The sequence below is a fragment of the Ziziphus jujuba genome, chromosome 2 (genome assembly GCF_031755915.1).
Source record: "Ziziphus jujuba cultivar Dongzao chromosome 2, ASM3175591v1".
Taxonomy (NCBI): Eukaryota; Viridiplantae; Streptophyta; class Magnoliopsida; order Rosales; family Rhamnaceae; genus Ziziphus; species Ziziphus jujuba.
The window spans coordinates 2,318,082-2,390,170 of NC_083380.1; the positions used below are offsets into that span (position 1 = coordinate 2,318,082).

Sequence of the window (72,089 nt, forward strand, 5' to 3'; positions counted from 1 at the left end):
TAGAATTGGTACCAAAATACAACAAACTAGTACCCCCAATCATGATTTTGCTACCCACCTTTTGTGCAAAACTAAGAAGGTCATGAAGCTTCATTAGCGCCCAAGAAATACAAAAATGGGAATGTGCGACAAGATGAGCCAAGGCCACATGAGCGGGCCATAATAATCCCATATAATTTTATATTGTCGCTTTCATAAAAAATTATTAGTATTTTTTAGACATAAAATTTAAGTTGTATCACCCAATTGAAACATGGCATCAACCCATCAATTTTATAATCAAATAATTCGATAAATATTATTTTACTCTATTAAAAAAAATATACATATCCTTTAATAAAATATAAAGGGATCTCTAAATCCCCACACCGACAATGCACATGGGATATACAATGTATTGTTCAAACTTGCTAAAAGTGACCACGCCATTAAGGAAGAAGAAGATATCACTGATAATATGTCATCCAAATGTCGGATATTAAGAATAATATCCAAAATAGGTGGTTTTACCATGGAATCTCACCTTTTTGGACATTAGATACAAATAAATAGATCATATGAAACAATATCCAATCTTTAATCATCATATACAAAATTGATTTGACGCGGGGTTAATAAAATACAGAATGAGATTGAATATACAAAAAAAATTCATGATCTAATTGTGTCCATGTGCCTAGAAATTTGAATCAGGTAGCTCATTGTACTGCTCAACATGCTGTTGAGTTAACCTCTTCTGAGTCCTGGCTTGAAGAGCAAGCAACTGGTTATCCTGTCTTTTTAAGGCTGATTCTTGTAACTTTGATTCTATTTAACGGAAACGGTTGATTTTTTATTTCGGAAAAAAAATTCGTAATATAATTTTTTTGGTAATAAAAATAAAATCATATACAGTTACCAAAATTAAAACCATATACGAAGTAAGACCCACTGAAAAGAAAAACAAGAAAATCAGAGATCAGGAAGTTCATATGCTGATATGCAATGGGGCTTAAAATACAAAAATGAAAACCAACCTATATTATATTTTAAAATATAGACATTCAAATTCGTAACTGGAACAGCTTTTTTCGCTAGGATGTACTAATGAATTTTTTGGATTAAAGTTAAACATCAAATAAGAATATATTTTTTTTCTCAATATTATTGATTTCAAATGAAAAATCAACTGTCAAACAAAGGTTTAAATGAGCAACACTAAAACCTGCTGTCAGAAATTAAAGATTTCATCTGTCTCCCAACATTCAATCTTCGGAATTTTGTATTTATTTTTCTGTTATTATTATTATTATTATTATTAAATGGTACTAATGAGAGATAGAAAAGTTAGGCCTCAAATTAAAGATTATGCACTCTACAGCACAGTCTCTCTTCATGAAAGCAAGTAAAATCTATTAAGTTCATTGGTTGGCCGAAAGACCTAAAAGTAGAAAAGAAATATTTAATAATGTGGTCCACCAATAAACCTTTTTTCTATGACAACGTTCCATGAAAGGCTGAAAAGTGAAAGAACCCTAAAAAGAAACTGAAGTGCAAGATTCACAAAATCCAGTCCTGGGTTAGATGGGAACCCACACGGATACTCAAGCAAGGGGCTAAGAGCCAAATTAGTTGGTTTTAGCATGAAAAATCATTAATTAATTTTCACAACGGAATCGGACATATCTTTCTTAGATTAAACCAATTTGGTCTGAATTTTTAGAAAAAACTGATTTATAAGCGTATACCAGGCAATGATCCTCCTTAGGAAAGACAATGAAAAAAAAAAAATTGGAATTCAATAGAAAAAGGATGAAATTTGCACTGTTTTTTAGTGTTTTTATTGTCAATATTAGCTAGTTATATATATATTTTTTAATGAATTGTTTGGATGTCAAAGATTAAGACATATTAAAAAAAATCAGTCATCAAAAACTCAGGACTTATCAAGGGGAAAACTTTGAACTTGGCAAGACAGCATTGCCCTTTTTAGCCTTTGTATTATTATTATTATTATTGTTTTTTTTTTTTTTTTTGGGGTGAATATTATTATTAATATTGTTTGGAAAAGAAGTTTCCCTATGAGTTACAGACACAATTTACCCACAATTTTAAATTAAATGGGGCTTTAAATATTTGAACCGAACTTCGAAGTAAAAGAAAGAAAGTTTTCTTCTTGTTGGTGGTATCTAGCTAACTTGGAAAAACAAAAAAACCAAAAAAAAAAAAAAAAATTTCAAAGTTACGAGAATGCCACTGTCATGAATTGTGCAGAAAAAGACGGTATTGATTATGATAGAGTGGGACAAGACAAGCAGACAAAAACCAACACCATGGAGTGCTTCACAGCCTTCAGTAGCTTGTGTCCAGGTGGCTCAGTGACTCACTCACTCAACGTGATTTCTGCTAAAGCTTGGGACTTTCTTCCCCACCTTCCCGTAGCTGTTTCTCACAGCTATAAATTTAGCCATTAAGCCACTCTGCTTTCTCTCAGCCAACCCATTTCAGCTCCATCTCTCCCTCTCTCCCTTCCTTCTAATTTATGCCCATTTTCTCTGTGAAAATGGCAATGCTGGTCTCACTTTTGCTTGCATTTTCCTTGCTTTTTGCTAGTCGTGCCTTTGCCGTCGTGAATCCTTCACCTTTGGAAGGTAATGTTCGCATCTTGTCTAGGTATCTAAAACCCCTTTTGGCTTAACATGGAATTTTTCTACCCAGATCTGCTTTTCTGAGCTTTTTGGCTTTTTTCTGGTTTTATGTTTTTGTTTTGGAAGTTTCTTATTCTGGTTTTTCCTTTTTATCTTTCTTGCTTTAGATTTTGATCTGCTTTCTGAGCTTTTTTCGGTTTTGTTTCTTTCTTCAGGACTCTTGAAAAATGGAAACTTTGAGGAAAAACCAAAGGCAACCAACCTCAAGAAAACGGTGCTCGTTGGAAAATACGCACTGCCCCAGTGGGAAATCAATGGCTTGGTGGAGTACATCTCAGGTGGACCACAACCTGGTGGAATGTACTTTGCTGTGGCTCATGGCGTTCACGCTGTGAGGCTTGGAAACGAAGCCTCAATCTCACAGAACGTGAATGTGAAAATTGGCTCTCTTTATGCTCTAACTTTTGGTGCATCAAGAACCTGTGCCCAAGATGAGGTTTTGAGGGTCTCAGTGCCCTCTCAGTCAGGAGACCTTCCCTTGCAGACACTTTATAGCAGTAATGGAGGTGACACTTACGCTTGGGGTTTCAGAGCCGTGTCTAATGTTGTTAAAGTGACATTCCTCAATCCTGGGGTTCAAGAAGATCCCGCTTGTGGACCTCTTTTGGATGCTGTTGCCATTAAGGAACTTCAACCTGTATATCCCACAAGAGGTAACAATAGTTGAACTTTATGATTATTTGCTAATATCTATTAAGAAAAGAAAGTGGTGTCATTCGGATCTAAATTTAATTTTTCTCTTTGGTTTGGATCTCAAAATTTGTCTGTGTATCTATGCGATTCCATCGAGTTAGGTCCTTGATTTGATATCTCTGGGTCATTTATAGGAGTAGAGGGTTCCTCCTACTCTGTGATTTCCATTTGCCATATACCCAACTATGAATTGATTTGTGTTCAGTTCCTTGTTTTGTCAAATTTTCGGTTTTAAATTGGGTTGTTGATAATATGCTGACTTACTAGTTTTCTAGTACTTTTTTGTCATAATTTCTTTAACATGTCTATCCCTGCATATATAAAAGCTCTGTACTGAACTTTGATGGTTGTAACATATGCAAACTGTTGCGAGGTTTATCTTAATTGTATATCTTAGTGGAGAATGAGAACCATGTTTATGATCTATAAAACAAACTGCTTGGTCTGGAAATTATTCTGTTTCATTTGGTTTCTCTTGCTTATCTGTGTTTACATGATAAAATAAGCGTTTGATCATAAACCATATTCGTTTATTGCAGTTAATTTGGTCAGAAATGGGGGCTTTGAAGTGGGTCCTCATAGGTTATTCAACTCTTCCCATGGTGTACTCCTCCCTCCAAAACAGGAAGATAGCACATCTCCACTTCCCGGCTGGATCATCGAGTCCCTCAAAGCTGTAAAGTTCATCGATTCCAAACACTTCAATGTCCCGTTTGGATACGCCGCTGTCGAGCTTGTTGCAGGTAGAGAAAGTGCCATTGCTCAGGTCCTCAGAACAGTTCCCAACAAATCCTACAATCTCACATTCACCATAGGTGATGCAAAGAATGGCTGCCATGGATCAATGGTGGTTGAAGCATTTGCAGGCAAAGACACCTTAAAAGTTCCTTTTGAATCCAAAGGTCTAGGAAAATCCAAGACAGCCAGTTTTATATTCAAAGCACTTACCCCAAGAACCAGAATTACCTTCTACAGCTCAAACTACCATACTAAGATTGATGACTTTGGAGCTCTATGTGGCCCTATCCTTGACCAAGTTGTGGTCTTCCCTTTTAGAAAGATATAAAAGCTGCATAGTGTTAGTTATAGAGCATTTGCAAGACTTTTGTAATTTGATGATTGGTGATGCAGATATTCCACCTGTTTTGCTTGCCTGAACCATCTGCACTGCTCTACTTTTCTGTAGTATTTATGCCCTTAAACTTTTGTCATATGGAAGAGCTTTATTTTCGAGGAAAATGTAGCAAGGAACATATTGCGTATGTAGACCATGCATTATCCAAACAGGGGAAATGAATAATTATTTACCATTATCAGATTATCTTTACATTACAGTGGATATAATGTCCTTGGTAAGTAACAAATTCTTCAAGGGACTCTTTAGACTTTGATATATCAACGAGCAAATAAATTTTACTATATATTCATAACGAAGTAGGTAATTCATAAAAGTTTGAAATTTTAAAATAATCAATTAATGAAATATAAAATCGTTGATAAAGTTTTTCTTATAATCCATAATCCAGCGGATATCCGCTGGAGAACTTTTTAAATTTTAAACTCAGACGACAATAAAATAGTTCTGATTTTGTTAGCCAGGAACTTGATTCAGTGCTAGACCATTGAAAATTACCATTTAACATTCAACAAATAAAATAAAATAAATAAAATCTGGACACCTAAAATGGTATCTCAGCTAAGCATTCATTCTCTTTTTTTTTGGCGAATCATTCATTCTCTATCGTTCCAGATGTACAGTTGAACATTTGTAGAATTATTACATGAATATTTATCATAGCAAATACACTTTTCCATCAAAAAACAAATCCTGCATGTGTATATTCAAAGATACGCCAAATTGTATCTATAACACTAAATGAGAAAAAAGAGTTGACTTTCTAATCTGCTTCTTATGATGAATGGCCTTAAATCACTTCTTATCCTTGGAATGTTGCTGCCCTTCACTCTCATCCAGAGTACCAATAAGGCACTTCTCTAGTAAGAATTCTGCATTCACCCATGCATGGTATTTATCTAAAATATTAAGGATTCCAAAAGGTTATAGCAATTCTTTTAATAAGACTCAAGAGGAAGAATAGAAAAAGCGAAAACCATGACTTAATGGTCAGTCCCAATGGGAAAGGAAAAAGAACAGAAAACCAAGATCAGAATAGAAGTTGAGCTCTGAGATAATATCGCAGCTAACTTTTCAAAAAAGTGTTCTGAGAGTAAAAATTGTGAAAGTACTAAAACCAGAGAACGGTGCCAAAGAAACAACAGATTATAAAAAAGGATACTGAATAAAGATGTACAATCCTTTCCCACAGCCTTCTTTAGTATGTCGAAACCTGAAAGTGAAAAATAAATAAATAAATAAAACCCAACGAAATGAACAGAACAAATAATGGAAGTGGATTTGTTAACACATCAGCAATATGTACAGAATTGTGCAGAATAAACTATCCTAACTAATAAAAATTGGAACAGAAGAAAATATTCTCATACCTCCAGGATGAAATCTCATGTATGGATACAAATTGTACACACGTCCTTTTAGAACAGTCCACATTGAACCTTCATATTGATGTTGTTTGACTTCGTTCAAAGATATAAGCCTCTTATTTGATTGTCCATTTAGTCCTGAACCGCAATTTATAAATTAAGAAAGCTAATAAGAATTAACAACGAATTACACATAAACAATACGAAAAAAATCAAAACTTTCTTCACAAACTTATACAACCACATCATAACCAATTAACTCAACTTTAATTAGTAATATGCATTAATTATAGATTTCATTAATGCATTTACATAGCTACAGAGACTGGATCTATAAAAAGCTAAAAAAAATAAAGGTATGTTAGACCATTGAGTAATTCTTAATTAGACTGTTTTATGGATAGAGAAATCCTCCTATTAGGGTGCATGCATGATTCTTGGTTGCCTACCACACTGTACCCTTGACTAGAATAGTCTCAATAAACACTTATAAACACTTATGCGGAAACATATGGCCATTTAATTTGTTTATTCCCTTTGGGCTTAACTATGAGGCCCTTCTATTATAACACATTGAAGCAACATGCAAGTGCTTTGCAATGAGGAATATGAAATTAGTATAACATCTAGAGGATAATCTTAATCTTGCTAGCAGGGACCAAAAAAATTCTAAGCAAAGCATTCTGTCAAGCTGACATAAGAAGCGACAATAAAAGAACAAATATTCCAATAAAAAGCCAAAGAAACAAATTCAATACTAGAACTGCAATGCAATGCAGGAACCATTGTTCACTAAATACCTGCAAGATCGGGATGTGTTCGAGTAAGCTTTAGCCAGTCCATTTGGCTGTAACCCTTCTCAAAAGGAACCTTAGCACGAGGTGCAGGCTTTACAGCTTTTCTAACGTTTTCTGATGGCAGACGATTAACAGATTCCTTTGATTGTTTTGAAGATGACGTATCAATAACATTGAAAGACAAAGAACCAACTGATTCCTGCCTTTTGGAGGTGGCACCATTTGGCAAAGTACCTTTCCACTTATCACCACTGTTCTTATCACTATCGGTTCCATTTTGTAGCTCATCTTTTATGCTAATACTGTCTATATCTGTTGCAAGCTTCTGTGTGTCAAGACCATCTTGGTTAACAGGCGAACTAACCTAAACATATGAAAATAGACATTGAATTCAAATGAAATCAAGACATTTGCTAATGGATAAAATCTTATTCATGGTTCAAGAAATTGATACATTAAAACAATAAGCAGATCACAAATGTACAAGTTTTCTGAATAGATTATACATATCAAACTTGCCTGACAAAAGGTGAAATCATTATCATTGTCCATCTCTAGCTGAATGAGGTTTCCAGAATATTTCAATCAATCTGTCCTGTCAAAAGATGGTATTAAAACCCATTTCAAGTTACATAATCCATTAGCTTTAAGGTCATAAGCTGATCTTCTTATACCTTATGCCATTACTCTAAACAAAATTAGGTATTATAAAGAATATTATGTTTTTGGGTTCCAGAGTACACAATTACACATTGCTATTAGAAATGCAAAACTTTGTTACTGACTCAATATAAAAACAAGGCATATATCATATATGAAATCAGCAAATAGAATACCATCTTTTTATCTCCATACTAAATGTTCACTTCCCTGTAAAATGAAATTTTCCATGATTTTTCTTTTATTACAAATAACATGTTAACCATATAAACTATAAAGTACCATATATCCTCACATACTTCTGGGAATAGAGAATATGAGATAACTCCCAAACTTGTTATTCTCCAAAAAATTCAATTTGGATACTGTCTGCACATTTCAAATGTCCATTTCCCTTTAAATTACTCATTACCTTAACTTAAGACTTCAAATGTTAAAAAATCTAATTCAGTTTCAAAGCAAACAACTACAGCACATAACTTTCACTTCAAGCTCACATATCTTCCAGTCAATTTCAAGCAAATCCCACATACATAATATAACCTTTACTCTAAATTTTTATAGCCAACCATCTCAAAATCATTTACCTTGCAAAAACCTAAGCTATCAATTTAGGGAAAGAAAACAAAATCTAAAAGAAAATACCCAAATTTTCCATTGCTTAGAACTCGAGAGAACAAAAACCTCCACCCAACCTAACCTAAGCTACCATAGAGCTCAGTCAAGGAGAACCAAGAACTAAACCAGAGCGAAATATAACACCAAACTTTAGCTTTCTTCTCGCTCTTTCTCATAATCCAATTAAAAGACTCACCTTTATAATTTCATAAGGCCAACCTTCGAATACTCAAAATTATAATATCCACCAAATACAACTTGATAATAAACCAATCAAATAAATTACAGAAACCCATTTCCGATCATAAATTATAACCCAAGAGAGAACACATAATCCGAAATTTAGAAGAAAATTTTTTTTGCTAATTCTACCAAAAATTTTCCAAATTGAAACCAAAAAAAAAAAAAAAAACACCCTAGTTGGCAAACCAATTACAAATAGGCAAAACCCAAACCCCAAGTTATTTCCAACTTGTTCCCTAATTTTTTTGTTCGATTTTTTTTTTTTTTTCCTTTCTTAACTTTCTGGGTAACCAAACAGGAACGTAATGAATAAAATGAACATCAAATGTGGAAAATATAAACGTACCAAAAAAAATTAGAGTGAGATTTACGGCCTTCGATTCAATCTTGTGGAGCTGATCAGATAAAAGTCCCTCCCTTTCTTAAAAGAATTGCTCCGCCAAACGGCGATCAAAGTTCACGAGTTGCGACCAAACGCACAGCATTTAATTTCAGCACCTACCTTTCGTAATTTTTAATTTTTTATTATTATTTATTTTATCATTTTGAAAAAACTTAAAATAAAATTCAATGGATCAATTTTATTTGAATACGTAGTGGACCAAATATAGTGGGACCTTCATTATATTATTTATTAAAAAGTACGATTTAAAGTTGACCATAATTTCAAATTCATCAAAAATCTTCTTTTTTTTTAATCGAGTAATATTATTTATATATATATATATGGAGAATATTTAAAGATTGTCCCATTAAATTGAACCCAATTGTTTTTTTTTTTTTTAACTAAAAAGAAAGGAACAGAATTTCGATTCTACTTTTTAAATAAAAAAAAGAAGAAGCAAATTTTCATTTTTTGAACAGTAAGACCTTAGAAATTAAAATAATAAAACTTTTTATGTAGATGTTGTTTTTACTATTTCATTCATAACCAAAAAAAAAAAAAAAAAATTCAAATAAATGCAAACTATTAACACATGACATCCACAAGCTGGATACCCTCAACTAGTGCCCCACGTGTTTAGTGACGTGGCGGATCAGGAGAATCGCCCACCACTTGTCATCAATGCAAAAGACAGCCTTCTTGTTGCTGTCTCTGCCTAATTGTTTTGCTCTTTTTCACTTGTAAAGACTTGTTGGGTTTATTCCGAATATAATAGGAATATATATATATATATATATATTTATAAATATTAAAAAAATTATTTCTATTGAAACAATGCAGAAACAGAGAGAGAGAGAGAGAGAGAGAGAGAGAGCAAGCAGTAATACCAATTTCTTTTAAAGATTACAAAACCATTTGGCGTTGTATAGGTTAATTTTTGCTATTTGTCCATAGAATTAGTCCTATCATTATCATGGATTTCTAATAAGAACAGTCAATAAATCACCATAAAAAAATAATTTATTTTGGTATAAGATGAAAACGAAACTACTATATCAATTAATTATTTAAAATTAAAAATTTAATTAAAAAATAATAACTTCTAACACTAATAGCATCAAAAGCAGAGAATAATCCCATACAAAATAAAGTATTTAATTTAAGATAATAATAATTAAAAAAAAACTATATTCTAACATATTAAAAAATTAATATATTATTAAAGTGGAACAAATAAGATTTTCCTTATAATAAGTCCATATCATGGTCCAACAAGCCACGTACCCCTCACGTGACTGATTCATCTCATCGTATTCATATGCCAGCCAGCATCAGGAATATATAATAAAATAAAAATAGAAAAATAGAAGAAAAGCCAAAAAGCTTGACGCCTGCTAAAACAACCCGACTCAAAACCGTCTTTTGATAGAGTTGAGATTTTCGTAATGTTTCTGGGAGGCCAAACACCAAAATTTCTTTTTCTGTCTACTTTTAAATAACCGTTTCTTTCTCCACCCAACCTCTTCACACTTCACACTCTTTTGAAAAGTCTTTCCTCTTTCTCTATCTATCATCTCTCTCTCTCTAGGGTTCTCCACCACAGTCCGCAATCTAATCTGCCTTTGTTTTTTTTTCAATGTAACGCTCTTTCTTCTCACTGCTCTCTCTCTCTCTCTTTCTGTTTCTGCATTGTTTCAAAACCGCGTCTTTTTCTGTTTTCCCCAAACAAAAACCGTTTTCTCGATGATCTCGCCGGCAGTGTGTGGTTTTTTTCTTTTTTAATGTGTTAGCGCGACAAAATTGGGAAACAGATTTTTGTTTTTCTCATTTTCAGAAAACACCGATTCCAATTGTAAATGCTTTCGATTTACCTTTTTGTGTTTTCTTTTTCTATGTTTTTGGAATATATATATATTTTTTTAAATCGAAGTGAAAGAAATTTGTTGTTGTAATTTTTTTTTTTTTTAACGAAAGAGATGTCGAAAGCCGGAGCATTGGATCTCGCATCAGGTCTCGGTGGAAAGATCGACAAAAGCGATGTTCTCTCCGCCGTCGAAAAGTAAATTCATTCTCTCTCTCTCTTACTATCTTCTCTCTCTAGAAAAAAAAAAAGTAAGATTCATTTATAAATCTTGGGTGTTTCTCTCTCTACAGACTTCAATTCAATTATTTCTCTCTCTAGATTTCTGTTTTTTTTTTTTTTTTTTATCTCTTTTTCTCTCTAAAATAAAGTTCGAATCCATGTTTGTCTTTTTTTTTTCGTTTTCTATGATTATGTATCTCTCTCTCTTTTTCTCTCTTTGTGTGTGTGTGTGTGTTTTTTTTTTTTTTAATCCGATTTGAAAAAATGAGAGAATGTTGGGAAAGCTTTTAGTCATCATCTCTTTCTAGGGAAGCTTCTTCTCTCTCTCATTTTAATTTGTTTTATTTATTTACTTTTCCCTCTTTCACTAAAATGTTAATTTTGGCTTTAAAGTTAATTAAGCACAAAAATGTGAATCGAATCGAAATCGACTATATATATTTTGCAAAAATCATGGCTTCTAGCGAATCTAAGCTTTCACTTTCAAAGAAATTCTGGGGGATTTTTATTTTTGTTGTGCGAATGTTGTTGTATAGTCATTCAAGCTATTAGGGTATAGGAAACTCTGATGTGGGTTCCAGGACAGCATGGGGTGCTGGCGACATGGGTAGATGCTACATCTTATCAACAAGATGTCGTTTATTTGGTGTTGCAAGGTATAATTGTAGTGACTTAATGAGGTCCAGGGTCCTTCATTTGACTATCAAAACAGTTGGTGAAACGGAATAATAACTTTAGCATCTGAAGAAATATACTTTTTAGTCAGACTACTGTATTGGTCACTGAAAAAGCTGTGAATTGACAATTTTATCCCTAGTACAGTAAGAATGCTAAGTGGTTGTTGAGATAGTTATTTCGTATTCTTTTCTTTGGTTGACACTTAGCTGATCCAGTAGACGAAACATAATAAGGGCCTTTTTTTTAAAAATTTTTTCGTTTATAATTAATACATGACACAATCGACTTTCAACGACAAAGAAGTTTGAAATTTTTGCTATTGCTTGAATTTTTAGAATTTTCTATCATTTAAGTTCATATTTTTCTTTCCTTGCCTTTTATTTATTTATTTATTTATTTATTTTAAAAAAACTTGATCTGACCCAGTTCACCAAGCGAGCAAGGAAAATAAGCTTTACTTGTTTTTCTATAGGATATATAAATTCGTAAAACAGGGGTACAATTGCTGTTGTATTAGTGGATGTTATCATTGAATATTGGACTAATAAATCTTGAAATCTAGAAGACGTCACAATGCTTTTTGTCTCTGCCTACTTGGTGTTAAGACTTGAAAAGCAAGCTTAGTATATGAGAAGTCTGAGAAAGTCCAGTATATGACGTCTTTTATGGAAATCCTACAACTTACATGTCTCCCAGTTCTCAAATTGTGAATGTATTTGTATGCTAGATAGCACCACAAGAATTGAATTCGAGTATTGACTATTTCATTAACTGTTTTATTCATATTGGACAATTTGTTAATCTTGCTATGCTAACACCATGATATGTACAATTTTAAGAAAAGCTTCCTGGATGTAGTTTGAGTTTTGTGCCAGGTTTTGTCACTTTTGCAAATTTTGGTAATGGTTTTAATTGGTGAGTGATGATTCAGGTATGAGAAATATCATGTCTGTTATGGAGGTGAAGAGGAAGAGAGAAAAGCTCATTATTCTGATATGGTAAGAGAAGCCCTTTCCTTAACCGTCTATTTTAAGAATGCCTTATGTGAGAATTGCTTGCTAATAATCTGGATCTTTCATATTCTTGTAGTTTTTACTTAAAAATTGGCTTTCCCCCCATTTGCAGCTGTTAATTTAAATTGGTATTGTAAAACTTACCATGTTAAGTGTGTTACGACCTTGTATTTTTCTGGCTTTCTAATATGTATCTCCCAATCTATTGTATCATTGCTCTTCAGGAGGTTGATGCTTCATGATTTATGTTGTTCGAGCTACTAGTTGAAACTATTCTTGTTATATTGAGTGGGACAATAATAATTTTGAACTTGTTTATATTCATCCATTTAGTTTTCAGTTTTCATTTGTGAACTTATAAAGTTATTTGGTTATTAGGACATGGAAACAGGCAATTTTATGCTAGCAACTATGTTGCTTATTTTGACAGACTGATTAACTTTGTGTAAATTTGCAAGAATAAACTCTCAGTGTATTCCTTTGTTTATCATAAGTATCTTCTTTTCACCTATACCTTGATGATCTTTTGTCAAGATGGGGAGAGTTGCCTAATAATGTTTTATTCTCTTGTTGTTCAGGTTAACAAATATTATGATCTCGTAACCAGTTTCTATGAGTTTGGCTGGGGAGAATCGTTCCATTTTGCACATAGGTAACTTTTTTGTGCTTTTCATGGTCAATTTTTCTTTTTGTTTTTTCAAACATCATGATTAAAACGGTCTCTGATTATGAATTTGAGCAGATGGAAAGGTGAGTCGCTTCGAGAGAGCATCAAGCGGCATGAGCACTTCCTTGCTTTACAGCTTGGACTGAAACCTGGACAGAAGGTTTGTTTTAATTCAGCAGAGCAATGCCAAATGCTAAAAAGAAAGTGATAGAGATCTATTATTTTGCATATAATTCTTACATTTGCCATTTGTTCACAACGTTAGGTGTTGGATGTGGGTTGTGGGATTGGAGGTCCTCTAAGAGAGATTGCTCGCTTCAGGTGAACATCCTTTCTATTTCTTGGTTGTAATGACCCCACTTTTTTCTTTTAGCTATATTTTCGATAAATACGTAATGGCATATGAGGGTCATGCTCTAAATTTTCAGTGCAGTGTGTTGTTAAACAAAATAATTTATAGATATTCTATGTAGCTTGATTGACTTCTTCTTTTGTTTCTAATGATATTGAAACTTTAAACTGGGTTCTGTCCAATGATAATGATATTGATTGGTAAGCAGTTGGTTTGGGTCAAGAATACATATCTTTGCAAACCATTGGCACTAGCTGAGGTGACTCAGTGTAACTAATATGCAACAATTACTTAGTAATATGGTTTGTAACTAATTTCTTATACGGATAGTTTAGTCATTTGTGTAAATAGTTTCACTGCTAATATCTAGTGTTGGATAGAAATTTCTGTGATTAACTTTTGAGCTCTAGAATGATTATTTTAATGTGTTCGTTTGCAGCTCAACTTCTATTACAGGGTTGAATAACAATGAATATCAGATTACAAGAGGAAAGGTATACACTCTCTATGATAATGATAAAAACTTTGAAAGATCAAATGCTACATGAACAACTATAAAACCTTTTTGTTCTTATCTTTTGGTTTTATTGTCAGAAAACCCCGACTAGTTGTTTTATATTTCTTATTCCTTAGTTTTAGCTCCATCTAATATTATCTTGAAAGAATCTGGATTATGAGACTCATGACAATTGACAATTTCTTTCACCTAACTAAAAATAGCCAAAGATGATCTTATAAGGTAATTATTTTCTGATAAGCAATACTGATATTGTAAGTGAAGGTTTGGAGTCCAATATTATTTCTTTGACGACTTTGCATAAAGTCTTGAAACTTTATTTTTTAAGGTGCTTTATTGCTTACAAGCTCCAACTGTTCAATAGGAACTGAACCGGGTTGCAGGAGTAGACAAGACATGCAACTTTGTTAAGGTTTGTTGAATTGTGTATGAATTTCTTTTTCTTTTTCCTTTTTTGGTTTTTCCTTTTTATCTCTGTTTTGTTGTTTTTTCTGCAGTAGTTGTCAGTCTTATCTATGAAATCTGTTATATGTTTAAGAGAACGTTTTTTTGGTTATGAACCTTATACTTGTTTCACAATGCAGGCTGATTTTATGAAAATGCCATTTCCTGACAATTCATTTGATGCAGTATATGCAATTGAAGCTACCTGCCATGCACCAGATGCGGTATGTTACATGGCTAGGAAAGTTAATACTCTGATATTAATGCTTATTAACATTGTTGGTTTCTATTGGTTGAAACTTCTGTTATTTTCATCATGGATAGTACGGATGCTATAAAGAGATTTATAGAGTATTAAAACCAGGCCAATGTTTTGCCGCATATGAGTGGTGCATGACTGACTCATTTGATCCTAACAACCAAGAACATCAAAAAATTAAGGTAAGAAATGGTAGAAACACTGAAAATTCCTTCAATATATATTACCTTTAGTTCCCCCTAATTGGATTTAAACTATAGATGTGTTTAAAAAGTTCCATTGACACAGGCTGAAATTGAGATTGGTGATGGCCTACCAGACATCAGGTTGACAGGAAAATGCCTTGAAGCTCTGAAACAAGCGGGTTTTGAGGTTAGTTGCAAAGTTGTTCTTTCTTTTGAATCCACATAAACGAATATGTAAGAATTCAATATATGACTGGCTTAACTAATATTTTCCCATTTCCTTGTCATTAAAGGTCATATGGGAGAGAGATCTTGCGGCAGACTCACCTTTGCCTTGGTACTTGCCTCTGGACAAAAGTCACTTCTCTCTGAGTAGTTTCCGTCTAACAGCTGTTGGGCGATTTTTCACCAAAAACATGGTAAGATTTGTATAAATACAGACTTGGTGGTTTTTTTATTTTTATGTTTTCTCCCTTGAAAATTTTGAAAAATCAAGTTCTTTGAGGAATTGTGAACATTCAGACATTACAACACTTAATTTGTTTACTTAACAATGAAAGCTAAAGAAATGAAAGCAGTTGTTTACCAAGTCTTTGCATGTGATGCAGGTCAGGGCTCTAGAATTCGTTGGTCTTGCCCCAAAAGGAAGCCAAAGAGTTCAAGATTTTCTGGAGAAGGCTGCAGAAGGGCTAGTTGCAGGTGGAAAGTAAGTATCAGCTTCACCTTTATTCATCTCTTTTTAAACCGAAACGTTAATTTACTTGTGTTGGAAAAATCTGATTTTACTCTCTTTCTTCCGAGTCTAATGCCCAAATTGAAGTATACTAATAAGTTTGCTTGTGCTCTATAAACCTCCATTATTCTTGCCACTTTATTCCGTATGCGGAAATGAGAAGAAGTTCTTTTCCTTGAATTGAATTATACTTCTTCCTTCAGTTATTCTACAAGCTATTTATACATATATTTTCTTGCAGGAAAGAGATATTCACGCCAATGTATTTCTTCTTGGCCCGGAAACCACATTGAGAGAATCAGTGAAGTATGGCTGCCTACTACTGCTACTACTACTACTAATTAACCTATTTTCTCGGATTCTGGAGTTAGGATTGGGCTTATAACTTCTCATGAGTCACGACCATGCTAACTGACTAAGTTTGTCTGTTGCTTGTCTTTCTTTGGTTATCTGTTCCTTTTTCTTATGACCTTACAATATGCACTTTCTTTGTTATAATATTAAAATATCAATTTGTTATATGATCCCTGTGTCATATACTGTCATGTGAAAATTTGAGATCTATTCCCGCCACAACCGAACAAGTTGTGATGCCAATTTACCGGTTCAAGGAACTAATAGTTTTTTTATGAAAAGAATCTTTGCAAATTATTTGGAATCAGTCTTTATACATTGGTTGTATTAAACAAAATGAAACTACAGGAGCCACAGGAAAAACATTTTGAGGCATCCTTGACGTGCAATGTATTATAGCGTGTATTTGGATGACTTGTGCTATTAAAATACCACCTCTCATTCTGTAGATTCATTTCTCTTGGAGTTAAATAATCAACAATATATATATATATATATATGTATATTCTTTTTTTTTTTTTTTGGTCTTTTTGCCCTTTTTGGTCTGTCGAGTAAAATAGGTTCCTAAAGGATTATACTATTCAAAGTTATGGAGTTAAAACCATAATTTCTTAGCTACAACCATCGCAGCAATGTATGGAGACGCTAAACCAGTGGAGGGCTATAATAATATAGAACTGTTTTTTTATTTTTTATAATAATGGAAAAAAAAATAAAAATAAAAAATGTCTCTGGTAGTATCATAGTATCATAGCACAGTGCAACTATATATCTGGTTTTGTGGATTGGAAAACAAATTTTCGAATATTTTTCGAGGTTTTGAAAATCCAGCGCGATGAAAATCTATATTTTTGGAACTTTGAATGTAATCATGGACCTGAAACCATATTAAACGAAGAATTTGATCATATAACTCAAACTGCCAGTTGAGTTACTCCTGTCTTTTACTGTGGTTGACTGAAAATTCTGTACCTTATGAAATTGAAAAAGTAATTAAAGAAATAAATAATTAGAGAAAGTCCTGGTGTTGTGACTTCTTTCATTTAGTTACGTGTCATAGTTTTTAGTTGTGGTGTAACTAAGTTGGTTATTCATTTACTTGTGTTGTAACTTGGTTATTTTAGTTGCCTACGTATTCAATCTCATTGGCTTACTCAGTCATGGTTTAGGTGCTCTTAGCTGTATGTAGGCATACTGCGTCTTTGTATCAGTGTCATCGTTTTGTACAATTCTAGCATAAGGTAAGTGCAACTCCAATGATAAGGAAGGACTAAGGTAGGACTTTAAAGATAGCAGATGCATCACCAAAAGTTACTTTGCCCGTTGAGTTTTTCAGCATTTTCTTGTCCGAAACTTATCAAACATGAAGAAGGGCGATGAACTGGTTTTCAAAATTCTGAAGCAGTTTTCACCTTCAGTCATTTTTCTAATGCTATGAATTAAGAATTCTACCACAAGAACTCTTGATCCTTCGATTGCCTTGAGGCTTGTGAAGGTGCCAAGAATGTTAGAAAGTTATAATGAAGATGTTCAAGGAATTGAAATATGAATCTAAGCTCCTAACTGATTCCAACCCACAGAATATCTTATTAAAATGGAACGGTGCTTCCTGTTTAGAAGTATTGTAGCGAGCTTGTTTAGACCAAGTAGGCAAGAGCCCAACTACGCGCTTGGGTGAATTATCCCGTCTTTAAATCGAACTAAAAGCCAAACCTTACTGAAACTAAAGTTGCATTTTTTATGAAAACAGAAACTATATCATGTCAAAGTAAAAAGAAATAACCACTGTCTAATGGCAAGGGGTGTGTGTGTGTGTGTGTATCCCAATCTGTTGAGATGATCAGTTCAAAAGCACGCATGCCTTATAACTGTTACTATATAGACTAGTTATTATTTTTTGATATGATTTTTTTTTTTTTATCATGTGTTAACAATAGATTAGTTATTGTTCTTTAATAGCCAAGGAAGTGTCGGAAGTTTTTAAGTTGGATCGTTATAGTGGATTAACATGAAAAGGTTTCGGTTCCTGAAATATCACTGTAATAATGAGATAAATTTTGGTGTTGCAATATTATGATGTTAGGTACATCTTCTTGAGAGTAATAATGAGATAGATTTTGGTGTTCCAATAGTATGATCTTAAGGTACACCTTTCTTTCTTTACTCTGGTGGGTAACGGAGTGGGCATCTCTCTAGCTTGTCAAGGTAGAGCTACACCAGCATTAGTCCAAATCATCCCTTCGTTTCCTAGCATTTACATTGTAGACCGCTGGCTGTCATGGATTTCAGATACATTTATTTCTATTATGAAGTTTGCAAAAAAATGTCTGTAATTTGAAACATGCTTAATTATCAGGAACCTGAAGTGAGTAGATATCAGAGCAAAGTCTAGAAAATCAGTTGTCCTCAATAGGCAAAACCCAAGCATTACAAAACCCGAAGTTTTATATACATGAAAACTATTGTTGGAAGCTTGATTTACATTAGGGTACGGAGAGTCATTGAAGGTTTTCCTCCAAGATTGAGGAAACTGTGGAAGAAGTGGGAGCTGCGCTCCATGGTTTTAACCAGCCTCACATACAGATAACACTGTAAATAGGATTTGGATCAGAAATTGTTTTGTGGTGTGCCTATTTAATGGCAGAGTGGATAGCAACCGTTGCATTTGGTGTCATTTTGGACAATCTTGGAAATCTAGTCGAAGGCATTGCCAAAGATGGAAGACTGGATCCAGATGTTGAGTTAACTGCATTTTGGGCACCATTCTTCTGTTGCACTTAGGAGGCCCTGATATCATCACAGTAATCATTCTCTTAAAAAGTAGTAAATAAGACATTGGAATATTTCACTCTTTATATATAAGAATTAGGAGCATAATGCAATTGCAAAAGCTGATGAAAGCTGATGAAAGTTGAGTGTGTTTGGTTACCATTTACATGCACGAATAATCCACCAGAATAACATTACTTCGGTATCATTGACAAATAATTTCGCTCTTTTTATGCAATTTCTGATGTAATAACAGAGTGAAAAACCTCATCAACCTGGTTTTAATTAATCAAACATATAAAATATACGTCATTATATTGAAGAGCATAACAAATGAACAACAAAACAAAATCCAGACAAGAAAAAGCAAGAAATGGGGGAAATGCTTACCCCTATAATGCTTGAATTTATTGCAAATTTGTACAAACCATAGTTTTGAATAAGATTCAATCATTAATTCTCTATTATACCTCAAGTTTGTTCATGCTCTGTTCGGGATCTGCAACATATAACTAAATTTAGAAATATTGTTCTTGAAATTTTAGATTCTGAAGGAGGACAACAACAACCATTGAGAGAATTGTTAATTATAAATCATATAAAGGAGAAGATCAAGCAATTTACAATTAATTTTTTAGTTTAAAATGTTTTCTTACTTTTAACAGTAAAAAAAAAAAAAAAAAAAAAAGTTGGTGTTTACCAATTCATCATCATCTTCACCAATAGACATTCGTTTATTGCACAATTGCAGCAGTAGGAAACTCTTTAAACATATCTTCCCAACAAGCTGCTGCAAAGAAAAGTTAGGAAAAAAAGATTTAAAAGAAACACACACATAAATATATCTTAAAAAGTGTCCAAAAAAGAAAAGAAGACAATGATATTGATGAAAGATGTGGAAGACCCATACTTGATAAATGATTTTTTTTTTCTTTTTCGGGGGTACCTAGAGAATTGAATGGTGGGATATAAGCGTATTAATATTGCTAATAATCAATCCTGTCATTACCAACTCGGCAGAGACATTCCTTCATGCAGCTATGTGAAATGTCTCTAAGCATATTCTTTGCTCAACATCTGCAACACAATATTGAAAATCTTGTTAAACTATCCAACAATATTGGATTAATCCTCCAAAAGAAAGAGATTGTGAAGAATACAATTGACAAGGGATTCTCTGTAAATAATGATGAGGGTATTGAAATAGATCTAGACTTGCATACCTAAACAAATGAGAGGAATATGAACATTCTCTGAGGAAAGCGACCAAAAAGCTAGGAGCAATCTTAAGCCAATCACCATCTGTTTACATTTGGCATTCCTCCATGGAATGATGAAGTTTGTGGCATGCATGCGTCACATTAAGTAAACAAGTTTTTATAGCAATTATTTTGGCTGCATATGGAAAAACATGCTTAAAGCTTATAAGAATGAATTATGAGCAGAATGCAATTGCAAAAGCTAATGAAAGCTGAGTGTGTTTGGTTACCATTTGCATGCTTCAGTAATCCACCATCATAACATTACTTCGGTATCATTGTGCATATTCTTTCACTCTTTTCTATGCAATTTTTGATGTAGCAACTTACAGACTGAAAATCCTCACAAACCTGGTTTTAATTCAAAAATATGAAAATGTAAATTATTGTATTGAAGAATAAAAAATTAATAAACAAAAAAAGGTAAAAAATCTACAAAAGAAAAAGCAAGAAATGGCCGGGGGTAATCCTTGTTAGATATTTATAATAAATAAAAATTATTTATGAAACATCATGACTTTTGATACAAGGTTACAACTTACACTGTTTCATCACTAACAGTTGTAATGTTTCCATGTATCTGTTTATATTCCAATCATTGTGTCTTTTCCCAATAAATGTATCTTCTCTTGAAATAATACATCTTTTTTTGAAACAATGTGTCTGTTTGAATCATCATGTCCCTTTTTGATATCCTTCTGAAATCTATAAATATCATATGGTACTATTGTTAAACATACTGGAAAAATAATTAATAACGTGTGAGTAGAGAGAGTTGAAACTTTGTCTGATTCGTGGTTCTTTGAATTTGGAGTGCTACTATTAAGAGAAGAGATCGTACACAATACCTGTGAGTTCTTCTTCTTTATCTCACTATAATTATTTATATATTGTTTGTAATATTTAATATACATTGAGATATTTATATATATATATATATATATAGGTTTATTAATTTACTAACAATCTTAAGACAATATCATATTAGTAAATTAATCTCTTTCAAACATTAGGTTCTCTGCGTTGTTTATATATGATAGGATAACGTAGTTATCTCATATAACGATGTGTATTATCTTATGTAATTATAGATATATATATATATATATCTATATATATATATATATATCTATATATATATATATATATCTATATATATATATATATATCTATATATATATATATATCTGGTAGTTATAGGTTGACCACATTTAGTAGTCACAACAGTTATGTCCATTGTGTATATATTGAGTAGTAGCATCAATAACAAAATTAAGTTTCCTAATTACTGCACTCTCTTATCTACTCTGTTCATCTCTATTACATTTACATGGTATCAGAGCACTCTTAAGACCCAAATGGCCTTTTGTTGTTTTCATCACCCCACGCAAAAAAAAAAAAAAAAAAAAAAAAACCTCATTTTTTTTTCCAGATCTCTATCTCACTAACAGCTTCTTCCTCGTCTGAATTGCACATCACCAATGAAGCCACCTTTGCCAACAGAACCCTTGTTGTCATTAACATGGCTACACAAGCACCTTTAAAACTTACTGAAACCACCTATTTTCCATGGAAGAAACAATTTGATGCCCTCCTCATTGGCTATTACCTGTATGGTTTTATTGACGGAACACTTCCTTGTCCATCACCGATGCTGTCCGACAAAGATAAGTCTCCCAATCCTGACTATATATTTTGGGTACGACAAGACTCTCTACTTTTAAGTGCTATACTTGCTTCTCTCTCCAAGGATGTCTATCGTTTTGTCTCTTCTATTGAAACCTCACGAGCAGCCTGGCAAAAATTAGCTCTCACTTTTGCCAAACCATCACGGCCACGGCTGATGCGTCTTCGAGAACGGCTTATTCGTCCTCAAGGCTCTCGGTCAATCCATGAATATTTAAATGATGTCAAACAAGCTGTTGATGAACTTGCTCTTATTGATCATCCAATAAGTGATGATGATCTAACCCTTTACATTATCAGTGGACTCTCCCCTGATTTTAAGAACATCTCCGCTGCTTTTCGATCAAGGGACACATCAATCTCATATGAAGAATTATATGAGAAACTTGTGGAGCATGCTAGTTATAAGAAACGGAATGAAACACGACCTGAAGATACTTCTTTCATAGCTCTTGCTGCCAATTAGACTCACCAATTTCAGGGTCGTAATCCTCCCATCAGGTCCGCAAGCAACCGATAGTCATACAATGATGGCATTATTAGCCGCAAATCTTCTTCTTCAATACCTCCAGAGCATCACGGTACACTAGATTCACAAACAACAACTACAAGGGACGCTGTCAGTTATGTTCGGCTCATGGGCATTCTACCTGGTTCTGTCCATTATTATGACAGCAATGGACATTCACACCACAATATCAAGCATCTTTTCCAAAGAACCCACAGCCTCAAGCCTATCATACTAACTCCATTCTTGGACTTGCCCCATCGGACCCAGCGACTTCTCTTGGCTCATTGACTCTGGCGCCTCCACCATGTAACCTCTGATATTCGAAATCTCTCTCTTCATACATCATATGATGGGCCTGATGAGATTTCTGTAGGAAATGGTAATAAACTACCCATCACTCATACTGGTATTACCACTCTAACTACCTCTTCTAATTCTTTTCGTTTAAACAATGTATTATGTGTTCCTGCCATGAAAAGAAATCTTCTATCTGTTTCAAAATTCTGCCAAACAAATAATGCTTCCATTGAATTTTTACCTCATTGTTTTCTTGTCAAGGATCTAAACACGGGTGTGGTACTTCTCAAGGGCCCCCTTAATGGTGGAACGTACGAATGGCTGGAGTCTCAGTCTGTTTCTCCTGTTGTCTATTCCAGTGTTAGAACCAGTTTAAATGATTGACATCACAGACTTGGTCATCCCTCCAATAGAGTTCTCCATCAACTTGTCTCACGTTTTTCTCTTCCAGTTTCATCCAATTTAAATTTCATTTGTAATCCATGTTGTTGTAATAAATCTCACAAATGACCTTTTGGTAATTCTTCTTTCTCTATAACTCAACCTCTTCAGCTTATCTACTCTGATGTTTGGGGTCCTACCTCAATTACCTCTCTAGATGGATTCAAATATTATGTTATTTTTGTGGACCACTATTCTAAATATATTTGGTTTTATCCTCTTAAAAATAAATCTAATGTTTTTTCAACATTTGTTAATTTTAAAAATCTTGTTGAAAAATATTTTCAACTTCCCATTATTTCTTTTTATTCGGATAATGGTGGTGAATTTATTGCCTTAAAATCCTTCTTCCAAAATCATGGCATTTCTCATTTTTTCACAACCCCATACATGCCTCAGCATAATGGCTTTGTTGAGAGACGTCATAGGCAGGTTCGTGAGACAGGTCTTTCTTTACTTTCCCATGCTGGTCTTCCACCTTACTTCTGGACGTATGCCTTCTTTACAGCCACATATCTCATAAACCGACTGATTACACCTACACTGGCAAATAAATCTCCATATGAAATTTTGTTTAAACAAATTCCTAATTATAAATCCCTCAAAATCTTTGGGTGTCTATGTTATCCATGGCTCAAGCCATACACAACCCACAAACTGGAGTCTCAATCTAAACCTTGTGTTAATCTTGGGCCTTTACGGTCTCAAAGTGGATTTCTATGTTATGAGCCCATATCCCACACTTTTTATTCCTCACGGCATGTTGCCTTTATAGAAAACATTTTTCCTTTTATAACTCTAACTTCATCTCTTTCCTCGTCACCTACTGATGCTATTGATAACTCCACATACAACTTGGACTCTACCCACTCTTATCTACCCACGCCAAGTCACGTTACCCATACTCCTTCCTTATTATCTACGCAAACTCCATCTCTCTCTAGAGTTGATCTCCACTCCCCACGATCATGCTCACCAACTGTCAGCTCACCGGCCCATTCACATGGTTCACACAACAAGGACCCATGGGTAAGTTCTTCACCTGCACGTAATCTTCATTCTTCTATATCACCCATCACTTCTAATCCACGTCGTACCCATGCCATGCGGACCCGCGCTCTCAATAATATATTCAAACCGAAAAAGCTCTCTGATTTTTATCCAGCCAAGCTCACCCTTTCCTCCACTGAACCTCCGACAATAAATCAAGCTCTCAATTCTCCAGAGTGGCGTGAAGCAATGAATGTCGAATACAATGCCTTAATTGCTAATAAAACCTGGGACCTCGTACCTCTTTCCACTGGCCAAAATGTGGTAGGGTGCAAATGGATATTTCGCATCAAGCGTCGCTCTGATGGAATTGTAGAACGATATAAAGCCTGTCTTGTTGCAAAGGGCTTTCACCAGCGACCGGGCATCGATTATTCAGACACTTTTAGCCCAGTTGGCAAACCGACTACCATACGAACGGTGCTTTGCCTTGCCTTGACTCAAAATTGGCCGGTCTGACAAATGGATGTCAACAATGCCTTCCTGCATGGCACTCTCACTGAATAGGTATTTATGTCTCAACCTTTGGGATTTGTCAGTGCTACGACTCCTTCGTATGTATGTCAATTGAACAAAGCGATATATGGCCTTAAATAAGCCCCACGGGCTTGGTTTCATGAATTACGTAATTTTCTCCTTCAATATGGTTTCACCAACTCTCACTCAGACTCCTCTCTATTCATTTTGGCAAAAGGAAAGACTCTACTTTACCTCTTGGTTTATGTGGATGATCTAGTTCTCATGGGTAATGACAATAATATTCTCGACCAGTTTGTGACTTCTCTCTCTAACCGGTTCTCCATGAAAGACTTGGGGCACCTACACTATTTTCCGGGCATCGAAGTTCTGCACACCGACAAAGGTCTATTTCTAACTCAACAGAAATACCTCTCTGAGTTGTTACAGCGAACTCACATGGACAACTCCCATGCGGTAGCCACCCCGATGTCGCTCTTTCCCTCTCTCGGTGCCCAAGATAGCAAGCCATTCTCTTCTGCTACAGTGTATAGACAAGTTGTTGGCAGCCTTCAATATCTTACCTTCACCAGACCGGACATCGCCTTCACTATCAATAAGTTGTCACAATTCATGCATCGTCCCACTGAATTGCATTGGATGGCAGTAAAATGGCTGCTTCGATACCTCAAAGGCACTCTCTCATATGGGTTGACACTCCATCGAAATTCTCCACTAATCTTGCATGCTTTTTCTGATGCCGATTGGGCTGGTAACCGCGATGACAGTACCTCTACCATTGGCTACATTGTTTTTCTTGGCCACAATCCCATATCATGGTCTTCTAGAAAACAACAATCAATTTCTAGATCATCTACCGAAGCTGAGTACCGAGCCGTTGCTCACACAACCTCTGAGGTTTGCTGGTTACAGACTCTTCTTCACGAGCTTCGTGTTCTGCCAGTTTCTTCTCCAGTCATCTATTGTGATAATCTAAGTGCAACCTATGTTTGTGCCAATCCAAAACTCCATTCTAAAATGAAACCTGTTCGAATTGACTTTCACTTTGTAAGGGAAAAAGTGGCGGATGGATCCATCCAGGTCTCCCATGTCTCAACTCATGATCAACTTGCGGACAAGATTTGTGTTCTCATCAGACCGCAAATCTTGAGGGGGCATGATAGGATAACGTAGTTATCTCATATAACGATGTGTATTATCTCATGTAATTATATATATATATATATATATCTGGTAGTTATAGGTTGACGACATCTAGTAGTCACAATAGTTATGTCCATTGTGTATATATTGAGTAGTAGCATCAATAACAAAATTAAGCTTGCTAATTACTACACTCTCTTATCTACTCTGTTCATCTCTGTTACATTTACAATATATACGTTTAATTATTTAGTGAAATTAAGAAAGTTTATCCATATTTACATTAATATCTTCTTTATCACTTCTTTGATATATATATATATATTTATTATTACTTGATATAATAACACACATACAGTTCTAGTTTAATTATAACTCCTACTCTTATTTCTATTTCACTTGTTTGCGTGCTTGTTTGTATATATACATATTTTTTGTCCGGTTGTAGGTATTAAATAATATTTAATATATATTATATATTAATATGTAACACCCCGTCCCGAACCATGTCGGAATTTTTGCACGTTGACCGAGGTTGACCGTTGACCGTTGACCGAAGGGGTCAAAAGTTGACTTTTTGTTCCGGTTGGAATTCTAGGTTGACTGAGGTACCGTTACGAAGTACACGTTGGCACGAGTTCATAGACTAGTAGCACGTTGAAAACGGAGCTACGGTTCGAAAGTTATGAGCAAAACAAGTTGAGGTCCAAACTGTCCAAGGGGTGCCGGAGTTGACTTTTTATTCATGCAAGGTTGAGCTTTGACTCATGCATGGTTGTGAAGTGCTCGTCGATACGAGTTCGTAGACTAGCGGCACGTCCAATTTGGACAAGTGGTTTGAAAGTTATGGACCTGTAGAGTTTTTCAAATACTGTATTATTTTAATATTATTTTTGAACGTGTAACGATGTGCCACGTGTGACTTAATGAAGGTGACCATGTGTCACCATGTTGAGAAGCCACATGTCAACCATGTGTAATATCAAATTATTTTATTATTATTTTAAATAATAATATTATTATTAATATTATTTAATTATTTAATTATTTTTATTATTTTATTTTCTTTTTCTTTTTCTTTTTCTTTTTCTTTTCTTTTCCCCACGTGGGAAAAAAGGGCCAGGGGGGCCCGATCCCTTTCTTCTTCTTCTTCTTCCTTTCTTTCTTTCTTCCTTCCCACCGACCGTCTCTCTCTCTCTCCTTGCTGCACATTTTCCGGCCACCGGAACCACGCACGCGCCGGCCGACGTGAAAGCCCGCAGTTGGGCGACACCGGCGGCCAAATCTCCGGCCGAATGGCCAGCGGACGCGCTGGGATCGGCCTCCAACGCCGGCGGCCGGTGTGTCGCTGGTTCGGCCATTTTCCGGCAGCCACCGGTCGTGCAACCGGTCCTTTCCCACTAATTTGGACCCTCTGAGTCCGATTCTAAGCTCCAATTAACTCAACTCCCGTCAATTTGCAAGATATGAAGAGATTAAAATCGGCCGAATCTTTCCGACCAAATTCCGGCCACCGCCGGTTGAATTGAACTCAATGGAGGTCGGTAATGTGATCCTCATCTCACAAGCTTTCCATAGACATATAATTTGTCAATTTTGGATAACGTTTGTGTTTGACCCCCCGGGTACCGGGTATTATTTATCCAAATAAAATATTAATTTATTTGACTGTGTGTGAATTGTGTTCTAGGAGCACCGGTGAGTCGTGGAATTGATCCCATGGTGGATCATGGTTTAATTGCGTGCTCCAGGTGAGTGACCCACCTTTGAAAATGTTTTTGGGGTAATTAATTGTATTTATGTGCTATTAATTTGATAGCTGTAATTGGTGCTCATGTGGCGTATTTTAAATATAATCGGGAAAAAAATATTATTTTATATATATATTTACCCATTGGTGCTGAATGAAATTTTGGGATCATTAGAAATTTTCGATTATTATTTCATTGTGATTAAATGATATTTATTACACATGAGCAAGTATTTTTAGTAATTGCTTGTGTCTGGATTTTATATCATTTTTGGGCAATTAATTATGTTTAATTGGTATTTAAATTATGCTCATGTGGTACAATTTAGTTATGGTTTTATTGTGATTTAATTTATTTATTATGCATGAGCAAAGTATATTTCGATAATAATCGTACGTGGTTTTAAGTATTATTTTCAGGCATAATTGGGTTAAATATTTTATGAAAATATTTGTTTAAGTTGGTGGTTTAAATTTTATAAATTATGCCCGCGGTATTTCAATCGTTGAATCTCATATTACGAGAAAAGGTATGGTTTTATTTGTTATCGATGTTTTCGTACCGGTTGGTTAAATAAAAATATGTGGGATGGTAAGTGTAAAAATTTAATATATTTCCCACGGTAATTTTGGAAAACGGTACGGTTGGTTAATAATAATTATTTTAGACGCACTCACACAGTATTGGTGTTCTGGTGTATGGACACGTGGTAGCGCGCAAGTATTATGTGGTTTAGTGCGCAAGTATTATTTCTCCCGTGGTTGCCATTGGACTGGGTAGGCAAGTTTGATATTGGCCACAGCCGCCCCTCCCTTGGCCGGGATGATGGTTTCAGCAGCGGTACTGTCGGGACACCGAAGTGCCGTTTGCAAGTTTCTCTCTTTAATCTCCCCGCCAGTCGGTGCTCGGGACCCTGGGTATCGGAGGGCATCACTGGTATATGGTGTGGTGCGTCAGGTGTAATTTTCAGATAAAGTTTCAAACCCCAAAGGTGTTCAAAAATTATTTATTATAATTTATTACATTTTAATTATATATATTGGGGTATTTATTTATTGCTTATCAATGGTTTAATCCCTTGGTTTTCGGGGAGTACGTATATCGGGTTTTTGTGAAAATGTTTTAAAAGGGGAACATTTCCAACGGAGTGAATAGTGAGGGTTTTGAGAGAAATTGTTACTTCAATGTTTATTTATTTAATTGTTCGGTATTGATTAATTAAATCCTTGTATTTGGTATATTATTAATATTAAAGGTGTTCAGTAGTTAGGGTCACTCACTGAGATGATTAGCATCTCACACTCTTAAATTCCGTTCCCCTAGGTCCAGGTTGGAGACGTTAATTGTCCGGGGCGAGCCCAACGTCTCAGTTCGTTGCCGAAGATTCAAGAAGTTTTTCTTCCCTTTTTCCTCTCGAACTTGTATTGCTTCTTATCTGTCATTGTATAAATTCCACATTTATCTGTTTAATGCTCTGTATACTGTATTGGACGTGTAGTTGTTATTTATGCACTGGGTTGCTGCTGTTGTTATTTGGAGTGCTGTAATTTGTGGAATCAAATTGTAGTATTGTGGGAGGAATAAGGGGATGTTTTTAGAAGTGTGTTTTTAGTGCAGGTAATTTTTTTTTTGGTTAGTCCTACCTTTAGGGGAGGTGCTGCCGGATTTTCCGTTGGAAGATTCGGTGGTATTTCCCTGGGATCAGGGCTTGTCTAGGGTTCCGGGGAAGGAATTCTGGACGGGTCCTGACAAATAGATATATTAAACATATATTATATTTAATATTCATTTAATTTATACTTGCGTGCAATGCCTGTGTTTAGTTACGTGTTCTGTGTTTATATACATCTAATAGATATATATATATATATATTTATGTGTTCTCTGTTTGTTATATTATACATATATATATATATATATATTCACATATTTTATCAAGTATTTATATATAAAGTTTATTTTTAAGTATTACAGTGAAAGTTAAATATTTATATTTGCAAATACTTATTTTGTACATACATTGTTGCATATTTTAATTTTATCTTTTAGTTTATTTCTTGCTTAATTAGTAATTATTTGGTACTATATTTTCTTTTCATAGAAATGGCATCTAGTGCATCTTTACCTCTTACTACTTTGTCTACATCTTTGAGTCATGCTGAAAAACCAGAAAAATTTGGTGGTTCTGATTTTAAAAAATGGCAACAAAAAATGTTATTTTATCTTATTACTTTGAACCTAGCCAAATTTCTCACTGAGGTTGCTCCCGTTCTTAATGAAAATGAGACTAATACTCAAACGGTAGCAGCGGTGAATGCATGGCACCATTCGGATTTTCTATGTAATTTATATTCTCAATGGTTTTAGTGACACACTGTATAATGTATATAGTAGTGTTAAAACTGCAAAAGATTTATGGCAATCTTTGGAGAAAAAAATATAAAGGGGAAGATGCCGGCACGAAGAAATTCGTTGTTGGTAAATTTTTGGATTTTCAAATGATTGATTCAAAGAGTGTCATAAATCAAGTCCAAGAGCTCTAATGTGATTCCGCCCGAGCCTGCTCCACCGATAACCCGCTGGGGTGCTGACTCGACACGGATGAAGACTAGGCCAATCACAAGAGCTCAAATTAAGAGAATTAAGGGCAACCTGGGAGTATTTATACAGAGGGTAATCAATCTCAACAGAGCTTGTCCATACTTGAAGATACAAAGCCTATTCAAAGCATCCAAGTGGTGGAAGCCGATACGGACCTAGGTGACGGTTTTGGTACATTTTTGGAGTCCGGGAAGCATGAAATGGTTCCAATGCTTTATGGGTTCAATACATATGCCTAAGAGGTCATGGAATCAAGTTAAAGCAGCCTCAAATGCAATCAAAAAGGGCTTGTACGGACAGCATCAACAATTTGGCCGAATTTGCTGTATTGCTTGCTGGCTTTACTGTATTTTACTGTATTAGCCTTTTCTTATTTTTCCAAGCATGGGCAACGTGTGGGACTTCATATTCAGCTTATTTGGCATCCTACAAATCATCTAGAAGCTGATTTGAAGCTCAAAGAGGTCAAAGATTGATCAAAGTCAACTTGATCAAAAAGGCTAGCATTTTTAGTTTCCTAATTTGTTTTTACTTTTTGTTTTAGGAAACTACCATTACTTTTTGGCTTTTATTTATTTATTTTCTGGAAAAATAAATTTAGGAAGGTTTTTATTTTATTCTTTCCATTGTAAATTAATTAATTCCTAATTTAATATAAAGGAGTTAATTATCAAACTTAGATTAGGAAAGGAAGTATAGTTTCAGCCAACTAGGTTTCTTTATGTGTGGTGGCTGGTTTTCTTTATCTTCTAGGGTTTTATTTCGTGGCTTTGTAGCCTATTTAAAGGCTTAGTGATCAATAACAATACAACTTTGATTTGATTAAGAAAATACTTGTGAGATTAATTATCTCTTTGTTCTTTGAGAACACCTAAAACACCATTAGAGAATTGGTTATTTTAGCTTGACTTATCAATAGGTTTTCCATCCCCTATTGTGGCGTCTACATTATACCAAGGTTTCTAACCACAGGTTGGTTAGGGGTTCAGGTCCATTCCATTAGAACTTGAACTTAATTAAGATCCGGGCTAATATAATACGGGTTTAGGAGCAGGTCGTCCTAGGTTCGTGTCAAGCTCCAACTCATTTTTTATGAAATACATGCTGAAAAAATGGAAATTAGTGAGTCTTTCTAAGTGGCTGTGGTGATTGAAAAATTGCCACCATCTTGGAAGGATTTCAAAAATTATTTAAAACATAAACGTAAAGAGATGGGGCTTGAGGATTTAATTGTGAGATTGAGAATAGAAGAAGATAATCGATTTTCTGAAAATAAAAATAGAAATCCGATGGAGAGCAAGGCAAATGTAGTGGAACAAAGACATAAGACCAACAAGAACAAGAAAAGGAAATTTGAAAATCAAAGTTCCAATGGAGGGTCTAATGGTGGTGGATCTAAAAGGTTCAATGGCAAATGTTTTGTATGTGACAAGCCGGGGCATTGTGCTAAAGATTGTCGCAACCGTAAAGCTCAAGAAAACAAAAAGAGAAAGACATTTCATGCCAATGTCACTGAAATTGAAAATCTTTCCAATGATGTTAATGAGATGAATTTATCTGCTGTTGTTTCTGAAGCAAACTTGGTAGGGAATCCAAGGTCATGGTGGTTGGACACTGGGGCTACTCGCCATATATGTTCTGACAAAAATATATTCACCACTTATCAAAATCCAAATCATGAGAAGAAATAACTATTCATGGAAAATTCTTCTACCTCTAAAGTTGAAGGAAAAGGAAAGGTTATACTTAAGATGACATCCGGAAAAGAAGTTACCCTCACAAATGTGTTACATGTTCCTGGTATTCGCAAAAATCTTGTGTCTGGATCATTACTTAGTAAAAATGGTTTTAAGTTGGTCTTTGAGTCTAATAAATTTGTACTTTCGAAAGGGGATATGTATGTGGGTAAAGGTTATTTGAGCGATAGGCTCTTTAAACTTAATGTAATGACTATGATGCCTACTATTAATAACAATATTAATAATCCTACTTATTTGATTGAGTTTTCTAATATTTGGCATGGTAGATTAGGACATCTTAGTTATATTACCATGAAAAGATTAATTAATTTAAATTTAATACCAAATTTTGATATTGATTTAGATTATAAATGTGAAACGTGTCTTGAATCTAAATTAACAAAGACACCTTTTCATACTATTGATAGAAATACTCAATCTTTAGATTTAATTCATACTGATATATGTGATTTAAAATTTGTACAAACAAGAGGTGGTAGAAAATATTTTATCACATTTATTGATGATTGTACACGTTATTGTTATGTGTACTTATTAAGATCCAAAGATGAGGCTTTGGAAGCATTTAAACTTTATAAAAATGGAGTTGAAAATCAACTTAGTAAAAAAATTAAGGTGTTAAGAAGCGATAGAGGTGGTGAATATGATACTCCTTTTAATTTATTTTGTTCTGAACATGGAATTATTCAACAAACCACTGCTCCATATTCATCCCAATCTAATGGTGTTGCAGAACGCAAAAATAGAACTTTAAAAGAGATGATGAATGCCATGTTAATAAGTTCTGATTTACCTCAAAATATGTGGGGGGAAGCATTGCTTTCTGCAAATTTACTTCTTAATAAAATACCTCATAAGAAATCTAATTTGACGCCTTATGAGTAAGAAAGTTTTCCTATAAATACTTGAAAGTGTGGGGGTGTCTTGCTAAAGTAATAATACCTGATCCTAAGAGAATTAAAATAGGACTTAAAACTGTTGATTGTATATTCATTGGATATGCAATTAATAGTAATGCTTATAGGTTTCTTGTGTATAAATCTGAAATTTCTGACATGCATGTTAATACAATTATTGAATCTAGAAATGCATATTTTTATGAAGATGTATTTCCTTGTAAAATGGCACGTGATCCAAGTTCTTCAAAAAGAACTTATGATGAGAATAAAAATAAGAAGAAATGGACAGTGAGCCAAGATGTAGTAAAAGAATGAAAATTTCAAAATCTTTTGGTTCGGAATTTTTAACTTACATGTTAGAAACTGAACCAAAAAATTTTAGAGAAGCTATGTCTACACTAGAAGCTCCTTATTGGAAAGAAGCAATTAATAGTGAAATTGAGTCCATCAAGCAAAACCATACATGGGAATTAGTAGAGCTTCCACCAGGAAGTAAACCTTTAGATTGCAAGTAGTGGCAAAAGGCTCCAAACAAAAAGGAGGTGTATATTATTTTGATACATATTCACCAGTTACAAGAATTACATCTATTCGAATGTTAATTGCTATTGCCGCATTAAAGAATTTAGAAATACATCAAATGGATGTAAAAATGGCATTTTTAAATGGTGAATTAGATGAAAAGATTTATATGGAACAACCTAAAGGATTGGTAGCTCCTGGAAATGAAAATAAAGTTTGTAAACTTGTAAAATCATTGTATAGTTTAAAACAAGCTCCAAAACAATGGTATCAAAAGTTTGATAATATAATGAAGTCAAACGGGTTTAAAATAAATGAATGTGATAAATGTATTTTTGAGAAAGATACTAAATATGGTTATGTCATTGTATGTCTTTATGTAGATGATATGCTCATCATTGGTAGCACTAAAGAAATAATTCAAGCTATTAAGAAAATTTTGATTAGTAAATTTGAGATGAAAGATTTGGGTATCGCATATGTTATTCTAGGAATTAAAATTTCTAGAACATAAGATGGTTTTGTTCTGTCTCGAAAGCACTATAGTGAAAAGTTACTTAATATGTAAGACAGACAGTGACCGTATTTCAAAAACACCAATAGACCCAAACTTCCCATTATATAAAAATCATGGGAATGGTGTATCACAATTAGAATATTCTCAAATCATTGGTAGTCGAATATATGTTATGAGTTGTACAACACCAGATATAGCTTACTCAGTTAGCAAATTGAGTAGGTACACAAGTAATCCAAGTAAAGATCATTGGACGGCAATAATTAGAGTTCTTAGATATCTAAGACATACCATGGATTATGGATTACATTATACAAGATATCCTACTATACTTGAGGGATACAGTGATGCTAATAAGATATTTGACTCAAATGATTCAAGATCCACTAGTGGATATATTTTTATGCTTGGAGGTGGAGCAATATCTTGGAAATCTTCCAAGCAAACTTGTATTGTAAGGTCCACAATGAAATCTGAATTTATTGCTTTAGATAAAGCCGGAGAAGAAGCAGAATGACTTCGACATTTTTTAGAGGATATTCCAAGATGGTCAAAACCTCTACCTACTATTTGCATACATTGCGATAGTCAATCTGCTATTGGAAGGGTACAAAGCCAAAATTATAATGGTAAATCTCGACATATACGTCGAAGACATAATATTGTAAAACAATTGCTCTCAAATGGAATAATATCTATAGATTATGTGAAATCTAAAGATAATCTTGCGGATCCGCTTACTAAAAGTTTAACAAGGGAGCAACTTTACTATTCATCGAGGGGAATGAGATTAAAACCATTAATTTAGATATCTAAGACATACCATGGATTATGGATTATATTATACAAGATATCCTGCTTTACTTAAGGGATACAGTGATGCTAATCAGATATCTAACTCAAATGATTCAAGATCCACTAGTGGATATATTTTTTTGCTTGGAGGTGGAGCAATATCTTGGAAATCTTCCAAGCAAACTTTTATTGTAAGGTCCACAATGAAATCTGAGTTTATTGCTTTAGATAAAGCCGGAGAAGAAGCAGAATGACTTCGACATTTTTTAGAGGATATTCCAAGATGGTCAAAACTTCTACCTACTATTTGCATACATTGCGATAGTCAATCTGCTATTGGAAGGGTACAAAGCCAAAATTATAATCGTAAATCTCGACATATACGTCGAAGACATAATACTATAAAACAATTGCTCTCAAATGGAATAATATCTATAGATTATGTGAAATCTAAAGATAATCTTGCGGATCAGCTTACTAAAAGTTTAACAAGGGAGCAAATTTACTATTCATCGAGGGGAATGGGATTAAAGCCATTAATTTAGAGTTGTCTTGATGGCAACCCTACCTAGTTGACTAGAGATCCTAAGATCTAGGTTCAAAGGGACAATCGAATCTTGACTGACTCTACAAGAACACTAAGAGTTATATATCTCTACCCATTTCTATGATAATTAGTGTTGCCTGTAATGTGTGTTAGGATAAGCATTGCTTTCAATGACTCCTATACTTTGGAAATTCAAATGGGGTTTTTACAGGAAATTCTTAATAGGAAGTTACCTATGTGAGTGTAAAAGGGCCGCTTCTATGAGAATTTTTATAGGCTTGAGTTCTCTAGAGCATTCATGAAAAATCAGGAATGTTTAGGACCAAAATGAACACAACCGAAAGAACCAACAATGCTTAGGAGAGTGATTGTGTGAATTCTATTGTCTTGGTTTACAACAATGGTTAAAAGTTCAAGACATCATGTTCACTTATTAGCTTGTAAATCCGATAGTTTGTCACTAAGGAAGATTCAAAGCCAAAAGCTATCTTTTCTGAAGCAATTTCTTTCCGAGTGAATTCTCTCTAAATGTGTCAATTTTTATTCATATGGGGGAATGTTCGATATTTATAATAATTAAAAATTATTTATGAAACATCATGACTTTTGGTAGAAGGTTACAACTTACACTGTTTCATCATTAATAGTTGTAATATTTCCATGTATCTGTTTATATTCCAATCATTGTGTCTTTTCCCAATAAATGTGTCTTTTCTTGAAACAGTGTATCTTCTCTTCAAATATTACGTCTTTTCTTAAAACAATGTGTCTGTTTGAATCATTATGTCCCTTTTTAATATCCTTCTAAAATCTACAAATACCATATGGTACTATTGTTGTTAAACATACTGGAAAAATAATTAATAACATGTGAGTAGAGAGAATTAAAATTTTGTTTGGTTCGTGGTTCTTTGAATTTAGAGTGCTACTATTCAGAGAAGAGATCATTGTATCATAGTAGGCAATTGCTGTAAACTGTGAGCACCATAGGAGAGCGAATATTGTCTTAAGGAAAGAGAGTTCAACTCTTGCCTCGATCCTTATATAAAGATCAATTTTATTTGGAATTATAATACAAACACAATACATGTAAGTTCTTCTTTATCTCACTATAATTATTTATATATTGTTTGTAATATTTAATATACATTGATATATATATATATATATATATAGGTTTATTAATTTACTAACAATCCTTACCTTTACAATGCTTGAATGTGTTGCGAATTTGCATAACACATATTTTTGAATAAGATCCAATCATTAATTCTCTATTACAGCTGGAATTTGGTCATGCTCTGTTTGGGATCTGCAATATATAACAAAGTTTAAAAATATTGTTCTTGAAATTTTTGACAACGAAAGAGGACAGCAATAATCACTGGGAGAGTTGTTAATAAAGGAAGTAATCAAGCAATTTATAATTAACTTTTTAGTTTATAGTATTTTCCTGACTAGAGCAGTAAAAAAAATAAAAGAAAGGGAAAAAAAGTGATGGCTACCATTTCATCATCACCTTCACCAATAGACATTCATTAATTGCACAGTTGCAGCAGCCCCGAAACTCTTAAATATATCTAATTCCCAACAAAAACATATTTATATATAAATATGTCCTTAAAAGTGTCAAAAAGAGAAAAGAAGAAAATGATATTGACGAAAGATGGAAAAAAGAACCATGCTTGATAAATGATTATTTTATTTTATTTTTTTCGGTTACCTGAAGAAGTGAATGGTTTTGAAACAACGAAAAGAGTAGTACAAGGCTTGGGGATGTGAGAATTCTCATTTATTGCACAATTGCAATCTCCTGACAGTCTTAAATATCTTGCCACGAGCTGCTGAAAACGGAAGTGAAAAAAGAAGAAAAGACAGGCACAAATCCTTATAATTAAGTTTGAAAAAAGAAGATACGCAAGCATGATGATGGAGTAACTTGAAAATTATATTTACGTACCTGAAGAAGAAGTGGATGGTTGTAGTTGTGCACCAAACAAATACAAGCGTGGGATATGAGAAACCTTATGCCAATCCTCGCCTCCCGTTTCCCTTTCACATCTTTGCTTTAAGACAGGGCAATCCCTGATAGAAAGCGTCTGCAAAGAGGTGAGTTGACGCATTCCTTCAGGTAGTGATGTCAAATTGCTGCACCCCCAAATAGTAAGCGTTCGAAGTGATTTGAGGTTGCCTATCCATTCTGGAATACCCACCAAACTGTTACAGTTATACAATCTAAGTTCCTCGAGGGAAGTAAGTTGTTGTAGCCCCTTAGAGAGAGTTTCCAGCTGTGGAAGATCACTAAACCAGAGAATGCGAAAGCTTTTAAGACCTTGCCACATATTCCCATCTCCCTTGTAGAAAAGACAATGACTGATATAAAGTTCTTGCAAAGAGGTGAGCTGACGCATTCCTTCAGGTAGGGATGTCAAACTGTTGGAGCACCCAGAAATGGTAAGATCTTGAAGTAATTTGAGGTTACCGATCCATCCTGGAATACCCACCAAACTCTTGCAACAATCCAATGTAAGCTTGTTGAGGGAGATAACTCGTTGTAGGCCGGCAGGGAGAGTTTCCAGTTGGGGAAGATCTTCAAAGTGGAGAAATCGAAGGCTTTGAAGAGCCTGCCACTCATTCCCATCACCACCGTCGTAGTTAGGACAATCTCTAATAGAAAGATGTTGCAAAGAGGTGAGCTGGTGCATGACTTCAACTGGTAGTGATGTGAATTTGTGGGAATCCCAAATGTCAAGCTTTTGAAGTAGCGATCGAAAGTTGTCGAATATCCGTTCTGGAATACCCACAAAACTGTTACAGTAATGCAATCTAAGCTCTTGGAGGGAGGTAAGTTGTAGTAGGAAGGCAGGGAGAGCTTCTAGCCGTGGAAGATTAGTAAACTCGAGAATACGAAGGCTTTGAAGATCTAGCCGATAAAAATCCTCATCACAGCTGTAGAAGAGGCAATCACCAATTGTAAGTGTATGCAAAGAGGTGAGCTGACGCATTCCTTCTTTAGGTAGTGATGTCAATTTGTCGGACCCCCAGATGTGAAGCTCTTGAAGTGACTTGAGGTTGTGGATCCATTGTGGAATGTCCACCAAACTCTTACACCTACACAAACTAAGCTTCTCGAGGGAGGTAAGTTGTTGAAGCCCGTCAGGGAGAGTTTCCAGTCTTGGAAGACCACTAAACTCTAGAATACGAAGGCTTTTAAGAGCTTGCCACATATTCCCTTCACCGTCATCATATATGTCAACCAGCTCTTGGCAATTGCGAATCTGTAGTTCTTGAAGACAGGTGAGATGTTGAATACCATCACAAAAGAACTTTAATTTTGGACACTCCCCAACCGAAAGATACTTGAGAGAAATGAGGCTCGTTAACACCTCTGACAGCGATTGTAGATTCTCCATCCTTTCAACTTTGAGAGTAGTCAACTGTGAGAAAGGAGAGAAAGGATCCATCATCTTCATCTGTTGCGTTCGTTGGAAAGTCTTCAACCTATAATTATCAGTCAATGCAAGTTCTTGAAGATAGGGGTAAAGTGGCATAAAGTGGCATATTGGAAGTCAATTGGGGGCAATCCCTAATAGTTAATTCAGAAAGACATTCGAATGGAGGTATATCTTCTTCTTCTTCTTCTTCACCAACGTCCTTCCACCATCCCTTTATAATGGGCAAGTCTCGAAGCTCAAGGCTTTGTAACGTTGACAGTAGCGGTGTTGGTGAATCTACTTTATCATTTGAAATATACTGCAAAGAATACATCTTAAACAACACCAATGATTTAAGAAAAGGGAGTTGAGTCAGTGGCATTAAATCTTGGATTTTGTGGCATTTTCTCAAGCACAATGTGTCAAGTTTTGTAAGGCTGGGAAGCCAGTCTGGAAGTCTAACACCCCAATAATCAAACAAAGACAATGCTTCAAGATCTGGGTGTGGTTGCAGGCTTTCCAACGAAATTTCATAATCATCTACCTCCCGTGCATCAATATCATCATCACTGCTTCTATTTGACCAATATAAGTTTAAGTGATGCAGATTTTGTTTTTCATTCAATTTTGCAGCCTCATATTCTGTGCTCGCATCGTCTCCATGTCTCAAGTTTCTTATGCTCAACTGTCCTCTCAAGTTGGTCAGTTTCATTAATTCTTTTAGCCCACCGGAAAACTGACCATTAAGCCGCTTCTTCAATACAAAATTGTTTAAAGTGCGAAGGTTGGTTAATTTTCCTAGCCCACTTGGCATATGAGTCAAGCTATCACATCCCTCATTCTCCAAATGTCTGAGATTCACTAATTTATTAAAATCTCTTGGAAATTCTTGAAAACTATAGCAAAATGAGAGTTTCATCGTTTGCAACTACTGCAGGTCGGTAATTGAATTTGGTAGTGACTTGATATCCCCATTCGCAGAAAGATCAAGATACCTTAAATGCTTCAACTTCCCAATGGAATTTGGCACTGTCTTAAGCCCAGAGTTATGAAGACCTAAACAATTGCATCCCAACTTAACATATTTGAACGCCAAGATGGTTGAGGAAAAAGAATTGTCCGAATCCTATTTTCCTTGCTCAAAAAAGTTGGAAACCGACCTGATGAAACTAAATCAGAAGCGAAAGATACATGCCGAATTCTTCCATCGATATTTTCTCTATCAAAATCCCATGTAGCACACTCGGTTCCTGCTACATATGTTGCAAGGTCATGCATGAGGTCATGCATTTTGCATTCTACTTTTTTTGTCCTATTATTTGTTTTTACTTCTTGAAAGAATGAGTAACTAAGTAATTCATCAAAATACCAATAACCCACCTCCTCCAAAGATTGACTTGAAGGTGATGACTCAATAAATCCTTGTGCCATCCAAAGTTTTATCAAGTCTTCAACAACAATATCATGATCTTTTAAAAATAGACTACAATAGGCAAAACAATGTTTCAAATTTGATGGGAGGTTATCGTAACTGAGTTTGAGTGCTGGTAAAATATCATTCTCACTTGGATGCATCTTTGAGAAATCCATTTCAAGAAAAGAGGACCACTCAGCTTCTGGATTTTTGAAATACAACATTTTTCCAATTGTCCTAATGGCAAGAGGAATACCTGCGCACCTATCGACAATTTCCATTGCAGCTTTCTTCGTGTTGGGGTTGTTTGGCTCGTGCCCAAGCTTAAAAGCCACATTTTTAAACAAAGACCATGAGTTAACTTTATCCAAAGGCCTTAACATATATGGTTCCATTGTGCTAGTAGTAATCTTACCAACTCTTAGACTACGGGTGGTTATGATTATTCTACTCCCTTTCGCACCACTTGACAACAAGCTTTCCAATTCTATCCATTTTTGTTTATCCTCATTCCATACGTCATCAAGTACAAGGAAATAACGCTTTCCATTTATCTCCATTTGAAGTTTCCTTAGCAGTTGACCCATCTCTTGGTTCTCTTCACAATGATTAGTTGCTGATTTAATAATTTTCTCAACAAGAGATTTCACATCAAAACTGTCAGAGACACACACCCAAATTTTTAAATCAAAATTTGTTTGAACCTTCTTATGGTTATACACGATTTGAGCAAGTGTGGTTTTCCCTATACCTCCCAAACCCACTATTGGCAAAACTGACACATCCTTTTCAACTTTGGGATCTAACAAAAGGTCTAGGATGGCCTCTCTAGCACTCTCCCTCCCAATAACTTCTTCTTCAGGTATGTAAGTTTGCTCCCTAGCTCCAAGGACAACTCTAGACTCCACATGGCGCACCTCCAAATGGAAGTCCGTGCGATTACCACCAATCGCAGCTAGCCTATAATTGATGTCTTTTATTTTATGAGCCATGGTGCGACGAAACACAAGTTGGTTTGAGGATGAGAAGAAAGTGCGTACCTTCTTGCCCATATTACTTCCATTCATCAGTTGTTGCTGCAAAGCTTCAGGGGAGAAATCATCCATCAAGTCATCAGCCTCGTAAACTACATCTACAAGCCTCTTGAGCCAGATTCTGACCCGGTGGTCATGGTTCTTCTTCTCCTCAGCATCAAGAAGTACATCTTTGATTGTTAAAATGGTTTTTTTAAGTTCCGAAAGCTCCCCAGTTACACCCCCATATGGATCCAAGCTCTTGCACAACTTCAGAATCTATGTTTTTAATGATGTTCTGTGCAATCCCAAAGAGGATTGAATCTGCCATTGGGACCTGTTTTGGGGGTAGAAAAAGTGTGTGTACTTCTAGTGTTCAGGCTGTATAGACAAGAAAACATAGATCATTAAAACTTTTTCTTATCATAGATCAAGACTTTGGTCTTATAAATACCAAAGACTTTGGGGTGCGAAAAAACATAAAATCTCTTTCGCACCCCAAGACTTTGGTCTTATCATTCTTGAACACATTCTTGAATCTTGAGCATATATCTCTGTGTATTGCCTTTGCATCTTTGATGTTTTATCTTTAACAGATAACAAAAGAATAAAAACGAAACAAATATAATTCAGATTCTATATGTATAGAAATTGACGTGAGGTTGCTACCATATATATCTTGGGGTCTGGTATCTTCCATCGCAGGTGTCTTGTTGTAATACAAATATTCAATATAAAGATGTGTGCACGTCTATCTTTTATCCTTGTTTATAGTTGTTCTGAGATGCTTTAAGCTTTAATTAATTCTTAAAGAGAATAAAGAGAAACGTAATACAAATATTCAATATAAAGGTGTGTGCACGTCTATCTTTTATCCTTGTTTATAGTTGTTCTGAGATGCTTTAAGCTTTAATTAATTCTTAAAGTGGGTGAAAAAGAATATGATTGCTCTTTCATTTCTTTAACCGTAACTCATTATTTATTTAATTTTTTTTTTTTTGGGGGTGAATTAAGCTTGACTCGATCAATTTATACAGAGAAAGCAAAAGCAATAAATATGGTCCCCCGACCCTTTGAATTGATGGCAAGCTATCTAGTTTTGTTGAAAATCTTTTTTCTGTTATTGTATTTGATAGATATATCCTTTATATGTATAAATGAATTTAAAAAGAGTACTGCTCAACCTCTTTTTTTTCTTCTTTTATTTATTTACTTTTTGTGTCTACAAAACTTTGATTTTAAGAATGGGCTAAACTGTAAAAAAACTATCATTGTCACCGCTACTAGCACGCAGAGCCAATAAGGAAGGTAAGAAATATCAAATCTGACCATTAGAGCATTAAAGATGTTGAAATAGTTAGTTGGCTTAAATTCATGCATAGATTTTTCATTTTTAACCCAAAAGAAGAAAAACAAAAACAAAAAGGGAAAAGAAAAAGAAAACGAAAAAGAAATAAAAAACAGAGTAACTGATGGAGTAGAGTGGATTTCTATATGTAAAAACAAGCACCGACAAAAATGGAACAGAAAAAAACATTGCACAAACACAGTTCTACCTAATTTATGTTAGCTCTTAACTTGGTTTATTTGCATGTCAGCAAGTTAAAGTTCTGGTTGGCTATATTGCAAACACTGCACGTATATATATATATATATATATATATATAAAATATAAAATAAAAAAAATCATATGATTTCATATGTTTTCCCTTCATATATTTCTTTAAACAAACTAGTGGATTCAGTTAAAGTTAGGAATTAACGATCAAAATTTATGTGCATATAATTTATAGGAATATGTCTTTATTAATCAAAACAAACAGAAAAAAGCAGTAAAGTATACAAGATTAAGATCCAATTAATATGTTCAGCTTATTCACCGAAAAAACAAAAAAAAAAATTAACACATTCAGCTTAGTGACACATATACATACGTATCTGACTAGGATATCTACTGCCACATGCTTGTGAAGTATATATCAGATCTTGCCCATATTTTTTTTTTGCTGAACCCAGATCACATTGGATGGTACATTTAGAAATGTGCATCTTCATTAATCAACAGTACCTTTATATATAAAAAATATACGTTTATACTAAGAAGCATCTTTATGAATGAATGTTTTTTGGTTGCATATTAATTCTTTCAAACTTTACAAATAGAATTATTTCAATTTAATTTTTATTTTTCAGTTTAATTCATTAATAACATTGTTACTCATATTAGAGAAAATATAAGTTGCATATATTTCAGGAAATTCAAATTAAGTTTGGTTTGAAATTTTAATGATTTACAATATTATAATTGTTAAGAGGGATTATTGTATATTAGAAAACGATTACCATAAAATTATAAGCATTTGAATGAGTCAAATTCATTTTAAGAACATTGAGTTCAACTATAACCTCAATTAAAGTTCACTACTAGAATCGAGCTGATACACGATGCAAGTACTGCGTCGCACTAAATAAACAGCGACGCATTCGATGGAGTCACCAAATATCCTGTCACGAAATATATAAGATAATAGGCGACGTATCATAATAGTCGCCTATTAAAAATTTTTCGCGACGCACATTTAATTTTTAGCGATGCATACACTAATGTACTTATAGCGACGCTTTATAATATTGTCACTATAAAGTTTTAGCGACACTCCTCTAATACGTCGCAAAATGTTTATGTCACTAAAAATTCTTCCTGAATAGCGACTCATTCATTTTTAGCAACACATTTTTTTGTCGCCTATTTAGCGACGAATTATGTGAGTCTCTCTTTTAGCGACCATATATTTTTAACGACTATTTTTTAGTGTCTCCAAATTAGCGACTCATGAATTTTTAGCGACACTTTTTTTGTCACCTATTTAGCGACGCATTAAGCGACAAATTTTGTGGATCACTTTTTTAGCAACCCGTATATTTTTAGCGACGATTTTTTAGTGTCTCCAAATTAGTGACCGTACATGTTTTAGCGACAAATTATAAGAGTCGCATATTTATGAATTTTTAGCGACTCATTTACCCATTTAGCGACATATGCAGCAATATATTTATGTCGCTAAAATTGGAAAAATACTTTAAGCGACATTTTGTGTAGAGTCGTGAAATTTATGAGTCGCTAAATTGATCTTATTATATGTCGTTATATATTTAGGTGACTTTTAGTTATCTTAATGAACCGCCATTTCTTTTATATTTTTTTAGATTTATATTTTTTAATTTTTAAAAATTTATTAAAATATAAAATTAATTATAATACCAAAAAACCCAAACTAGCTTCGTCCAAAATAATTAGAATATAAAAATTTAAAATTAATACTTGTTCATAACAAAACAATAATCAATATAATTAAATATCATCTAATTGACATATTTTTACATATGCATACTCATTGAGATGGAAGTTGATGTCCTCGTGTTGACGATATTACGCCCTTATACTGCATATGGAAAAATAAAAAAATTTGTTAACATTGACGCAAAATAAATTAATAAAAACTTAATCATTAATAAATTAATTTGTAATTTGGCAAATGAAAATTTAATGAATATTTACCTTCTTAAGTTTTGGCGTGGCACATTTCTCCTAATTAAAGTGGAAAACACATAAGAAAAAAACAAATAATTAATAAATAAATATTACTTAAAACATAAGTTAATAAATATACATACCAATTTATTTAGAAGATATTGTTTATCCATATCCCCTCACAGTCATTACGAACATAGCCACTCTCACATTCATCCTCATGATCATTTTCATCAACACTTGGCAATTGTATGGCAAATGGATTGTGAGCCATTGTAGTATCGCCAAGAACATCTTCTTCAACCAATTCTTCTTCAACAAAAGTACAATGTCGTGGTGGAGTTAAAACAACAGACCATCTCGAATCAAGTTGATCTTCAACATAAAATATTTGTTGAACTTGTGAAGCCATGATGAATGGGTCAGATTTATATCCAATTTTACTAAAGTTAACACATTTAAACCCCATCTCATCAACTTTCACACCACTGCTGTCAACCCAATCACACTTGAACACTGGAATTCGAAACATAGTGTAATCGACGTCCCAAATCTCTCTTATGATCCCATAGTATGCCATTTTAGCTAAAATTAGGTTATTATCCTTAGCACTAACAAAATGCTCACTTTTGGCAGTAACTTTGACATCACTATTCTGGGTGACCCTCTTATTATCCATATTTATAATGTTGAATCTAACCACTCTAATGACATATCCTTCATGTTTCGTTACCACCCATTGCGGACCATGGGCTAACTATCGTAATGTTTCAGACACTGTGTGATTAGGTTGACTTTGCTCCTGTGCAATCTAGTCAATTGAAAAAAATATGAAAAATTAAAGCTAAAACAATGATATTATATATTGAATATTTAACTTTCCATACCTTATCAGGTAACCAGTACATAAATGTACGTTTGTGTTCGTCTTGAAGCCATTTTGCTTTTTTTCCTCGATTTTTTTTGCTTGACTTCAAGACTTCAAAATGAATACTAAAACAAATAAAAGTTGTTGTAATTAATAAAAATATCCAACATATCAACTTATTGATGCATATTAATATATTCAAAATATCAACTAAATTATACATGTTGATATATATATATATATATATATATTAAAAATATCAACTAATTTATACATTAACATGTATATACGCACCTGACATACGGTTCCACTTCTGGTGTATTCAAAAGTACACATCTATGGACTTGCTCCTAAAGTTGTTGATCAATTGATTGATTTTTTCCACCTTTAATGGGGGCACCAACATCATCCTTATCATTTAACTTTTGATATCTACCAATTGGGTTTCCAACTGCATCTAATCCTCTCTAAAATTCACTACAAAACTCAATCACTTCTTCACATATGTAACCCTCGGCAATACAACCTTCTGGCTGATTTTTGTTTCGAACATAACTTTTCAATACTTTCATGTACCTCTCAAATGGGTACATCCACCTGAAATGTATTGGTCCACACAATCTTACCTCTCGAACCAAATGTATAGTTAGATGAACCATTACATCAAAAAATGATGGTGGAAATAATTTCTCTAAAAGGCACAAAGTTGTGACAAGATCATTTTGAATATTTTCCAATTCAGCAACATTGATAGACTTCTTGCAAATTGCATTGAAGAAAAAACAAAGTCTTGCAATTGCATGTCTCACATGTTTAGGAAGGATTGCATGAATTACAAGAGGCAAGAGTTGTTGCATCAATGTATGACAATCATGAGATTTCAATCCTACCATCTTTAAGTCCTCCATTGAAACAAGATTCCTAAAGTTTGAAGAATAACCATCTGGAACCTTTAAGTGTGCTAAGCACTTACAAAACAATTTCTTCTCATGCTTTGATAATGTATAGCAGGCCGGTGGTAGGAAAATTCGATTTCCTTGAGGCTTAGGGGCCAAGTCTTTCCGCAAACCCATTTCTTGTAAATCTAACCGAGCATTAACTCCGTCCTTCGTCTTACTAGGAATATTGAGCAATGTACCATATATGCTCTCACAAACATTTTTCTCAATATGCATGACATCTAAATTATCAATATTCCAATTCAAAAAAAATGGACTTCCTCTTCCAACATTCTTCAGAATCAACAGTCCTTTTCCTCTTATGTGAGTTATCAAATCTCATTGCATTAAGCTTATCTAAGATTTCTTCTCCAGTCAACGGTTTTGGAGGCACTCCAAATTCTTGAAATCCATTGAAAGCCTTCTTTTGCCTTCTATAGTGATGATTTGGAGGAAGAAATCTTCTATGCCCGGTAAAATTCATTTTTATTTCCATGCTTTAGCCTTGTAGCAAAAGTATTTTCACTGCAAATTGGACAAGCAAAATATCACTTCACCGCATGACCGGATAAGTTACCATAAGTTGGGAAATCATTTATTGTCCATAGCAACACTGCCTTCAAAGTGAATTTCTCCTAACGATAAGCATCGAAGACTGTAACACTGTAACACCTCGTCCCAAATCACATCGGAATTCGTGCACGTTGATCGAGGTTGACCGTTGACCGAGTGGGTCAAAAGTTGACTTTTGTTCCAATTGAATTTCTAGTTGACCATGGTACCGTGGCGAAGTGCATGATGCCCTGAGTTCGTAGACTAGTAGCACGTCGAAAACGGAGCTACGTTTTAAAAGTTATGGGCAAAACAAGTCGAGGTGCAAACTATTCAAAAGGTGCCGTAGTTGACTTTTTATTGTTAGGTAATTTTGTTTTGAATTTTGTATGGTTGTAAAGTACTCGTCGATACGAGTTCATAGACTAGCGGCACGCTTAAATTGGACATCTGTTTAAAAAGTTATGGATGTTTGAAGTTCACTGGATACCGTAATATTTTATTATATCTGGCTTAAGTGCACAGTAACGCCACGTGTCGTCACCTGATTGGTCCACATGGATGAACAGTGTCACCCACGGTGGCTTTTATTTGGCAAAAATGCTGGGGAGGAGAGAGAAAGAGAGAGAGGAGAGAGAGAGAGAGAGAGAAACGACCGGCCGCCGAAAATCGTCCAATTTTCCGACCGATCCTTGCTACACGCACCGGCCAGACGGGAGCGCCTTCCCATTTTCGGCCAGACGGGACGCGCCCAGACCGAGGCGGCGAAGCTCGGCGGCGATTTTTCCCCTCCACCGCCGGCCACCGCTGTTTGACCCCTTTCCGGCCATTTTCAGGCCACATGCACCAGCCACCCCTCACCACCTCCTCATTTTCGGCCAGCCCACCAAATTTCACGGCTACCGGACCACCGACGCGCCTGGATCGGAGCGTTTTCTGGTGAGGCGCCAAAAATCTTCAAACTCCGATCTCTCCGCCGTTCGGCCTCCGTTTGCCTCACCGCTGGTCCCGTTGGAATCCTCTCCCCTTGATCTACAAAATCCCCAAAAATCTCAGCCAACGGCCACCGCACGCGCCGCCGCCCGCGACGGTTGCTGGTGACCTCGGCAGCTCGCCGGAAGTCACTGTTTCGGCGAGTACCCAGTTGCACCGCCGGTCCCTGTCCAATAATTCCGACCTTCTGAATCCAAATCCATTGTCCTTTTCCTCCAATTCGTGATGGTTTGGGAGAATTGAGGAGTCGAATCCCGAAAGCTTTCCGGCTAGATTCCGGCCACCTCGGGTCCGATCTCCGGAAAGTAAGACTGAATCCGTGATCCTCATCACTCAAGCTTCGATTCGGTATATCACTCGTAATTTTTAGTTGTCGTTTGTGTTCGCTCCCTGGGTACCCATTTGGGAATTATCCGATTAAAATATTAATATATTTGGTTGGTGTACTGTGGATGTTTTAGGTGCGTGTGCGAGTAGTGGAGTTAATCCTGCGGAGGATCTTAGCTGATATACGCGTTTAAGGTGAGTGACCCACCTTTAAAAATATTTTGGGCAATTAATTATATTTAATTGGTGTTTAATTGATATTTGAATTATGCTCATGTGGTGCAATTTAATTATGATTTTATTGTGATTTAATTTATTTATTATGCATGAGCAAAGTATTTTCAATAATAAATCGTATGTATTTTTAAATATTATTTTTGGGCGTAATTGGTTTAAATATTTTATGAAAATATTTGTTTAAATTGGTGGTTTAATTTTATAATTATGCCCATGGTATTTTATTTGTTGAACCTCGTATTACGAGAAAAATTATTGTTTATTGGTTATCGATGTTTTCGTACCGGATTGTTAAATGAAAATATGTGGGATGGTAAATGTGAGAATTTGTATATTTCCCACCGTAATTTTGGAAAACGGTACGGTTGATTTAATAATTATTTTAGACGCATTCATACAGTATTGGTGTTCTGGTGTATGTATATGTGGTTTAGCGCGCAAGTATTATGTCTCCCGTGAGTTGCCATTGGACCGTGGGCAGGCAAGTTTGATATTGGTCACAGCCGCCCCCCTCCTTGGCCGGGATAACAGTTTCAGCAGCGGTACTGTCGGGACGCCGAAGTGCCGTTTGCAAGTTTCTCTCATTAATCTCCCCGCCAGTCGGTGCTCAGGACGCTGGGTATCGGAGGGCATCACCGGTATATGGTGTGGTGCGTCAAGTGTAAGTTTTCAAATAAAATTTCAAACCCCAAAGGTGTTCAAAAATTATTTATTATAATTTATTATATTTTAACTATATTGGGGTATTTATTTATTTATTATTTATTAAATTGTTTGATCCCTTGGTTTTCGGAAATACGAATATCGGATTTTGTGAAAATATTTTAAAAAGGGAACATTTCCAACGGAGTGATTAGTGAGAGTTTTGAGAGAAATTATTATTTTCAACTGCTATTATTTATTTACCTATTTAATTGCCGGTATTAATTAAATTCCCTTATTTGTTATATTATTATTATTAAAAGTGTTCAGTAGCCAGGGTCGCTCACTGAGATGATTAGCATCTCACGTTTTTAAATTCCGTTCCCTTATGTGCAAGGGGTGGTAGACGTTCTTCCGGAGTGAACCAATTCTCCGCCGCTATCGTGTCTCGAGAAGTACTTTTGTACTCGTTCATTTCAGTTGTAATATTTCTTTCATCTTTGTTGTATTTTCTATTAAATAGCACTTCATGAAGCTCTATATACTATTCTGGACACTTATATTTTATTTATGCACTGGGTTGCTGTTATTGTTGTGAAGTGCTGTAAATTTGTGGAATCAATTTGTAGTTTTGTGGGAGGAATAAGGGGATGAATATAGAAGTGTGTTTTCAGTGCAGGTAATTTTTGGTAAGTCCTACCCTTAGGGGAGGTGCTGCCGGATTTTCCGTTGGAAGGTTCGGTGGTATTTCATTGGGATCAGGGCTTGTCTAGGGTTCCAGAGAGGAATTTTGGACGGATCCTGACAAACACCCTCATTCCATAACCGCTGCAGGTCTTCAACTAACGGCACCATGTATACATCAATTTGATTTCCTGGTTGCTTCGGTCTAGAAATTAGAAGACTTAACATCATAAATTTCCGCTTCATACACAACCAAGGAGGAAGCTTATACACAACCGTCATCACAGGCCAACAACTATACCTACTACTCAACATATTATGTGGATTAACTCCATCGGCCGCGGTCCCAAGTCTCAAATTCCTATCTTCAGATGCAAAGTTTGGCTATAAACGATCAACCAACTTCCAAGATGGAGAATCCGCAAGGTGTTGCATTTCCCCTGTCTTAACCTTTCTCCCCCATTGGCATGCCATGTCAAATTCTTATCCATTTTGACACTACGAAACATTCGTTTAAAACGCGGAATAATAGGAAAGTACCATAAAACTTTATTTGGAATATTGCTAACAACTCCATTCTTATCAATTTTCCATCTAGCAGATCCACATTTAGGACATTCATTAAGGTCCTCATATTCCTTCCTAAACAGAATACAACTTTTAGGACATGCATGAATCTTGATGTACTCCATTCCCAAAGCACTCAAAGTCTTCTTAACATTGTACATGGAGGTTGGCAACACATTGTCATTTGGCAACATCTCGGATAACAATTGCAACAGTACATCAAAGGTCTTATCAGAATATCCAAATCTTACCTTTAAGTTGTACAATTTAACCAAGGCCGACAACTTGGTAAATTTGGTACAACCTAGGTACAAAGGTTTCTCCGCATCCTCCAATAAGGTAGCAAATCATTAGGATCATTATCAAAAGTTTCTAATGCAACACGGGTCATGTCTAAGCTATTGAAAGCCATGTCTTCCTTACTACTACTATCATTTTCATTATATTCTACATTAATATTCCCAAAATGAGAAGATGGTCCAATACCATCAGCACATGACTCACCATGCCAAATCCATCACCGATAGTTGACATCAAACCCATTCCAATATATATGGCCTTTAATATCCCTAATAGTATGGATTTTCATATTCCCGCATTGCATGCAAGGACACCGTATGGCATTACAATCATTGGCATTCTCCATGCTAAATTTCAAAAATTCACTCACCCCCTTAGCAAAATTGCTTGAGGTTCTATCCTTCGTTATCCATGATTTATCCATTTCCCTACCAATCTAAGCAGAACAATATCAAACAATATCACAAAGAAAATTATCGACAAAAGCAAGATTAAGAAAACCCATCGCAAACAAATTATTGACAAAAGCAAGATTAAGAAAACCCATCGCAAACAAATTATCGACAAAAGCAAAATTAAGAAAACCCATCGCAAACAAATTATCCACAAAAGCAAGATTAAGAAAACCCAGCGAACCTAACCTTCGGGTATAATGAATAAATAAATAAATAAATAAAAAATAACCCAATCCACCACATGTTACCGCCAATCATAAAGCAAAAAGAAACTCACCGAAACCATGGAGATGAAGAAAGAAGAATCCAAGCTAACCACGAGGGCGACACAGAGAAATCCAACTTCCAGATAGCAATGCAAGCAAATGGAAAATTAAACACGAAATATCCCACTCTTCAAGTCTCTTTTAGATTGCTTCCAATTCTAACACCTATGAAGTGTACTAACACATATTTTGTGAAAAGAAATGGTATTCAAAATCCTGCGTAAATTTTGAAAATGTGCCAAAAATTTTAAGAAATTGGATAAACAGGCGACGTATTCAAATAAACTGTGTCGCTAAAGGATAAACAGTTTCATAGATGCCCTTTTTTAAATTCTTTTATAACAAATAAGTTTCTCCAAGTACTGTTTATTTCCTTCTTAAACTTTTGGCAATAACTCTAAAATTGTAATTTTTCGTTTAAAAAAGTAGATGATCTAGCGACTCATTGATATAAACAGGCGACGCATTTACATATAAAAGGGTCTCTTTTTATTTTTTAATTTTAGTTACTTCTTTTAAAATTACATCCAAAAATATTTCCACATAGCATTCCAATGAACACCAAGTCAATTAATCTAAAAATATAAAACAGTTCTATCAATGCTCTTTTCAATTATTCACATATATGAGTATACACAAACACAAAAACACATCTCACGACATAATTTGAGATAGGATATAACAATTGTAAATTAGTCTAAAGCAAGGACCCATAGTCCAATTGCTTGAAGTAAGTATGTTCAACGAGTTGCACGTTCATGTTTTTGGCTATTAGTGATAGTTTATATGAACCCAAATAAACTAATAGATTACATTTGGGAAGGACATTTCAAATAAAAAGCAACGCATTAAAATATTTATGAGTCGCTTATGAGCAAATAATTTGTTTTTTTGGGTCTGTGATCTTTCTGTTAAATCAATCTGATATTCTTTCAGTATCAAATAACTAGTGGAAAATATTTAAACAAGATAAAGTAGCGTTTTTTTTTTTTTTAATTAAAGTAATAGGCAACGATAAACACTATTATGCGTCGCCTATAACCAAATGATAATTTTTTTTTTAATTTTCCTGTTTAATAAATTTGATTTTCTTTCAGCATCAAATAACCAGTGAAAATATTTAAACAAGATAAAGAAAGTTTTATTTTTATTTTTATTTTTATAAATTATAGGTAATAGGCGACGCATAATCACTCTTATGCGTCACCTATAATCAAATGTTTTTTTTTTTTTTATCTTCCTGTTTAATCAATTTGATTTTCTTTTAGCATTAAATAACCAGTAAAAATATTTAAACAAAATAAAGAAAGTTTTTTTTTTAATAAATTTTAATAATAGGCGACGCATAATCACTCTTATGCGTCGCCTATAATCAAATGGTAATTTTTTTTTTATCTTCCTGTTTAATTAATTTGATTTTCTTTTAGCATCAAATAACCAGTGAAAATATTTAAACAAGATAAAGAAAGTTTTTTTTTTAATAAATTTTAATAATAGGCGATGCATAATCACTCTTATGCGTCGCCTATAATCAAATGGTAATTTTTTTTTTTTTTTATCTTCTTGTTTAATCAATTTGATTTTCTTTCAGTATCAAATAACCAGTGAAAATATTTAAACAAAATAAAAAAAGTTTTTTTGTTTTTTTTTTTATATTATAGTAATAGGCGACACATAAACACCCTTATGCGTCGCCTATAATCAAATGGTAATTTTTTTTGTTTTTTTATCTTCCTGTTTAATCAATTTGATTTTCTTTTAGCATCAAATAACCAGTGAAAATATTTAAACAAAATAAAGAAAGTTTTTTTTTTTTATATTATAGTAATAGGCGATGCATAAACACTATTATGCATCGCCTATAATCAAATGATATATTTTTTTTCTTTTTTGTCTTCCTTTTTAATCAATTTGATTTTCTTTTAGCATCAAATAACCAGTGAAAATATTTAAACAAGATAAAGAAAGTTTTTTTTTTTTAAATTATAAGTAATAGGCAACGCATAATCACTCTTATGCGTCGCCTATAATCAAATTTTAATTTATTTTTTTTTATCTTCCTGTTTAATCAATTTGATTTTCTTTCAGCATCAAATAACCAGTTGAAATATTTAAATAAGATAAAGTAGGTTTTTTTTTGGTTCTTTTTTTTTTTAAATTATGAGTATTAGGCGACTCATAATCACTCTTATGCGTTGCCGATAATCAAATATAAATTTTTTTGGTTCTTTTTTTTAACTCAATTTGATTTTCTTTACAAAATCAAATATCCTGTTAATATATTTAAGCAACTTATTAAATTAACAAATTTTTTGTTTAATTAATGTTAGCAAATATATATATATTTGGTGTGTGATCTTTCTATTTAATCAATCTGATTTTCTCTCAGCATCACCAGTGAAAATATTTAAACAACATGAATAAGTTTTATTTTATTTTATTTTGTTAATCAATATGATTTTCTTTCAAGTATATTTATTTTTTATTTAACATTTCAAAACACTTAAAATTTATGTGCTTTTTAATTTTTATAGGCGACGTAGTTTCTTCTTTATACGTCACTCATTCTAATTTCATTTTTTTTTTTGTATTTCCATTTTTTCATTTGTATGTGTCTTTAAATATTTTTATTTGCCCCTAAAATGTTTTTAATAACCATTTTTTATTCCCTAATATTCAGAAAATATTAGAAATAAAATGGCACGTTAATCTATGGACTTTCTTTTCAACAATTAACCCCAAGTACGGAAACTTGAGAGTTGGAAGCAATCTAGGAGGTATGAGAAGATTTTGAAGGATCACACTCTCATTATGCATTCTTGTTTCTTTCAAGGGTTTGAAGGATTTTGTGGGTTTCTTTCCTAAATTTCAAAGTTCCTTCTTCCTTTGCTTCTTCTTCTTGCCGGTGGTTGGGTTGGAAGAACTTCACCCTTTTCTCGTCACCGTCACCGTTGCCATGTTCGGTGGGTCCTGTACGTCGCCATCGCTCTGGGTGGCTGGGATTTTTGCCGTCTCGTCACCAGATTGGGTTGCTGGGTTTCTGCTATGCCGTCGCCATCGGCTGCTGTGGTGGCTTGAAGTTCCTCTTGATTGCTGGATTTGTAAAGGTGTGCTGTTTTTGTGTGCTGTTTTTCATCTCTTTTGGGGTTCGGTGGTGTATGTGTGCTGTTTTTGTGTGCTATTTTTCATCCCTTTTGGGGTTCGGTGGTGTATGTGTTTACTAGAAAAAATATTCTGTTTGCTGGTTTTTTTGTTTTTTTAAATATTTGTTTGTTACTGTAATTTTGGTGGGGTTTTATGTTGTCAAAATCATGGCTTGTTGTTGACAATGGGTTACCTAAATTTTGTTTGGAAAAATAGCTATATTTATTGAGTGGGGTTCGATTGTATGTAAAGCAAAATGATATGCTAATATTTGTATTATGTGTTTATATGGTTAAATTCAAGATATAGCCTTTATAAATTGCATGGGAAATGTCAGAGGTGGTGCTCTGTTGCAGGTCTTAAAACGACATCATTTGTACGACTCAAAATCCATTAGTGATTTAGTCGCCGGATGCAAAGTTTGAAAATGTTAATGATTGTTAAAGAGGATAGATGTTAAGAGCAGATACTATTACTGCATCACGTGGTAAATAAATTACATGAATTTATCGTTTATTATTGTTATTAATGGTTTATTCATTATACTACACCCTATGTTCATATTGTTAGTAATATTAATTTATGTTTATGTTTTTTGTATGTAGAATTATGGATCCTTTTAATGAACATGTCCTCTTGGATGGGGATGGCACTGGATCACCATCCAGTGATATGGAAAGGCCGAATACGTCATCCCCAAGGCGTAGAAAACGAGGGCCACAACAATGAAAGGCCTAGGAAGCATTTGGCGGGAAACAAAAGCTTGGAACCTTAATATAATGAGGTTGGAGTTGCTATTAACTCTGAGGCCGTTCGACTAAACAATTTGGAGGGCTCGTTGGCTAGGAGCACAATACCAATTAATATACCTAATTGGAGAGATGTGTCCGATAGGTTAAATGATAACCTATGGGCATCAATAAAGGTACAGAGTGCATTATTGTTAGATATTGTTTATTATGAATAATATTTAATTGATGGAGATTTTATAATTCTTTTTTTGCATTTGCAGCTTGTATATATGCATTTTACTTGCATTTCTAACTTACCGCATTTACTTGTCAATCAATGTTACTAAATATATATATATATATATATATTTTAATTTTGCAGCAATATACGGGTAAGGATGATAGTTTTAGGAAGGCAATTTTAAAAGATTGTTGTGACAAATGGAGAAAATTCAAGAATTACTTATCTAGATATTTTGTTCGACCATATATTGACACACCCGAAAAGTTGAAGCATCGACCTTCAATTTATGAATTCATAAGCCAAAAGGTGTGGGATGATTTTGTACAACAAAGGTTGTCGGATAAATTCCAGGTATAGTTTTATTTAATGTACGTTAATGTTGTATTAAATTGCGCTGCCATTATTTATATAAAAATTAAAATTTGTTATGGTGACTTATGTTATTTGGGTTTTCTAATATGTTTGTTTATAACTTTTGTAGGCATTAAGTCAAAAATATTCGGAAAAACGGCAATTAAACAAGTATCCGCATAGGATGGGTGCAATGGGCTACGCGAGATTAGAAAGAGCCATTGTATGCAATTTATTTTTATTTACATTTAACCATATTAATTTTGTCATTGTTACTTAATCACTTGCATTATTAAAATTAATTTATTGTAATTTTGAAGCAACTTGAAAGAGGTATCGAAGATCATGTAGACCGAGATGACCATGGATACGAGCACGTATGGGGAAGGATGGAAAATATGCAAATGAAGAAACTGAACATGTAGCGAAAAAAATTGTGAGTATTGTATTTTTTATGAATATTTGTTGCATATATTATTATTTAGTTCATTATTATATAAACTGATATATTCAATCATTTAAACAATATATTGTAGAATGACTTAAAGAAGAAGGCAACAGAAGGAGAAATTCGGCCTTCACCTCCGGTGGATATCCTAACACAAGCTTTGGGAAAAGAGAAGTATGGAGGTAGGCTTAGGGGTTAAGGCAAAGGATACACGGTGAATAACTTTTTCCATACTCCTAAGCCGAGTTCACAAAAAAAGACCAAGTCGGAGGGAAGTGGAAACAATTCAATCTATGAGATGCTGCTCAAAGGTCTGGTGGCGATCGTCAGAAATTCAAGCAGCAGCAGCACTGCCCAAGTTGATGCGCTCATATCGACATGTGGTATTGAGATTCCATCACTCGCTCATCCAGCCGATACTGTTGCTGCTCCTAGGACCCAAGTCGATGATGTTGCTGGTCAAGGGACCCCCCCAGCCGATGATGTTAATGCTCCTGGACCTAAGTCGATGATGTTGCTGCTCATGGGACCCCCCCCCCCCCCCCCAGCCGATGATGTTGATGCTCCAGGCACCCAATTCGATGATGTTGCTGCTCATGGGACCCAATCTACATCTTGGATTGATGCTCCTCGGATCTATCCTGAGGTAATTATTTCATATATATATATATGTATGTTTAAGTGGGTTATTACTATCTATATAGCTCCCATGATTGAAGAGTCTTACCTACCGCCATGAGGTCATGGGATCGAGTCTTTAAGTTGAAGGAATATTGTCATGTGAACATATATTAATCTTTTTATTATTTTTTTTTAAACTTTGCAAGGTGTAAAATGCAATCTTGCACAAGGCAATGTTGGCCATATAGTAGCACGTGGCACTTTGGTACCTTCGCTGCTAACGGATATGTGCCATGGTGTGAAGCTAGGTGCAGCAAATTATAAGGTCACTGTTGATGACGTTATTGATGGATTTGCACCTTTGCCTATTCCGTCATTTGACATCATACGTGTCGGTGATGCTGAAGGTGCATTTGTTGCATGGCCAAGAGATCTTGTTATCTTGCCATCTGAGGAGGTATTGTTCGATGCAGCTATATATATTAATGAAGTTTAAAATAATTTCATTTTTGTTCTATTTTAAATGTTGTTTGTTGATATTTTGTAGGGAAGCTCAAACAGGTCAAATGTTAAGAATGATCAAGATGATAATGTTGATCCCTTAGTCGTTACCCCAACGATCCGAGAGTTGCTACGTCAGATCAAGGACGTCGATAGCAATCATTTATGGTTTTTTAATATGAAAAAAGAGATCTTTGGGGAAGAACAACAATTGGGCATAGCGAGTAGCGATATAAACGATTTTTGTTACATGCAAGAATTATCTTCCGAATGCATCTTGTTCTACATAAGGTAAACTAAATTTGGATGTCTTTATAACTAATTCTTTAATTTAATTAATTAAACACTATAATTACTTGTAATCGGATTATGTAGGCATTTATGTGAGGGATTGACGGGCTCCTTCGAGGGAATTATTGCTTTGTTCATCCGGATATTATTGCTTTGGTTGGTCACCCAGACCCTCATGAACGGATATTAAATATATTGAGTAGATGGCAAGATGCAAGAAATAATCAACTATGGTTCTTTCCCTACTGTGCAAGGTAATATTATGTTAATTTTAATTGAATTATGTTGTGAAAATATTAATTTCAAAAAACATCATATTAACTAAAATATTTATTGGTGTTTTTAGGAATCATTGGATGCTATGTGTTGTTGATTTATAAAAAGCAGTAGCATGGTTTTTTGATTCTTTGAAGACTCATAAGAATATAATTGATAAGGATCTAAAAACTTTGATCGACGAGTAAGTTAATAACTCTAATATTTTTAATTAATTGTTCTTCTATTGGATTTGTACTTTTGAAGCTACTGTATAATCTTATACAATATTTATATTTCTATATAGTTCCTTCGTTGCATGGAACCATGGAAAGACATTTGAAAAGAAACTTCGGTGGCCAAATACTAAGGTAATTATTATATATAAACTTAGCATTATTAGTTGTTAGTTTATTTAAATACTTGTATATATTCGTATCTAATATTACACATAATTTACTGTTTGCAAATTTAGACACCGATGCAGCTCGGGAGTACGGAATGCGGTTACTATATGATGATGATAATGCGAGATATCATTAGGCGCCAAGTTCCTCCCCGGGACTTAAGAGGAATGGTAAATTATTATTAATTTAATGATTTCATCATATTTCTAGTATGTAATAATTAATATTTATGATTATTTGTATATGTATTAACATAAGTTTCTCATGTTCAGTACGAAGGTGTCACTTGGTTACAAGCTAAAAATGTCAATGAATTTAGAGATGAATGGGCAACAGCGATGATCACAAGTATCTCAAACCAATGAATATATATGCATGGTAGTGAAATAGCTAGCTTTTGTTAATAGCTTTTGTTTGTACATATAAAATATCGTAGACAAATTTGTGAAAATCACTCATAAGGTAGTATTTGTTTTGCATGAACTTTGGTTTTAAACATACCAATTTTACAAAATTTCAAACAATAATAAAAATAATTATAATAAACGGTGAATAGGCAACGCACAATATGCTTGAGAGTCGCCTGATACAAATAATGCAAAAAAAAAACAGAAACCATCACAGTTATGTGCTTCAATATTTTAATAGATTATTTGATGCCAAAAGTAAAACAGATTGATAAATATTTTTACAAAACCAAAAGAAAAAAAAATTTAAATAAAAGGTGAACAGGCAATGCACAAAATCCTTAAGGGTTGCCTGATACAAATAAGAAAAAAAAACAAAAAAAAAGCTCTGTGATGCTGCTTAAACATTTTCACTTGTTATTTAAAGTTGAAAGAAAATCAACTGTTTAATACTTACTAAAAACCCCAAGAAAAAAAAATAATACACTAATAGGCGACGCATAATGCTTCTGGGTCATCTGATATCAATAATATGTCTTCCAAAAATTTTTTTGGAAAAAAAAAAAAAAAGCACTGTGAAGGAACTTAAACATTTTCACTTGTTATTTAAAGTTGAAAGAAAATCAACTGTTTAATACTTAGAAAAAACCCAAAAAAAAATTATTACACTAATAGGCGACACATAACAGTGAGTCTGCGTCGCCTTATATCAATAAAATGTTTTCCAAAAAATTTATTTGAAAAACAAAAAAAAAAGCACTGTAAAGCAGCTTAAACATTTTCACTTGTTATTTAAATTTGAAAGAAAATCAACTGTTTAATACTTACTAAAACCCAAAAAAAAAAAAATAATACACTAATAGGCGACGCATAATGCTTCTGCGTTGCCTGATATCAATAATATGTCTTCCAAAATATTTTTTGAAAAAATAAAAAAAGCACTGTGATGCTGCTTAAACATTTTCACTTGTTATTTAAAGTTGAAAGAAAATCAACTGTTTAATACTTAAAAAAAACACAAAAAAAAAATTATTACACTAATAGGCGACACATAATAGTGTGTATGCGTCGCCTTATATCAATAAAATGTTTTCCAAAAAATTTATTTGAAAAAACAAAAAAAAAAAAACACTGTGAAGCAGCTTAAACATTTTTACTTGTTATTTAAAGTTGAAAGAAAATCAACTGTTTAATACTTACAAAAAACCAAAAAAAAAAAAATATTACACTAATAGGCGACGCATAATGCTTCCTTCTGTGTCGCCTGATATCAATTATATGTCTTCCAAAAAAGTTTTTTGGAAAAAACAAAAAAAAAAGGCACTATGATCCTGCTTAAACATTTTCACTTGTTATTTAAAGTTAAAAGAAAATCAACTGTTTAATACATACTAAAAACCCAAAAAAAAAATAATACACTAATAGGCGATGCATAATAATGCTTTTGAGTCGCCTGATATCAATAATATTTTTTCAAAAAAAATTTTTGGAAAAAACCAAAAAAAAAAAAAAATCACTGTGATACTGCTTAAACATTTTCACTTGTTATTTAAAGTTGAAAGAAAATCAACTGTTTAATACTTACTAAAACTCCCCCAAAAAAAATATTACACTAATAGGCCACGCATAATGCTTCTGCATCGCCTGATATCAATAATATGTCTTCCAAAAAAATTTTTGGAATAAAAAAAAAAAAGACACTGTGATGCTGCTTAAACATTTTCACTTGTCATTTAAAGTGGAAAGAAAATCAACTGTTTAATACTTACAAAAAACCAAAAAAAAAAATTACACTAATAGGCGACGCATAATGCTTCTGTGTCGCCTGATATCAATAATATGTCTTCCAAAAAAATTTTGGAAACAACAAAAAAAAAAAAGCACTGTGATGCCGCTTAAACATTTTCACTTGTTATTTAAAGTTGAAAGAAAATCAATTGTTTAATACTTACAAAAAACCCAAAATAAAAATAATAATAACTAATAGGCGATGCATAATAGTGCTTCTGCGTCGCCTGATATCAATAATATGTCTTCCAAAAAATTACAAATCCAGCACTGTTATTTTTCTTATATATTTTCACTGGTTTTTAAAGTTGAAAGAAAATCAGATTGATTAATATTTTATAAAAAATGAAAAGAAATAAATATAAGGGCATCAGGCGACTCACAATACTCTTATGTGTCGCCGAATGTATATGTTTTTGGGGAAAAAAAAATTATCTTTCTCATGCTGCTTAAATATTTTCACTTGTTATTTAAAGTTGAAAGAAAATCAACTGATTAATATTTTCAAAAATCCAAAAAAAAAAATTAATAATTTAATAGGCAATTCATAGAGTTTGTTATACGTCGCCGGATATTTATAAGGTGGAACAAAAAAAAAACATTAAGATACAGCTCTGTAAGTTTTCTTTAATATTTTCACCTATTTGGAAAGTTGAAAAAAAATCAGATTGATTAACAATTATTTTTAGTATAGCATTTAAACAATACAAATGATAAAAAATATACGCACTCTATTGGGCTGAATATTTAGCGACTCTTAACGGATGCATCATGTGTTGTTGTTTCTCGCGACTTCTCGACGTCAACATTTTTCTTATGCATTGTTAATTGGTCGAATTTTTACTGACGCATTAACCTCAGAGTCGCAGTTTTATTTTTTTAGACGCATTTATCTAGTAGCGTCGCTAATAATGTATCACTAGAGCTTAATTTTCGCATAGTGGTTTTAAAAAATAATTGAACTATTAAAGATTCAAAATATAAAAATATTCATGAAAATACTAAAAACTATTAAATATCGATAAAAATTTATTTAAAAAAATAAAATTTATTTATTAAAATTTTAATATTGATATATCTAGTTAATTAATTATTGAATTAACTATAAAAATTATAAAAATATTGAATAGATTTTATGTTTATTTTAATCAATCATAAGCCTTACTCATTATAAATATACTTTTATGAATAAAAAAATACATATCATATAAAAATATTTATCAATTAAAATATATAAAATAATTATTATAAATACATTATATTTTATAAAAAAACACTTCAATACTATATAAAAAAATTTTAGATAATTAAAAATTATCGATTTTTTATTTATCTTTGTTTTGAAATATAAAATATAAAAATTAATTATAAAATATTATATTTTTTTAATAATTTATATACAATTATTAATATATTAATTATATAAATTTTATATTAAATATAATTATTCTATGATAATTGTTATGATATTGATTAATTGTATATAAAATTATTATTTTTTAATTGTTAAGTTTGAAATCATATTTACAAATTCTTTATCAATTCAATTAGCTATGTTGGTAGATAATATATTTTTATAATATTTATCTATTTTATAATATAATATTTGAGTTTCAGTGGGAAGATCCTATGGTCTTTTTGACTGTCTCTTATGGTGATCGAAGCTCAGAGAGACAACGAGCACCACATATTTTACCTTTTTACGCCATCAATTATCGTTTTCCTCGCAGGCAAAAGCAAAGAGTTACAGCCTGTATTTTGATCCTCGTCCTGTCAAAATCTGGACTCAGGATTCATTGACGAAGTACTGCACACAGCACATGTCTCTGCCTTTTTTTTTTTTTTTTTGGACGCTTTATAGTCTTGTCCTCTGTTTTAATGTTTTGTTCTCTTGTGGCACGTGTGAAACACCATCACTTGAATGAAAATTAAAAACAGTAGAATTAAATCAGTAAAAGGAAAGCAAGAGGTGGGATCGAAACATTAATTAATCAATTTAAGAAAAATAAAAAATCTTACTGAAACTATATCACTTGAAAAAGGTCAAATTAATGAAAAGCCCCCTTTGATAACCTGTGTATTTTTTATTTTTTTATATATAATTTATTTATTTCAATAATTTATTAATATTAATTTATGATGATTAATATTTATTAAATATATTAATTGATTATAAATATCTAAAAAAATAAAAATTAAAAATCAATATAACTTTTAAATTATATTTTTTTCCTATTTATATTTTTTATATTTTTATTAAATTGACATTAATAAATTATTAAATAAATAAACAACACACGATTTGGTGAACAACTCAATCGGTGTACAGTCTGTACTTCCGTCTCCAGATTGATAGCAGCTCAGAAAAATAAAGAGCACCACATGTTATCAATTAATATATTTAATAAATATTAAATCCATGTTCCCGCCATTAATACCAACCCATGTGCCAGTGGGTCTTATACCTGGAATAAAGGTGCGAACAGGTGGGTACTGGGAAGCACCGTGATTTGCATTGACTGACAACATGGCCACTCCACATGTGATTGTTTTCACTTTCGTTTGTTAGCTGTGAAATTCCGTAACTTCAATGAAAAGAGAAGAAAAAGTATAATAAATTCCCATTTTCATATACTTCCAGGTCATTTTCAAGAGGAGGCCTGTTTTTGTCTGCCGCTATAAAATTAGTCAGAGAAAAAAGATGGAGAGGGATTTACACATTTGAACTAATCGAAGTTAAAAGAAAATTAGTGAACTAAATCATTAAATAAAAAAGCACAATATAAGAAGAGAGCAGAGAGAGCATCATCTCCACTGCAACACTAAATTTCACACCTTCCTCGAAAAACCTAGCCTAATTTGGTTCTAGCCTCCAAACAAGACAACTATGAGAGAACGAATTCTGTCCGGCATTCTATCCTCTTTTTTCTGTTTATTTTGATTACTAAAGAAATATTGCTATAAATATATACACATATACATTTGGTCCTCAATTCCTAACTTTAATTGGGTTCACTAGTTTGAGTGAAAAAATGAAAAAAAGAGAAGAAGAAATAGATTGTGTATGAAGGGATAACATTGAAAGTTACATAATAATAGATTTCTTTTATTTGTATACCAGCAATGTTTACAATGCCGTCGGGAACTCTATAACCAAACAGAACTTAACGAAGTAACCTGCTAATAAACAATCTTGCAGCTTCTCAACCTTCTCACTTAGTGATCCAACTTTTCAATCTTCTTTAGCGTCCCAAAAAAATAAGAAAATAAAAAATGTTGATGATAAGTTCTGGCTGAGGCCTATGGAAGGGCCTTAGAACCAATTATTATCTGTACCTTTCCAGCATCAAATGTTAACCCGATAAAGATGTCATCAAATTCTACAAGAACATAAATTGATATTTTAGTTCAAATCATTGAACCCATCCTCTTTTGCATATGGTCTCTACTCTTTTAATTTAAAAAAATGATAATAATTAAAATTATATATTTATAGTATGTTATATTGACATATATCAGACTCGCGTGGGAGCTCAGTGGTTAGCACACCACAGCCCGCCCACAGGAAGCTGGTTCGAGTCTTGGGGGAAAGGGGATGCCAGGGGGGCATAGCAAAGAAAAAAAAAGAAAAAAATTATACAGACATATATGATGCACATTGTCACTCAGACATTATGGAGATGGTCGAAGCTTTTGGAGTGTTGCAGGGATTGATTTTAGCTAAGCATGAAGGATGGAGGAAAATCTGGTGTGAGTCAGATGCCCAAATTTTAGTTCAAAGCCTTAACAATCTAGAAGCGCCTCCAGGTCACTGGGCAGCTGCTGGATATGTTTATGATATTTTGGTATTAAAAAAGGAGTTCCAGAAAATCTACCTCTTTTGGATTCCTAGCTCTTTTTGTAAGTTGCTGGTGTATCCAGAACAATGCTAATGGTTATATATTTTAATCCTCCCTTTCTAGTAGCTTCGATGATTTTGTATCCTAGTAGGAGAATGGCGAGTAGCCATCTCCCTGTACTTTTCATGTATTTTGGGTTTTTGATTGAATATAACAGTTCCTTTCGGCAAAAAAAAGATACATATATATATATATATATATGTATTTTTTGGTACGGTTTTCTTTTTTGAAAAGATACATCCTTTTAGAAAGGATACACCACAAGAATTATTATGAAGGGTGGAGATCCTATAGCATTCAAGTTTGATTAAAGATAGAATAGAGAAATAAAGGTCACAGCATCTCTGAATTCTCCATCTGTTCCCCTTTTGTCAGGACCCGTCCAGAATTCCTTCCCCGCAACCCTAGACAAACCCTGATCCCAGGGAAATACCACCGAACCTTCCAACGGAAAATCCGGCAGCACCTCCCCTAAGGGTAGGACTAACCAAAAATTACCTGCACTGAAAACACACTTCTAAAAAAATTCATCCCCCTATTCCTCCCACAATACTACAAATTAATTCCACAAATTTCAGCACTTCAAAAGAAAACAACAGCAGCAACCCAGTGCATAAAAACAACTACACGTCTAATACAGTATACAGAGCATTATACAAATAAACGTGAAATTTATAAAATGACAGATAAAGAAGCAATACAAGGCAGAGAGGAAAAAGGGAAGAAAACTTCTTGAACCTTCGGCAACGAACTGAGACGTTGGGCTCTCCCGGACAATCAACGTCTCCAACCTGGACCTAGGGGAACGGAATTTAAGAGTGTGAGATGCTAATCATCTCAGTGAGTGACCCTATCTAGTATACAATATAATACCACGGTAATAAGTAGATAAATAATAATTAATTGGAAATAATAATTTCTCTCAAAACCCTTACAATTCTCTCATTTGGAAAAGTTCCCCTTTTTAAAACCTTTTCACAAAACCCTTTGTTCATATTCCCCGAAAATCAAGGCATCAAATAAATAAATACCAGAACAGTAATAATTATATTTTTAATTCCAACACAGTTTCAAAACATTTTATTTTTAAAACACAGTTCTGAAAATCAGTTGATGCACCCACTATATACCAGTGGCGCCAACAGTACCCAGCGTCCTGAGGTACCGCCAGACAGGAGGTTATAGAAAGAAACCGGCATACGGTTGCGTGGCATCCCACTGCGCCGCTGCTAACCTGGTGTCCCGGCCATGGGGGGTGGCCTACCCTCATCCGATGGCAACCACAGGACAACCTCATAATATCACCTGCGCGCTACTCACACCCACCTGCGTGCTAATCACAACCGTGTGCACAGTATCCATATCACATATAAACAGAACACCAGTACGTGCACGGTGCATCTAAAAATCATAAAATCCACGTAATTAATTTATAAATCAAAACTCACATTTTGCATAAACATAGCGGGTATATTCCATCCGCTTGATCCCGGAAATTCTCCACAATTTCTTTATAATCAATACCATAAATTCCATGATTTTTAAATCCACCAACTCCCAAATCCAGCAATTCACAGATTCGCATTTTTCCCAATTTCATAAATAATTTCTCGAAATATAATAATTAAACCTCAAAATATTCCATGGGCATATTTTATAAAAATTTGAGTCACCAACATAAACAAATATTTTCCTTGAAATATTTGAAAATCAAATCATGCCCAGTTAAATGTTAAAACCACAAGAATTCCAAAATTCTTAAATCCATAAAATAATTTCACATGGCATAAATTTGTAAAATGCACATTTTCTTAAATCCAATAAATTCACAAATAATTCCACAATAAATCAAATAAATATTTGGCACATAGAATTTAAATTCCAAATATTCAAATCACACATAATAATCGCAATTTAATTCCCGAAATTAAATTGAAGGTGGGTCACTCACCTGGAGCACGCAATTAACCCATGATCCACTACGGGATCAATTCCACGACTCACCGGTGCTCCTAGAATAAAATTCATAGACAGTTAAATAAATTAATATTTTAATCGGGTAAATAATACCCGGTACCCGGGAGGTCAAACGCAAACTTTAACCAAAATAGGCGAATAATATACCGAATCGAAGCTTGAGCGACGAGGATTACAAATCCGGTCTCCATCGACCCCAATTCCGCCGGAGGTGGCCGGAATTTGGTCAGGAAGCTTCGGCCGGTTTTCACTTCCTCGTATCTCGCAAACCGTTTCGAATTTTTGGGATTGGAGGCCATATTTGAACTCAGAGGACCCAAAATAGGGGGAGAAGAGGTTTAATTCGGACTGGGCTGGCCGGAATACGGCGAAATCGCCGGAAAAAGTTAATCTAGAATTCCAACCGGATCAAAAAGTCAACTTTTGACCCCTTCGGTCAAAGATCAACAGTCAACCTCGGTTAACGTGCAAAAATTTCCGACATGGTTCGGGACGGGGTGTTACACCTTTCATGCCTCTTCTACTTCTGTCACTTTTGATTTCACACCAGACCATTCCATTATTTTCCATACTTGCATAGTCTCGATTATTTTTTTGATTTCTTTGTTTTCTTGTCAGGCGTGTGAAATCATGACTTATGTATTGCTTTAATTCACTACGCGAATATTAAGATCTAGTGACACCCCTTTAGCGATGCTACAAACTAAATGCGTCTAAAAAAATAAAACCGCGACTCTGAGGTTAATGCATCAGTAAAAATTCAATAAATAAACAACGCATACAAAAAATGTTGACGTCAAGAAGTCGCTAGAAACAACAATACACGACGCATGAGTCACTGAATATTCAGCCCAACAGAATCGCCTGTAATAGACTGCGTATATTTTATATGAATTGTATTGTTTAAATGCTACACTAAAAAAAAATATTAATCAATCTAATTTTCTTTCAACTTTAAAAATAGATAAAAATATTTAAAAAAATAACAGAGTTGGATTTTAATTTTTTTTTGCTCCAACATTATTGATATCCAGCGATGCATAACAAACTCTATGCATCACCTGTTAACTTATTAATTTTTTTTTTATTTTTTGTAAATATTAATCAGTTGATTTTCTTTCAACGTTAAATAACAAGTGCAAATATTTAAGCAGCATCACAGCGATTTTTTTTATTTTTTTTACAAAAATATATACATCCGGCGACGCATAGGCATATTGTGCATCGTCTGATGCCCTTATATTTATTTACTTTCTTTTTTCTTAAAATATTAATCAATTTGATTTTCTTTCAACTTTAAAAACCAGTGAAAATATTTAAAAAAAATAATAGTGCTCGATTTTTATTTTTTTGGAACACACATTATTGATATCAGGAGACGCATAATCAACGTTATGTGTCGCCTGTTAATTTATTAATTTTTTTTTTTTGGTCTTTTGTAAATATTAGATTTTCTTTCAACTTTAAATAACAAGTAAAAATATTTAAGCAGCATCATAGAGTTTTTTGTTTTTTTTTTTTAAAAAAATATTTGTATCCGGTGATACATAGGTATATTTTGTCTCGCCTTATGCCCTTATATTTATTTATTTTTCTTTTTCATAAAATATTAATCAATCTGATTTTCTTTCAACTTTAAAAACCAGTAAAAATATTTAAGAAAAATAACAGTACTAGATTTTTAATTTTTTGGAACACACATTATTGATATCAGACAACTCATAATGTTGATTATGCGTCGCCTGTTAATTTATTAATTTTTTTTTTTGGTTTTTTGTAAATATTAAGCAGTTGATTTTCTTTTAACTTTAAATAACAAGTAAAAATATTTAAGCAGCATCATAGTGTAACACCCGGTCCCAAAGTACAACGGAAATTTTCCAACTTTGACCGAGGTTGACAGTTGACCGTTGACTTTGATCGTTGATCGTTGACCAAGGAATCAAAAGTTGATTTTTTAACTCGGATGGAATTCTAGGTTAACTGAGGTACCGTTACGAAGTACACGTTGGCACGAGTTCGTAGACTAGTAGCACATTGAAAACGGAGCTACGGTTTGAAAGATATGAGCAAGACAAGATTGGGGTCCAAACTGTCCAAGCGTGTCGGAGTTGACTTTTTATTTATGGGGAAATGAGCTTTGACTCATATATAGTTGTGAAGTGCTCGTCAATACGAGTCCATAGACTAGTGGCACGCCTGATTTGAACAACCCATTAAAAAGTTATGAACTTGCAAAGTTTTAAAATATGGTATTATTTTAATATTATTTTTAAGTATGTGAACAGTGTGCCACGTGTGACTTAATAAAAAGGTGCCATGTGTCACAATGGTGAGACGCCACATGTCAACTATGGTTAAATACCATATTATTTTATTATTATTTTATACAATAATGTTATTTTATTATTATTTAATTATTTCTTTTATTTTCTTTTTCTTTCTTTTTCTTTTCTTTTTTTCTTTTTTTTTCCCCCACGTGTGAAAACACCCACCCCCCCCCCCCTCGAAGCTTTCTTTTTCTTCTTCCTTCTTCTTCCTTTCCTATCCTTTTCTTCCCCTCAGGGCCCTTGCTGTTTCTTGGTTTCCTGCCACCGGACGGCCACACGCATCGGCCACCGGTGAAGCCCAGTTCCCGGTGACCCCGACCTCCAAATTTCCCGGCCTGACGCCGCCGGACGTGCCCAGATCAGGCCGGTGAAGTCGGCGGCAGCGGGTTGAGTTTTTTCGGCGATTCTCGCCGTTTCCAGCCAGCCCAGTCCGAATTGCCACCCTTTCCCCCTATTTTGGGTCCTCTGAGTTCAAATATGGCCTCCAATTGTTTAAATTCGAAGTGTTTCGAGAGTTATGAGGAGATGAAGTTCAACCGGTACTTCCAGGGCAAATTTCGACCACCACCGACGGAATTGGGATCAATGGAGGCTGGTAATGCGATCCTCGTTCCACAAGCTTTGATTCGGTATATTACTCGTCAATTTTGGTTAACGTTTGTGTTAGTCCCTCGGGTAACGGGTATTATTTACCCGAATAAAATATTAATTTATTCGAGATGTGTAATATTGTTGTTCTAAGAGCATGTGTACGTCGTGGAATTGATCCTATGGAAGATCTTGGATTAATTACGTGCTCGAGATAAGTGACCCACCTTCAAAATTAATTTGGGATGTTAAAATATATATATTTTGTGTTAATTGGTTATTTGAAAATATGTTTGATGTGTTGAATATTTAGTAAATTTATATTTGGAATTTTGATGCCAAAATTCAATGGGATTAAATACTTGGGCATTATAAAATATTTTGGTTCTAAGAAATTTGAGATTTTGGTAAATTTTATCAAATTTTATTGTTGAAATATTTCATAATTAAATATTTGATAAATATGTTTTATGTATCTAATATTAAGAGAATTCCCATATAAATTGTATTGCTAATTTATAACGTTTTTAATATATGTTTTGGTGCCAAAGGAATATATTTGGAAATTTAAAGAAATTGTGGTTTGATTTATTTTAATTATTGCTATAGTTATTAGTTTTAAAAATTATTTTGGGGTATAATATAGTATATATGTGTTCGAATAATTTGGCTTATATACCATTTGATTGAATGTTTGGATTATGCATATAAAAATATTTGCCTTATTAAATATGAGTTGTCATCTTACGTAAGGTTTGACAATATATTAAATGGTTTTAAATTCTAATGGGTTCATAAGTGAACTTGGAGTAGTTAAATATTTTGGTATTTAATTTGGGGTTTTAAATCAGTTCGGAAATGATTTATTTGAGAAGCAGATGGAAAATTTTATGATGTTAAACACGTTCAAATATTTTATATTTTTATGTGCTTAAAATTGATTTATGGTGAATATATTTCACTGTGATATTTCTGATTTTCGTATGAAATGACGATTTGAAAATTTTGAAATATTTAAGCAAGCGGTTGAACTTGACAATTAAATTATGATTATGATACAGTAGGATACTATATTGGTCATTTTTAATTTATGTACCATATAGTACCAGAGTTTGGTTCAGTATTATATTACAGCGTGCTGGGTTTACCACGGTGTCGTGAGGTTGGTTTCATCCAACGGTCATCTATTATTACCAGGGACTGTGAGGTCGGGTTTATCCCACGGTTTATTATTATTACCACGGTGCCATGAGATTGGTTTCATCCAACGGTTATCTATTATTACCACGGACTGTGAGGTCGGATTTATCCGACGGTTTATTATTATTGCCACAGTGCCGTGAGGTTGGTTTCATCCAACGGTTATCTATTATTACCACGGACTGTGAGGTTAGGTTTATCTAACAGTTTATTATTATTGCTACGGTGCCATGAGGTTGGTATCATCCAACGGTTTATTATTGCCACGGACCATGAGGTTGGGTACGTCCCGACGGTTATTTATTATTTCCACGACACCGTTCATATATTGAGAGTCGTGAGGTGGGTGTATCCCACGGTTTACAGATTGGTACATCGTATGGTACATTGTATATGTTTGTATATATATTGTTGAGTTACAAATATTGGGGTGATTCTTGCATTTTCATATTTATTTGGTGGAACTGTATTTATTATAGTGTATGCTCAAATGTTTACATCTTGATTTGAAATATTTTATAATATTACAATGATCGTTCATTCATATTTTTTAGCATCAGTTTTTATGATATTAATTGGGGTACAAGTTTGGGTTTTGGTAAAATGATTTTTAAAAAGGGAAACTTTTCCAACGGAGTGAATGGTGAGGGTTTTGAGAGAAAATATTATTTTCAATTAATTATTATTTATTTATTTATTCTTAATTAATCAAGTGTACTATAATTATTATTACGGTTATAATTGTACAGTAGATAGGGTCACTCATTGAGATGATTAGCATCTCATATTTCTGAATTCCGTTCCCTAGGTACCAGGTTTGGGAGACGTTGATCGTTCGGGGCGAGCCCGACGTCTCAGTTCTTTGCTGAGAGTCCAAGAACATTTCTTCCCTTTTTCCTCTTCATCTTGTATTGCTTCGTTATCTGACATTGTATTAATTCCACATTTATTTGTATAATGCTCTGTATACTGTATTGGACATTTAGTTATTAATTATGCATTGATTTACTGTTATTCATTTGGAGTGTTGCAAATTTATGGATTTAAATTGTAGTAATGTGAGAGGAATAAGGGGATGTATATAGAAGTGTGTTTTTAGTGCAGGAAATTTGTGGTAAGTCCAACCCTTAGGGGAGGTTCTACCAGATTTTCCATTGGAAGGTCCGGTAGGATTTCCCTGGGATCAGGACTTGTCTAGGCTTTCAGTGAGGAATTTTGGACGGATCCTGACAAACAGAGTTTTTTTTTTTTTTTTTTAAAAAAAATATTTGTATCTAGCAACACATAGGTATATTTTGTGTCGCCTTATGCCCTTATATTTATTTATTTTCCTTTTTCATAAAATATTAATCAATTTGATTTTCTTTCAACTTTAAAAACCAGTGAAAATATTTAAGAAAAATAACAGTGCTAGATTTTTAATTTTTTGGAACACACATTATTGATATCAGGTGACTCATAACGTTGATTATGCGTCGCCTATTAATTTATTAATTTTTTTTTGATTTTTTGTAAATGTTAAGTAGTTGATTTTCTTTCAATTTTAAATAACAAGTGAAATATTTAAGCAGCATCACAGAGTTTTTTTTTTTTTTTTTTTTGTAAAAAAAATATTTGTATCCGGCGACACATAGGTATATTTTGTGTCGCCTTATGTCCTTATATTTATTTATTTTTCTTTTTCATAAAATATTAATTAATCTGATTTTCTTTCAACTTTAAAAACCAATGAAAATATTTAAGAAAAATAACAGTGCTAGATTTTTAATTTTTTGGAACACACATTATTG

The 72,089-nt window shown here is 33.7% G+C and overlaps 5 protein-coding genes across 11 annotated transcripts; 2 read left to right on the forward strand and 3 right to left on the reverse strand.

Moving 5' to 3' along the window:
* Positions 1–2,330: 2,330 nt before the first annotated feature.
* On the forward strand, positions 2,331–4,693 carry LOC107425734 (protein DUF642 L-GALACTONO-1,4-LACTONE-RESPONSIVE GENE 2). The gene is made up of 3 exons (XM_016035751.4): positions 2,331–2,630; positions 2,843–3,340; positions 3,920–4,693. The coding sequence occupies exons 1-3, from the start codon at positions 2,522–2,524 to the stop codon at positions 4,444–4,446; spliced, it is 1,134 nt and encodes a 377-aa protein (XP_015891237.3). The 5' UTR covers positions 2,331–2,521; the 3' UTR covers positions 4,447–4,693.
* Positions 4,694–5,036: 343 nt separating this feature from the next.
* LOC107425723 (cytochrome b5 domain-containing protein RLF) lies at positions 5,037–8,734 on the reverse strand. 3 transcript variants are annotated; one of them, XM_048474509.2, is made up of 6 exons: positions 8,547–8,734; positions 7,199–7,274; positions 6,683–7,043; positions 5,886–6,020; positions 5,678–5,728; positions 5,037–5,414 (listed from the first exon to the last, which is right to left on the reverse strand). In XM_048474509.2, exons 2-6 carry the CDS (start codon positions 7,229–7,231, stop codon positions 5,311–5,313), a joined length of 684 nt encoding a protein of 227 aa, XP_048330466.2. In that variant the 5' UTR covers positions 7,232–7,274; positions 8,547–8,734; the 3' UTR covers positions 5,037–5,310. The 3 variants fall into 3 exon arrangements, with proteins under 3 accessions (XP_048330466.2, XP_048330465.2, XP_048330467.2); XM_048474508.2 differs by having other exon boundaries at positions 7,199–7,269; positions 8,547–8,733; XM_048474510.2 differs by lacking the exon at positions 8,547–8,734 and adding an exon at positions 8,154–8,433 and having other exon boundaries at positions 7,199–7,269.
* A 1,215-nt stretch (positions 8,735–9,949) lies between these two features.
* On the forward strand, positions 9,950–16,037 carry LOC107425735 (cycloartenol-C-24-methyltransferase). Of its 3 annotated transcripts, none has more exons than XM_016035752.4 (14): positions 9,950–10,223; positions 10,560–10,644; positions 12,278–12,344; positions 12,938–13,011; positions 13,102–13,186; positions 13,292–13,347; positions 13,818–13,872; positions 14,260–14,307; positions 14,480–14,563; positions 14,664–14,780; positions 14,887–14,970; positions 15,077–15,202; positions 15,392–15,489; positions 15,758–16,037. In XM_016035752.4, the coding sequence occupies exons 2-14, from the start codon at positions 10,562–10,564 to the stop codon at positions 15,807–15,809; spliced, it is 1,029 nt and encodes a 342-aa protein (XP_015891238.1). In that variant the 5' UTR covers positions 9,950–10,223; positions 10,560–10,561; the 3' UTR covers positions 15,810–16,037. The 3 variants fall into 3 exon arrangements, with proteins under 3 accessions (XP_015891238.1, XP_015891239.1, XP_048330085.1); XM_016035753.4 differs by lacking the exon at positions 9,950–10,223 and adding an exon at positions 10,230–10,437; XM_048474128.2 differs by lacking the exons at positions 9,950–10,223; positions 10,560–10,644 and adding an exon at positions 11,180–11,324.
* A 20,510-nt stretch (positions 16,038–36,547) lies between these two features.
* Positions 36,548–41,400, reverse strand: LOC107431444 (disease resistance protein RGA2-like). Of its 3 annotated transcripts, XM_060814017.1 has the most exons (3): positions 40,784–41,400; positions 36,856–39,579; positions 36,550–36,739 (listed from the first exon to the last, which is right to left on the reverse strand). In XM_060814017.1, exons 2-3 carry the CDS (start codon positions 38,444–38,446, stop codon positions 36,684–36,686), a joined length of 1,647 nt encoding a protein of 548 aa, XP_060670000.1. In that variant the 5' UTR covers positions 38,447–39,579; positions 40,784–41,400; the 3' UTR covers positions 36,550–36,683. The 3 variants fall into 3 exon arrangements, with proteins under 3 accessions (XP_060669999.1, XP_060670000.1, XP_060670001.1); XM_060814016.1 differs by having other exon boundaries at positions 36,548–36,739; positions 36,856–41,400; XM_060814018.1 differs by having other exon boundaries at positions 36,553–36,736; positions 36,856–41,396.
* LOC132800541 (putative disease resistance protein RGA1) lies at positions 38,627–44,967 on the reverse strand. The gene is made up of 5 exons (XM_060814477.1): positions 44,905–44,967; positions 39,490–41,035; positions 39,325–39,385; positions 38,746–39,225; positions 38,627–38,648 (listed from the first exon to the last, which is right to left on the reverse strand). Exons 1-5 carry the CDS (start codon positions 44,965–44,967, stop codon positions 38,627–38,629), a joined length of 2,172 nt encoding a protein of 723 aa, XP_060670460.1.
* Between the last annotated feature and the right edge of the window lie 27,122 nt (positions 44,968–72,089).

Coding starts and splice junctions, on each gene's coding strand:
- LOC107431444 (XM_060814016.1), bottom strand. CDS start 38,446: ATGCCACTTTACCCCTATCTTCAAGAACTTGCATTGACTGATAATTAT. Junction 36,740..36,855: donor ACCATCCACTTCTTCTTCAG/GTACGTAAATAT, acceptor TTCCGTTTTCAG/CAGCTCGTGGCAAGATATTT.
- LOC132800541 (XM_060814477.1), bottom strand. CDS start 44,967: ATGGATAATAAGAGGGTCACCCAGAATAGTGATGTCAAAGTTACTGCC. Junction 41,036..44,904: donor CTGCCAAAAGTGAGCATTTT/GTTAGTGCTAAG, acceptor TTAAAAACATAG/ATTCTGAAGTTGTGCAAGAG. Junction 39,386..39,489: donor TTCTGATTTAGTTTCATCAG/GTCGGTTTCCAA, acceptor GCAATTGTTTAG/GTCTTCATAACTCTGGGCTT.
- LOC107425735 (XM_016035752.4), top strand. CDS start 10,562: ATGTCGAAAGCCGGAGCATTGGATCTCGCATCAGGTCTCGGTGGAAAG. Junction 13,012..13,101: donor TCGTTCCATTTTGCACATAG/GTAACTTTTTTG, acceptor GAATTTGAGCAG/ATGGAAAGGTGAGTCGCTTC. Junction 15,203..15,391: donor GATTTTTCACCAAAAACATG/GTAAGATTTGTA, acceptor CATGTGATGCAG/GTCAGGGCTCTAGAATTCGT.
- LOC107425723 (XM_048474509.2), bottom strand. CDS start 7,231: ATGGACAATGATAATGATTTCACCTTTTGTCAG. Junction 6,021..6,682: donor AACACATCCCGATCTTGCAG/GTATTTAGTGAA, acceptor ATTGCGGTTCAG/GACTAAATGGACAATCAAAT. Junction 5,729..5,885: donor CATGAGATTTCATCCTGGAG/GTATGAGAATAT, acceptor TTTCACTTTCAG/GTTTCGACATACTAAAGAAG.
- LOC107425734 (XM_016035751.4), top strand. CDS start 2,522: ATGCCCATTTTCTCTGTGAAAATGGCAATGCTGGTCTCACTTTTGCTT. Junction 2,631..2,842: donor GAATCCTTCACCTTTGGAAG/GTAATGTTCGCA, acceptor TTCTTTCTTCAG/GACTCTTGAAAAATGGAAAC. Junction 3,341..3,919: donor ACCTGTATATCCCACAAGAG/GTAACAATAGTT, acceptor CGTTTATTGCAG/TTAATTTGGTCAGAAATGGG.